The 72,089-nt window shown below is 34.5% G+C and overlaps 4 protein-coding genes across 6 annotated transcripts; 3 read left to right on the plus strand and 1 right to left on the minus strand.

Annotated features, from left to right (window-relative positions):
* Nucleotides 1-598: 598 nt before the first annotated feature.
* LOC131949309 (cytochrome c oxidase subunit 6B1) lies at nt 599-6,403 on the plus strand. The gene is made up of 5 exons (XM_059311127.1): nt 599-849; nt 2,874-2,951; nt 5,595-5,669; nt 5,985-6,099; nt 6,237-6,403. The coding sequence occupies exons 1-5, from the start codon at nt 737-739 to the stop codon at nt 6,288-6,290; spliced, it is 435 nt and encodes a 144-aa protein (XP_059167110.1). The 5' UTR covers nt 599-736; the 3' UTR covers nt 6,291-6,403.
* A 2,201-nt stretch (nt 6,404-8,604) lies between these two features.
* Nucleotides 8,605-31,591, minus strand: LOC131949311 (katanin-interacting protein). 3 transcript variants are annotated; one of them, XM_059311130.1, is made up of 39 exons: nt 31,534-31,591; nt 27,634-27,689; nt 27,338-27,405; nt 27,077-27,222; nt 26,704-26,820; nt 26,482-26,531; nt 26,115-26,270; nt 25,801-25,866; nt 25,186-25,218; nt 23,738-23,885; nt 23,407-23,526; nt 23,037-23,203; nt 22,514-22,683; nt 21,972-22,065; nt 21,534-21,740; nt 21,057-21,197; nt 19,932-20,403; nt 17,790-17,874; nt 17,375-17,539; nt 16,860-16,915; nt 16,425-16,509; nt 16,209-16,237; nt 15,938-16,081; nt 15,649-15,751; nt 15,283-15,427; nt 15,000-15,197; nt 14,764-14,901; nt 14,338-14,478; nt 13,935-14,040; nt 13,543-13,720; nt 12,999-13,164; nt 12,044-12,201; nt 11,830-11,888; nt 11,195-11,305; nt 10,823-10,962; nt 10,451-10,552; nt 9,944-10,104; nt 9,661-9,755; nt 8,605-9,544 (listed from the first exon to the last, which is right to left on the minus strand). In XM_059311130.1, the coding sequence occupies exons 1-39, from the start codon at nt 31,565-31,567 to the stop codon at nt 9,504-9,506; spliced, it is 4,851 nt and encodes a 1,616-aa protein (XP_059167113.1). In that variant the 5' UTR covers nt 31,568-31,591; the 3' UTR covers nt 8,605-9,503. The 3 variants fall into 3 exon arrangements, with proteins under 3 accessions (XP_059167113.1, XP_059167114.1, XP_059167115.1); XM_059311131.1 differs by having other exon boundaries at nt 31,463-31,590; XM_059311132.1 differs by lacking the exon at nt 25,186-25,218 and having other exon boundaries at nt 31,534-31,590.
* Nucleotides 31,592-33,071: 1,480 nt separating this feature from the next.
* LOC131949319 (uncharacterized) lies at nt 33,072-43,542 on the plus strand. Its single transcript, XM_059311148.1, has 10 exons — nt 33,072-33,236; nt 38,688-38,855; nt 38,977-39,037; nt 39,566-39,649; nt 39,760-39,908; nt 40,052-40,877; nt 40,995-41,235; nt 41,531-41,591; nt 42,606-42,713; nt 43,311-43,542. Exons 1-10 carry the CDS (start codon nt 33,199-33,201, stop codon nt 43,459-43,461), a joined length of 1,887 nt encoding a protein of 628 aa, XP_059167131.1. The 5' UTR covers nt 33,072-33,198; the 3' UTR covers nt 43,462-43,542.
* A 15,502-nt stretch (nt 43,543-59,044) lies between these two features.
* LOC131949303 (rhodopsin-like) lies at nt 59,045-71,163 on the plus strand. Its single transcript, XM_059311122.1, has 9 exons — nt 59,045-59,280; nt 60,153-60,289; nt 62,816-63,036; nt 63,395-63,550; nt 63,697-63,969; nt 66,083-66,244; nt 68,176-68,358; nt 68,622-68,729; nt 70,926-71,163. Exons 1-9 carry the CDS (start codon nt 59,045-59,047, stop codon nt 71,043-71,045), a joined length of 1,596 nt encoding a protein of 531 aa, XP_059167105.1. The 3' UTR covers nt 71,046-71,163.
* The last annotated feature ends 926 nt before the right edge of the window (nt 71,164-72,089 follow it).

A 72,089-nucleotide genomic window follows, 5' to 3' on the forward strand; every position in this document is an offset into this window, starting at 1 on the left:
GTTTTTTCCTGTGTTTTTTGTTCCTATGACTTTTTTCCTACTATCCACGCGACAGCCGGGGGGTGCCGACTGATGCGCTTGAAATTTTCGATATTTTTTAGGGGGGGGGGGGGGCGGACTAAATGTTTCCGGAGGGGACGGAAACTGGTAAAAGTGTATATTTTCTATATTAATTACATTTCGTTGGGGAGAGGGAGGGGGGCAATAGACGTTTTTGTGGGGGGGGGGGGGGTGTGGGGTGTCGGAGCTTCCCCGAAGAGATGCCTAGAAGAAACACTGCCGACTATATAGGCTTAAGCCTACTTTAACAGTTAAAATGGTGTGTGTACTGCCAGAAAGAATAAAATGCAATTAATTTAATAGAAAATACTTAATAGTTGTGACAGTACATACGTGTGAGATATATATTATATAAGGCTAATAATCTGAACATAAGCCATCGCAAAAGAAAAATCCAGCTAACCCTAAGCCCTAATGGCGTAAGTAATTACTAAGCATATGCGTTACATTGTAAAATAATTTTTTTAAATATGCATTAAAATATTTGCTAATCTTTTTTTGATCTGCATTTTTACCTTGCATCTGGCCATAGCAACTTATTTAGCGGTTTACTTTCAAGCCGTAATTAATATTTGATGGTGATAATTACAGGAGTTCCGAACTAGACTTAAGTTTTAGAATCTAGATTCTAGATATCTAGATTTACTTTGCCCAGTGAAAGTTTGATAAACAAAATATGGCAGAAAATTCTAATAGAAACGCCGCTTGTAAGCCTCAATTTGAAAACCCCTGCCCTCCCAGCATAAAAAAAGCTTGCCCTGCACAGAAAGAGAAAGAAACAGAAGCTGAGTAAGTTTGCTTAGCTAAGTTTAAGTTTATTAAGTAGATCTAAGTTACTTAGCCTCTAAGCTAAGTTCAACAAGTTGTTAGGAACAATGTTAGGTATTACAATTATTAATGGAGGCGAGCGAGTTGACGAGATTCCGTCCCCAATGTTGTTGACATGGAATAAAAACGTGCTTTTTAGATTTAGACCGTAAAAAAAAATAAAAAATAAAAACTTAAGCCTAAAATTAATTTAGAAATTTTATATTTTTAGAATAAATGTTATAAAAGTTGCAAATCCAGAGAACTTGAAAATAATTTGTTGAGTTTAAGGCTACATTTCTATTTATTTTCATCAAGCCTAAGTTATAACCGGATGTTTCACTTTCGTAAGACAAATATTGATTGGCTGTAAAGTAACTTAGTGATCGATAACTATTTGTTTACAAAACTTTGCAGATCAAGTTTTTAAATTACAATGCAAATTTAAAACCCCATGACCTAGTTTTCTATTTTTAGCTTACAATGTGTACAATAAAATCAATGGCGGCCTATCCAATAGCAGGATGCCATTGTTTATGTCGCCATTACACGTGAAAACCAAATTGTTTTTGCTTTTTTTTTAATTTTTATTTAGTTACCGAAAATATTATAAACATCAAATACATCCAATCTTTAGTAAAGTCCGAAAAAAACCAGATAGACAGGATTTTATAACCATATTAATTGTAACTACGCTGTGCATGATTTTTAAACGAATTTATACACCTCTCAAATACCTTTGAGACTTTTCTCGCTGGTGTCCATTAAGTGTTAGTATTTTAAGTTACGGCTTAGACGGTAATCTAAGGTTGGTAATCTATCGTTTTGGGTACGTAAAATCGCCCGCGGCTATTTATGTACGAAAACGTTACCTCATTGTCAAGGCTTTAATAGAAGTATATTGTCATACTTTTGTGTCAAATATTATAGATAAATGAATAATAAACCTAAATCAATGGCTAAATATATCGATATAGGCTAGAAATTAACTTTAAACAGCAGTGTCTGAGAGCAAGATTTGCTATATATTATATAAACAGCAGCCATTTGTAAAATAGAGTGGCTTCCCCCTGAATCTGGCGCTAAAAGCTTATAAAAATCAAACTTAGACAAGATGGCTGCTATATAGTAAATGAGCATGGTTGCATCTGTTGGAAACATCGCTAGTCTTCATTTATTACGAAAAAGTTTTAATTCAATTGTTTAAAAACAGGTACATAAATGAATCAAGGAAACATTTTTGAATTTTTTAAAACATAAATCCTCCTCAAAATGTGAAATAATTATTAAAATTTAAGGAGTCACCTGTTTTTCACATTACAAATTGCGGGTGATTTTACGTACCCAAAACGATAGATTACCCTAAGGTTTTAGCGTAGGCGTAACCGTAATCAATTCGGCCGTCACTAGATCTAGTATTAAATTAATAATTATGTACTTAAATTATGTACTAAATGTAAATAATATGTAGATGTAGGGATAAGGTAACTAATAAAATGGCTTAAATAAATATGAGTGTATTTTTGCCTATTTTACTAAAATACTAAAGAAAAAAAAGATAATTGAATATTAAACCAAAGTTATTAAGTTAAGGGTTAAATTTAAATCAATGAAAATGTCATGAAATTAAGGTTTAACAACAATGTTCCATCTAAATTTTCTATTAACTTAAAAACAGCAACCATCTAAAGAAAATATTATTTTGAGTCATTTCCCTTTAATTTCTATTTGTATGGAAATGTATTGATGTTTGCTATTAAATTTAATTAAATACGATTGTCTTGTGTTTAAATACAAAGCATGCGTTTTTTAAAAAAAAACAAACAAACATTTTGTCCTTTGAACAATTTATATTGACCGACAATAAACATCAGTTCTAGAATTATTATTATGAGATACAATTTATATACATTAAGAGAGTCCCTATTTTTTATTGAGCTACCACTACATAGATCTATCTAATGTTTATAAATATTGGTTTGAGTTAATTGTTAATTGTCTAATAGGAACGGCGCTTGTAAACCTCAATTTGAAAACCCCTGCCAAGCTTGTCCTGCACAGAATGAGAAAGAAACAAAAACTGAGTAAGTTTGCTTAGTTAAGTTTATTAAGAAAGTTACTAAGCCTCTAAGCTATGTTCGACAAGTTGTTAAGAACAATAAATACCAGTTCTAGAATTATTATTATGAGATAGAATTTATTTACATTAAGAGAGTCCCTATTTTTATCGAGCTACCATTACATGCCTAAATCTAATGTTTATTTAAATATTAGTTTGAGTTAATTGTTATTGTTTGTTTGCTATTTTCATTTCATATTTTCATGTTTAATTAGTGATTTAATCATAAATGACGTCACGTTTTTCGACCTCTCTTCACCTAACCACCCCTCCCACATTTTCGCTGTCACGAAATAGTCGTAATGTCGAAAATTACCTTTTTGCCCTGCCTGTATTAGGCAAAATACATAAAGTTTCACTTTTCTTACCCTCCCCCTTCCCACGTAAAACATTGTCTCAAAACCAGTTACTCCACCCCTTAAGCGCGTGATGCCATTTATGGTAGTATTTTATCAAAATCGTAGATACGTATCAACTTTTGAGCGATTTCCGATAACCGGAAATGGTACTTTTTTCACTTTGAATTTTTCAAAAGCCTATAACTAGGGTACTATTTTAGATAGATAAATGAAATTTCACATGTAAGTAAAAGATCTAATCCTCTACCTTCTATCAAATTTTGAGTAATTTCCGTTGAATGGAAGTAGTAATTTACGCTATTTCCGATTTCTCAAAAAAAATACGCTTGTAAATTTATAAAGTACTAATAATATTCCGCACTATTATGCACATTTTGTTTTGGCGTTCGCTTGGTGCGCCATTCTTTTTTCTATGAGGTTATATTCTATTTTAAAAAAATTAAGTATTTAAAATGGATTAAAAATCATAACTATATCCCGAGTTCCCATTCCCTGTTGTTTTATATAAAAATATTCAAGAAAGTTTAGGGGAGATCACTCCCGGTTTATTTTACTTTTTAAACATTTTTATTTACCAAAAATAATACATTTAGTAAAAACCACTAATAACCTCACAATAAAGGTTTCATAACACTTAGGTCTATTTTAAATTCTCAACATGATTTTTAAAATGGCTGCATCTATTTGGACCCGGGTCCTTATAGCCTAGGCCGCTATTCAGACCAGCCAATAGATTTGTTAAGATTTAGTTCAACATGTCTTTTAAGATACAGAATATATTTTGTTGATGCGATTTTTGTTGTTGTAATTCCACATATCTAGAGATCTTGCTTTAAATACCAGATGTATTTTCTGCCAAATGTCACGGTGAACGGGAGTCGTTAAGTCTATGGTATGAACTTCTCTGACCAAGTGAATGTTGAACTTGCATGAAAAAAATGTACTTTATTTTTTTTTCTTTTCTTCTGTTAAACATAATTTGATTTATAGGCCTATCAGTCCAAATAATAATAAAAAAAAATTGTATAAATTGCTGAATGTAGGCTACAGTCTACAACTTCCGGGTCTGTTTTCTTGAACACTAATAATAATCGCATGCATGGTAGTACGCTATATTGGAAGCAATATATAACATGACCCCGAATACGTTTTCATCATGCTGGGTTGGGGGAGGGGGAACATTGAGGTCTCTAGCAATGGTCTTGCTATGACTTATGCTATACGTCTGCACTATTCATATCTAAAACAATGTGAACTCACCATGAGCCTAGCTAGACAGTGTCAGTATATTTCTCGCGTCGACAAAAAAAAACAACATGTGCAGCGATCATAGGAGCAATCGTGTTTATATTTGGCACATTTAAAAATCTAAATCTAAAATAAAATTGATATAGAATCTTTAAAAAACAGTTTAAAATAAATAAATCGTTAAAGCATCTTTTGAGGCAGAACTACAAACTTTGTTTGAATACTTTTCTTCTCGCACAAAACTGTTTTAGATCTACCAGGAGCAAGCAGAGGGAAATCCTGGTTTAGAACCAATAACGCACAGCATGCGGGAGGCACAAGAATCCTGATTAAATAATTTTGTATATAGAGCTAAATATAGGGTATTTAGAAACAGAAGCCACTAACACAAAACAATTTAACACACACAACAAACTACTAACAAACCCACAAGAAAAAAAAAAAAAACTTAAAAACTTTAATTTTAACACAGGTTATATAAATGTGTAACTAGACCAACCCTAATTCGGGTCCGAATAACAGCCATGGCTATCGGGGCACAGGTCCTAATAGCGACCGGGGTCCGAGTAGCCACTGTCTTTTAAAATATTTAGGCCTAATTTAAAATTTACCATTGATAACTATTAAAACCAAGTTTACTTAGTTTGGTGTTTAGTTTAAGTAGTCTAAGTCTGTTTTAACTTTAAATTCTGTGAAAATTCCAAATAGAAGTGTGTTTAAAATATAGATCTATCATTTCTGTTTAATAAAATATTTTAAATAGGCCTATATTCTTTGATTTTGATGTGAATAATTAATTACTGAACAGTAAGCTGGTACATTCTTTTAGGATTGATTTACATAAACTTCAAACTATTTAGATCTATAAGACATGTTAGATTTGTTTAGTGAATTCCATCTTAGTTTATTTTATCTTGTGTTATATTTGTAAACTTTGAAGGTATTATAAAGTTCCACTGATTGAAATTTCACACATTTTAAAGCCACTTATTTATTTTCAGGTCAGAAGTTAAGTTGAAAAAGATGCCTTGGTCACCCCCTTTTGATGCAAGATTCCCTAATCAAAATCAGACAAGGTTGGTTTTATTATTGTGCTTACAGTTTTATTAGATAATTTTATCTAAGTATGTTAATATTTTAAATGATGGCGTGGCCTAGTGCTAGACTGCTAACCTGAGAGTCTCCAGTTTGAATCTGGGTTCTATTCAATGCAACGTCCCTGAATCCACCTAGCTCTGATGGGTACCTAACTTACATTAGGGAAATAAAGGTAGCTGGGCATAATGCTGACCACACTATCCCTTCATATGCTGAGGTTTCTACTTCATCTGCCCCAAGATGTCAATATTTTACATTTTATGTGTACATGTCTTTTCAATTGTGTGTTGCAGAAACTGTTGGCAAAACTATGTTGATTACTTCCGTTGTCAGAAAATAAAAGGTGAAGACTATGCCCCTTGTGAATACTTTAAAAAAGTATATTCACATCTATGTCCTAAATTCTGGGTAAGATATTTTAAAGTTAGCTAGATTATCTTTAGTAGTATATATTTGATATTGTTGGAAGTAAAATATCTGATTATGTTGTATTTGTTTTATTTGACTTGTATTTTGTAATTAAAATTTTCTATTTTAATATTTAGGTAGAGGAATGGGATGATCAACGTGCAAGTGGTACTTTTGCTGGCAGAATTTAACAACATGCTGTATTCCTTTCAAGTTTGGTAATAGTTTGATCAGCAGCATACTGTTAGTACAGAATTTACAAATGATTGTCTTCAGGATATGTTAATAAATTTGGGTTAAGTTTTCAATTTGTTGTTCCCTGCTTACTGAAGTGTGAAATGAATATGAGTAAAGAAGTTATTTTTTTCATGTACTTTGTAAGAGTACAGCAGTTAGATGGGTCCACCAGTGAGTGCCTATGACAATGTGGTTGAAACTTCCTAAATTGTATGCAAACAGCTCTTTTTATTGTGCATTTAAAAATTTAAGAAATATTTTTAAAAAATTAGTATATTTTCCCACCAGCAAGCTTAGTCTGAATTCTAAAAAGCAATTTTTTCTATGTATGAAGAATACTCTAGAAATTGCCTTAACTTCTCTGTTAACTTGTGAAGCTACTTTATTGAAAATATTTTCAAAATTATTCTGAGTTAGCTACCCTTTTGTACTTAACAGTTAGTAGGCAATGAGTTTACTGGTTTCTGTAACTCCCGGCATCATTGCTGATTGTTAAAACATTGACGCTGTCAGGATATGCTGCTATATCTGGTGAGAAAAGTTTGTAAACAGAGCGCACACTACAATAAGCTCTCATTGATATTTATGCACAAAATAAAAAAAGTAGGATGCATACTAATTCTAGAACACACTGATTTAAGAACTGATGATTAGTATTGGCGAAAAACAGACTGAACTTTTATTATTATAATGTGTAATTAATTAATAACAAGGTTGTAATGTAATAATTATTACATCATTTGGATTTGAATAATCTTTTTAGTTTTTAATTACATACCTTTCTATTTATTTATCTAAGTTATTTAGATGTTATTTTAGGAGCAGGGTAAGGTTACAGCATTTTGTTTGTTACAAGGGAAGAAATAAAAAAAAATGAGCATAAAATTAAAAAGCATGACACATTATGGACTTAACTTGGAGTGATCTCCCTAAACTTAATTTGATGTGGGCTGTTGTTGATTCCCTATGCTCCATGAGAATGATGATGGGGGGAGATGGTGTCATTGATGTGAACATGCATCACTTTGGCCTTGAGTGTTCCATGTTTTGGTGACCAATTTTTATTGCACTAAGTCAAGCTTCATACGGCAACACAAAATCTAAGTCTGTTGTCAATTTAGTAATATGACCTGGAAGTCTCGAGTTTGGGTCCCTGGTCTGAGTCTGTAGAACATCCATGACCATCCTTTTATAATTACAGGCAGAGGTTAATTAGCATACGAACTCTACTTCATTTGCCCTATGGATAGTTAAGTCTGATAAGGGAATAGTTTTTTAAAGTGAGAAATTAATACAAGTAGGGATGTTGTTTTTACTTTGAACTTTCTAATGGTACAATATTTAGCTGAGTAAACCAGTGAGTGTCTGAGACATCTTGGTTAAAGCTTAGTTTTTTAAGCCATTTTATTGTTTAAAAATATATAAATAAGAAGCCACACTTGAAATAATTATTTAATTTTTCCTACACTCAAGTTTATTTTAAATTACTTAAATTAACATGAACCGATTGTCCTGTTGTGTCTCAAGAGTAGTCTAGGAATTGTCTGATCAGCTCCAATAACCCTTGGAGCCATTATATTGAAAATGGTTTAATTATTCTGGGTTGTTACCCATTTCGACCTGGCTGTTAATAGTGAAGATGAAATTGAGTTCACCTATTTCTGTGACTACAGCATCATCTATAGGGATAATGTGGTCAGATATTTGCCCAACCACCTTCAATTTTCCAAATGTGTAATGTATATTTCATACATAATTGCATTAAATAAAACTAAAAATGAAAGAAGAAAATTAATCAAAATAAAATAATTACGGTACCTGAATTAAGATATTCAGTCATTTAAGCTAGTGGATCTGTTTGCAATTCAGCATTTATAGATGGGCCATTTCCAGTTTCATTTAGTTTTCTATCTTATGTTTGTATATTTGATATGACATATAGACTGGGCTCATGTGCGGGGTGGAATTTGATGTTTCTCATAGTCTGGAAAGATTACTGGTGATTCCAAACAAATGCCTGAAAGATTTCTTGTGTTACAATATTCAGGTAACACTTTGTGTGCAATGTCATTATGTACAACACCATAGATAGAATAATTGTGTAATGTTTTAATGTTTAACTTGAAAGCAATTAGTAGGCTAAAATATAACTTAATTTTATGTTTAACATTTATAGTTGTTTAGATTTATAATTTTTCACATTATTTACATATGGGGGGGGGGGGGTAAAGAAAGAAGATGTGTAGAAGTGAGATGGTGGAAGTTGAGGAAAGGCTACTGTATGAGTATAAGAAGAAATATTACAAGTTAATTGTTTTTATTAATTTAAAAAAAAGTACCATACATAGATGTATGAATTACAGATCTTTTTTTTAGCACAAAATGGACGGAGACATTGTTGTACAATCAAAATTTTTAAAATGAAAAAAAAAAAAGAGATTCATAAACCTTTATCATTACAAATATCAAACCATGTTAAGATGTATACAAAATAATTCATACCATATTCACACTTCTTAGAAATGACTTTCCATTCAATCAGGAGACGGTTGGTGCAAAAAAAGTGAACAACAGAGCTATCACAGATAAGATATTCATTAAAAACAACCCAAATTAAGTAGCATTTAACAGAACAAACCAATGGATAAACTGTTTCATAAAAACATGATCCAAACAATTGGTATAGAAATGTATTGACTTATCTGATCAGGTAGGCTCAACTGCTGTGCAGACCATTAAAGTCATCAAATAAAATAAAAATATTACTTTAAGTTAAGTAGCGACTGGAAAACAGAAAAAATCAAAGTGATTTTCTTTAATGGGCATAAAAAAAGCAGCTTAGTTAAATGCAAATTTAGGTTTAGTGGTTTCTTGTCGTATATAACATCACAATGATGGATATTGTGACAATAAATAAAATACAAGTAATTTTGCTAAAAACTAACCAATAACAGAATATTGGATTTCTTGCCTATTATAATTAGGTTTATCACTAGTAAGAAATAATACGCAGTAAAAATTTAATTTATACTGATGACCTGATAAATCTTTACAGTAAAACATTAAGAATAAACAAGCAAAGAAGTGTACAAGAGATTATTCAGGTTGAATTGTTTCACTGCATTGAACATGTCCACATTTTTGTTCCTTAAAGCTTTCCGTTAAGATCATCTTGCTGTTTTTGTCACACTAGTTTTGGGTCTTAAAGCTGAAAAATTAAAAAGAAATTCTTAGAGATAGTGGAGCGTAGTGGGTAGTGGATGTATAAAAAAAAATCACCAGTTACAGGTATGGCTGATAACATTTAATGTGTAAAAATGTTACCTTGATTAACAGGTTTGCTTGATAACAAATTGGTGCCCCTGGTGACAATTTTTTTATCATTCATTAACTGGATGTCCTGGTCCTCAGTCTGGTTGCTGAAATAATTTGATTAATTTAGAACATTGTGACATTAAAATAAATGTAAAGTTAGATAATATTTATGCAGCCAGTACAATTTAAAAAAAAAGTATCAACTAAGCTTAGTAAGATGTAATTAAAAGATATATTTAATTCTGTAGCGAACCAACATATGGTCTGACATCTTATACTTGAGGTTTCCTACCTGATGATAGCATTTTTTTCTTTAGAAATGATGTCCCTATTTTCAGAAAATAAAATGGTATGATGAGGTATAGATGCACTGCATGTAGGCAGGATACCAATGGCTCCTCCTGTAACAGGCTGCAGCGTGCCATTGTAAACCAGTAGATCATCCACCAGCAGCTACAACCAAGTATTGTTTCATGAATGATAAAAAAATCAATGCTAAAAAAAATTGCATCTAAAATTACCTCCCCACCCTCATTCTACATTTCATTTCACTGTGAGGTCACCACTTCTAGACTAATCTCATGCCACCACCCACTTCAATATGCAGTATTAAATAAATAATTCAAGACATATTTTTATATATTGGTAACTGGTTATAGCAAAGAGTTAATTAATCTGAATCTATAATATAATAGTTTTGTAACTAATTAAAGTAGAATATATTTTGGAAAGTAAGTACAGCGGTACTAAATGACACATGTGCATAAATGATGATAAAAGATTTTTGGTAACAACTTACAGCGAAGTCTTTAACACCACGAGAGACAGTTTTACTGTAGTTCCACAATTTGATCATAGAAACAGAAGTTGGCTGGTCAAATATTACATAAATCCGGTTTATCTGAAGAAGAGGGATTTATTTAGTGAAATTATCTGTGCAATTAGTTGTAGAGGAGTTTTGTTAAATAATCTAGAAGAGATATTTTAGTGAAATAATCTAGTAGCAGGATTAAGTTAAATAATCTAGAACAGGGATTTATTTAGAGAAATTATCTAGTAGAGGGGTTTATTAAGTGAAATAATCTGGGATTTGCAACTATTCTAAACAACAAACTAAATATTATCTTGGTTACAACATTTATAAAGAGTGTAAATGAATCAAACATCTTACAATGGTTGGAAGGATGGGAGCCAGCCACATGTGTCTGCCATCATTGGTGTCATTAAAGCCATCAATGAGTTTGTCTGGCGTCCTGGCATCATTGCTGACGTTGTCTAAAACATTGACACTGTCTGGATATGCTGCTATGTCTGATGGGCAAACAGAAGTGCAAAGGTCAAGCACACACTACAAAATGCTGTCATTCACTTTAATGCACAAAATAAAAAAACAACCAAATGTATATCAACATTAAAACACACTGGAATTACTTAACTGATAATTAGGACTGAGAAAAAAAAAGAGACGGGATATTTTAAGATAACAAAAATCTATTGGATCATGAGATTGACCACCCTTGCTAATCAGAAAAGGAATATTTACTATTCTGTGTGAGTTCTATTTTTTGAAAAGCTGCATCATAACACTCCAGTCCATTGAGGCCAATGTAGTACTGATCCCCACAGGAGGAAAACAGCTGGAACTGAAAGATAACTGTAGACCAGTCAAGGAAAGTACAACAATTGTGGAATCAATCCAGCTAGCACGTTTTAACAAATATCAGTCGTAAAAAAAAATAAGGTGAATATAGACTAAAAAAATTAAACTGTATTTTTCCATTCAAAAAATAAAATAAGAAAAAGTAGTCCATTTTAAAATACATATAGATGAGCTAGATTTGTTTTTTAATTATATAAGACTTGAAAGCTAATTAGTAAAGTATTAAGGTTAAAAATTGTTAACACAAATAAGACTGAATTCTATAATTATTAATGTATAAATAAGGTCATAAAACTAATTACATAAGTTAACTAAGTCCTCTAGCTTTTAAAAAAGCAATCATCCCACTAAAATTTGAAAGATTATTTGCTAATTAAAATTGTATTGAGAATGTAAGATTACAAATAAAGCAAATAAGTTCAGTGTACACTATAGATATACTGATTACAGCAAGCAGTATAAATTATACTTTATATGTAGTGATGAAAGTAAACACATAGCCTCATAATAAAGGATACACCCTCTTGGCAGTTGTACAACACTCTCATAGTTATCATTACCACTCCTAACCCCTGACCTGTCAAGAATACATGAAAATTTAAAATTTACTAAGTGCTAAAGTATTCATGGTCATGTAATATGAAGTGGGGATTTTACAAGTAAATCATCATACTAAATAAAAACTGTTGTGTAAAGAAATTGCTGATGGTTAAAATGGTTAACAGAACTTACCCTTCTAAAACTCCTGGGTGATTATTTACATTGCCTGAGTTTGAGAAACTGATTTCTTGAGCAAAATCAAAGTGACACACACCAGGACCTTTCCGAAGTAAATAGCCTTCAGGAGGGGAGATGACTTTATCATTGATGTAAACATGCATCACCTTGGCCTGAGGTACAGTGTAAGGTTTAGTCAGAGGTTTTATTGGGTTCAACAATTTTATCATGGCTAGTTTTTATTCTACTGCATACCACAACACAAAATCTTTAATGTAGTTTGTAAAATATATTTTAAAAAATCAACAGATAAAGAAAAATTCTTATCAATAACTAAAATTCGTGACATGACAAAGATATATATGTAACAAAACAAAACTGCTTTAAATGATACACAAATATGGTTATGATCTTTGTTTTTTATTACTTCCCATCCCAACCTAGACATAAGGAGCAACACTAAAATATTTACCTACACCTACAACTAAATTAAAAATATATTTATACATATAATTTTTCAAAATGTGTGTATGAAGCGTTAATCAAAAAGATACCCTTATGTATGAAGCTATAAGCAAGAAGTTACCCATCCTCATGAAGCTATAAGCAAGAAGTTACCCCTCTGTTTGAAGCTATAAGCAAGAAGTTACCCCTCTGTATGAAGCTATAAGCAAGAAGTTACCCCACTGCATGAAGCTATAAGCAAGATGTTAGCCTTCTGTATGAAGCTATAATCAAGAAGTTACCCCTCTGTATGAAGCTATAAGCAAGAAATTACCCCTCTGTATGAAGCTATAAGCAAGAAGTTACCCCTCTGTATGAAGCTATAAGCAAGAAGTTACCCCTCTGTATGAAGCTATAAGCAAGAAGTTACCCCACTGCATGAAGCTATAAGCAAGATGTTAGCCCTCTGTATGAAGCTATAATCAAGAAGTTACCCCTCTGTATGAAGCTATAAGCAAGCAGTTACCCCTCTATATGTGTCTTCAGGACTTTTGTTATAGTTCCACACACGAATCCCAGTCAGCAAGGTCTGTTGTGGAAAAGTTATTTTAATGTTGTGGCTTTGTCCTTCTGAAAATGGTATTAGCCACATGTGGGAGTCTGTGCATGTCACATTGAAACCATCCAACAGTCTGGAATTGAAAAGAATAACCTCAGGAATAAATTAAATAAGATATCTGATCTAGGTTGAACACAGTTACTACTTAAAAGTCCAAAAATAGTTCAATAAACAAAAAAACAACCCCCCCCCCCCACCAATTTCCAATTTTTTTGCTAGTTAAGTTCATAAAAATGGATTTGATTCCAGAATGTTCATTATGTAGAATTTTAATCAGCAATGGTGCTCATCAAAATAAAAAAAAAAGATGGTCAATTATATGCTGAGATAACAACAAACAAATATGTTTTTAAACAAAATGTGCTTTATTAAATGCCAGTTTTCAATAAGCATTAAGGGAAAAATGAAAAATAACCATGCAATTATAAACATCAGCTACACATGCACTTACTTGTCTAATGTCCGGTCATCTCTCTCATTACCCGGCAGATGCCGCAGGTCTCTGGGTGTGGCGGTCATCATGTCTAATGTCAAGGGCACAGCTTCTCCCTCACTGCCCACAAGTTCAAGGCCAGTCAAACCCAAATAATGATGGTCACCCCATGTGGACGTGAACTCTAATTTCAATTCTAAAAAATAAATTTCATATGCACATGAAGCATTATGATCAAAGATAAACCAAACAAAAAGGGATCCTAGGTTATAATTAATATATGAGTTAATTTTTAAAAAAAAAAGTGAAAGAATTTCTTTAAAAAAATTAAATTTAAAAATAAAACAAAACAAACAAAGAATTATTTAATCTTGTATTACTTATAATAAAAAAATTCTGCAGCAACTCACTGTGTGTTTTGTAGACTAAAACATCCCCTACAGATGTAACAAAATTACTTGGTCGACTTTCTCTCACTTCCACCAGAGTGCCAGCAGCTCTTGTGAAAGGTCGAGTCTGGGATGGAATTAGAGTCAAATTAAACACACCAACATTGAACAAAACCAAATACAATGTACACATAAGTAAATTTTTTCTTTTAATTGGAGAACTGGAACACTGTGTGTTATTCTATGCAGCTGTCTTTAGTACATACATTTGATGTAAAAAAAAAAACCACCCCAGTGATTTAAATTATTTGATACCCAAAGAAATCCTTTGTTGACAAGAGATCAGAAATAAAACATTTTGATATAATGATTTTCTTCCATGTTTTATATTGGCAGATGCAGTCAATTTGTGCAGGCTACTCACATCATCATCACCAACATCAGCTGTGCTGGGTCTCTTGATGGTTTCCTCCTCCTCTGTCTCGCTGAACATCTCTCCTTCAAAGGCATCATCATTCTTGGACACGGCTTCAAGGATGTTTTCATCAGTTGTAAATAAAATTGTCTGGACAAGATAATTTGTTTTTCTTTCATCAAAATCTGAACATTATAACTAAGACAATACTAAAACAAATACAAACTAAATGAGTAAACATATCACATGCCTCTTCAAATGCTGAGAAGAATCACAAAAGAAAACTAGTCTTAAATCAGAAAATAATTCTGCTAAAGAAGACAAGGCTCAGAAGGGAGGCAATGCACGAATCAACCAAGTAAAAGAAGACTAAGTTTACATAATCAAATATCTAAAAAAAAAAAAAAACATATAGGGGAGATAACTAAGACTCACATCACCAAATGCTTCTGTTCCTCCCTCAATGCCACCACATGCCCTGGCTATTTCACCTTTAAAGATTTCCTTCCCATCAAGGGTGATGACCACATCCCTAGCTCCACGGAAAGAATGAATTCTCGACTTATTGTAATTCTGAAAAACATGACAAAACAAATAAGATAAAATTAACAATTTACAGCGTAACAGACTCCACACAACCATATAAAATAAAAACATTTTATAATACACACCCAAATGCGCATGAGAGCCAGCTGACAGGGTTTTGTAAATGTGATGTAAACAAAATGGTTATTTCCTGGTGTGTAGGGAGCCAACCACATGTGCACATCATCACGTGTACGATTGACATTGTCGATGATGTTGGTTACCACGCGTGGGTCCCTCTTATATTCTGGTAATATGTTGATGTCACTGGGGTCTGCCCAAATCTAAAAATTAAAACAATTTTTTTTAAAGAAATGGTTTTGTTAAAATAAAGACATTTGGATAGAAAATGTTTGAAAATCTGGCTACCTTGGCAACAGTGACTTGCTCCCCTTGGCTGGAGAAGAGTTGTATCCCTGTCAGACCCACATAGTGATGATCACCCCAAGTTGTTTTGATGTTGATTACCATTTCTTTCCCATAAGGCAGTTCTGGTATAGTAAATTCAGAATCTCTGCAAACAAAAATTGAAAAGGTCACTGTAATGAGCTGTTTTTTTTTAAATTTTTCTTAAAAGGTCATCTGCTTAACTAAGTATTTTAATATGATAGAAGTCATTTATTTATTATAGAGTTCTTGTAAAAAAAAGGGTTGGGGCTATACTAATCAGAATATAAATGACATCAACTGGCAACTATACTGATCTAACACAACATGTTTGGTCCAGTTACTTACTCGTCTGACCACCCATCTTCTGGTATAGAAATTTTTGCTGCTACTGAAGGCAATTCCGACTCTGCTCTCTCTGGTGGTTTTAAGTATTCATCAAGCTCTTCATCTAACAAAGTAAAAACAAAGAAAAATTGTGTGGCAGAAAAAATATATGCGAATAAAATCTTAATTTATCTTTCACTATAAATAGAACACATCTATACACATTTATAAAACCATAATTTAATATGTATATTTAGATTCCATATCAATAGAAACCATTCATCTGCATGACATATAAAAGTAAGCTGACCTCCCATATCAATAGAAACCCTTCCTCTATGCGACTTGTTGAAGAAGGACAATGAACCCCAAGACTCCTCCAGATCTTTCTCTTTCCTCCACTTTGCTCTTGTCTTTTCTATTTTCTTCATGGGGGTTAAAGTATCTTGGTCTTCTAATCAAACAAAAAATTTGATAAGGATCAAACAGAAAATTACACAGCTTTCATTTGTGTATTTAGACAAAAAATGGAAGCTGGAACAAATGTAAAGAATGTTTTAAAAAACAAAGTAAATATTTACCTTCATTTGACTTAGAGCTTGAGCTTTTGCTGTGGGTGATAAGATTCAAGTTAATTTCATAAAGAGAAAAACAAAAGCTGTACTTCTTGGGTTGTAAGCTGGTTACTAACATTTTTTTAACAGGAAAGATTTAATTCATACAGTTAGGCACAAACAATTTTTACCAATAAATATGTGCCGCTTACACTAAAATAAAATATAAAATTATGATCTCACCCTGTTTGAGAAAACCTTTCAAATTCTTCATCTAATTGTTTCTGTAGGTCATCTTCCTCTTTAGGGAGACTACTCTTGTTGACCTCTACAAATACAGAAAGATGAGTTGTACAGAGCTGTATATAAAATAATTGTTAAGCTATCAAACTAGAATCTACCAACAAACAAAGGTTAATCTAAACAGGATGTTAACCAAGGGACAACAGCACCTGTGATGTTACTAAATACACTAAACATTACTTTGATCCTACAATAAAATATTCTAAACTACAATGACTCTCCTTAAGGCCTTCAAATAGTACAATGATTCTACAATAATTCTCCTTAATTACTGTGATTCTATTTATGACACCAAATAGAACAATGAATTTACAATACTTTATAAGAGCAATGATTCTACAACAGACACATCTGACCAGCATTAAATTGTCTTACCTGAAGCATTGTCCCCCTTGAGCCATTTTGGAAAAGATTTTTTTCTCTTACTTTCACTTGAAGAAAAAAAAACATTTTCAAAACCAAGGTAATCAAATTTAAGCATTTACTTGTGGCTCAACTAAATGGAAAATTAATTAAAAAATCTATAAAAAAAATAAAGTCGTTGCCTTATTATTACTATACATATAATGAAAAATCTCTAATTCCATTCCCTTCCCAGGCTAGGCCAGTTAGACATCACTGTATCAACTATGATAAGCAGAAGATTGCTGGGCAAGGTGCTGACGACACAATCCCTTTTATACATAGGCCACTCTACTTCACCTGCCCTAAACAAGACTGCATTTTGCCCGAACAGATGCTGCTCAGACTGCCAGATAACCCCACTAAGAGAAAGTTCACAAATGGGATGATTGCTATGTTGAGAACAGCTCTTCAGTTTGTCTACAATGTTGGACAGAATCTGCCCAATTAACCATCAAGTCCTGAAAATATTACTGTATAAAGCTAACCTTTGACTCATACTCTTCAGGTTGTCCACCAAAGGGTTGTCCCTCTGGTTGACATTGGTGTTGGGTTGACTAATGGATGTTGTCAGGTTGTCTGATGATTTCATTGCCTTAGAACTGCTCACAGATGCCTTGTGGGCTGACTGTATGGGTGGCTTGCTGTCAAAGCTAGGGAAGATATTGATAGTAATGGTGGATTGCTTTCAATGAGGGGGAATATATTGATAGTAATGGTGAATTGCTGTCAAAGCTAGGGAAGATATTGATAGTAATTGCTTTCAATGCTAGTGAAGATTTGATTAAGCATTTTCTATAAAGCACAGATGAGGAAACACTGTATCAAGAGACAGTTTAAATGTATTGAAACTATGGACTATAATTAAAGCTTTATTAAAATTAAAATGAATTATGTCTTCACCTGTCTGATTTGCTGTCTTGTTTACCATTTAGTTTAGCAGCTACACGTCTGCTCTTCATTGGTGTTTGGGATCTCTCTGGGATTTCTGCAAATATAATGGACATAGCCTTATGAAAAGCCTTATAAAAAGTAAAAAACAAAGATTCCTCTTTAGACCTAGTGATCCATTGGGCAGATGAAGTTTCTTGATCTCGGCATATGAAGGGATAATATGGTCAGCACTATGCCCAGCCGCCTTTACTTTCCTTAATGCGAGTTGGTAACCCATCAGAGATGCGTAGACTCAGGGACGTTCCATTGACTTGAACCCAAGTTCAAAATTGAGACTTTCAAGTAAGCAGTCAAGCACTCTACTGCTAGGCTAAGTCGTCCCATACATGACATTAATAAACATAAGTGCTGGATTTAGACTTTCAGTCCTTACACAGTTATCTTTTCCTATTAGTATATATGCTTCATAAGAAATAGTATATAACTTGTTTATGTTTTCATTAAAAATTATGTGTGAAATGAAAAAATGCATTTTTTCAACTAAAAAACAAACAAAACCTAATTGATATCAAGTTATTAAAAGCAAATGAATTAAAACTAACAAACAAAAAAATAACATATAACCATACATTTCTCCATAGGTGAAATGAAATCTATTTTATATTTACTCTAGATATCAACACCTCCCATACTAATAATTATGCCATGTGGCTTCAAACAGCTTTATGCCTAAAGAAAAGACCCATAGAAATACTGTGTGCAGAAACCTTTCAATACAGACTTAAACAATCTATTCAATGGGTGGTGTGGTGGTATCAACTTTCAATGGAACATTTAAGTGGGCTGAGGGGGGGGGGGGGGGTTTGAGGGGTTGACACATTTACAATTTGAAAGTTAATTTCATTAGCAACAAAATGTAAAAAGTTATTATTTTCTCAATAAACAAATGCATCTAGTGCTTTTTACTTAATAACTGGCTAATTCTGTACGTTTGCTTATCATAAACTGTTGCAGTAGTAGGTTTATATAATAAACAAATATAATGCTTAACTTCAGTATCAAGTGTAATGAGGTAGGTTCAACTTAAGAAACATGTGGAGTATGGCAGGTTCACTCAATATTCCACTGTGTTCAGAGATGTTATACTTAATAAACAAACATAATGGGTTAGGTTTACTTTATAAGTAAAAGTCAAGTAAAAGTTAAGTTATATAAGAAATATCCAATAGATGCACCACATAAAATAACCCTAAAACATGTTGCCTGGATAGAATATGCTAGAAAAATTTACATGGCTTATGTTGTGGTAAAGAAATTTGTGTTTAACTTATGTGTGTGATGAAAGTGACAAATTAATCTTCTGAGTTACTTGAGATTAAAAACTTTTAATACATAATTCAGCATGTTTGGTTTTATCAACAAATTTTACATGGGAAGATGGAAGTGTTTCAGAGTCTACAAAATACGTTTGTGGATATCACTGATAGCAATAAAATAGAAACCTATCTCAATAAATGGTTATATTTATTTTAACAAGCAAAGAAAAAAATTAACAAAAACATCTTAAAATATTTTAAACAAGATTTTAATTGCAGTCAAGACACTTTTTAAAAATAGTTTTCCACTAGGAACACAATTTAAGTATTAGGTCCAAATTAAGACTTCATAGGTGTAAGCTTACCATTAGCCCAGATATTATTTATGTTACCAATGCTGTTCTATGGTCTATGGAATTTTCATTGGGACAAATAACGGAACAGTAAATTTTAAGCATTCATAACTATTGCTCATTCGAAAAAAAAAGTGGGGGCCCTAAGCTTTAGATTGTATAGCTTATACATAAATCTGGCACTTCCACACCAAAAAGGAAACTACAAGTTAAAGATGATTTGAAACAAATTTTAATACTTTTTTAAAGTGCACACAACTGAGTTAAATAGCCTGCAAATCTTGGAAAATTGCTCAAAATAATAGTGTCCAGCAAAAAAAAAAAAAACTCATCTAAAACATTAAAAAACTATTCTAAATCATAAACAATATCAAAAGATAAATCCTGGAGTGAAAAAATTAACTATTCTATCATGAACAATACAAAATGATACACTCTGGAGTAAAAAGGAGCTAATTTAAATCAAGTCAAAGAAAACATACCTTTAGATGATGCCTCTATCTCTGGACTAGAAAGACCAGACCCTCCGGGATTCTGTTTGAATATATTACTGCGCACAATGGTGCGTGTTTCACTCCGGATGTGCCCCTCCTCAACCCTTTCCTCACTCTGCCCCCTCAGTTTCCCCGAACCAGAGGAGGAGGCTGACGACTGCGATGAGCGGGATATACTACGAAACGTGTGGTGGCTGCCTGACGGGTCTGAATGGTCTCCCTCTACAGGAGGGGACATAAGTCTGGGACTATTCCCGCCGTACCGTGGTGCGGCTATGTCTAAAGAGTGACCTGATGCAGATTTCTTGAGTAGAGAAGGGACAGTCTTGTCTGTCTGAGAAATGATGATGTGCTTGCAGTAGTCAAACACCTGGTTGCCGCAGCCTTTGTCCACTTCACCATCATACAGCAGTTCACCCCGCAATGATATTCTAATGTGCCGAGCTCCGATATCTAAATTCTGGGGATCAAAGGTCAGCTTGTTAGAACTAAATCTTGTTTGAGTAAATCAGTATTTGGTTGTCAAGTCACACTACATCTTAGTGTTGGGTATGGTGAAGTGAAGCTAAAAATAAAATTTAATCATAACTACTATAGCGTGGTTGAATGGTTGAGTACTCAACTGCTAATCAGTAAGTATCAAGTTCGGATCCTGAGCTTTGATGGATATTTGACTCACGATAAGGAAAGTACAGGCGGCTGGGCATAGTGCTGACCACACTATCCCTCCGTAAGCCGAGGTAAGTGAATCAGGTGGACTCTACTTCACCTGCTACATGGACCGTAAGGTTCGAGGGGGTACCTTCATGATAACTGCAAATATGTAACTTTCAACCTCCCCCACTTAAAAAAATTCCTATAAATATATGTAAAATGTAAATTACTTGAAACAGGATAAGTGTTTAGATAAATTATACCATAAAATGTATGACTTAGAATTTGTTAGCACTTGTTTTTAATTTGATTATTGAGAAGGAACCTAGGGGACTGCCCATTTGTGAATCTAGATATAAACTAGAGCATAGATATGCATATCTTTTACTCTGAGATCGTGAGATGGGAATTAATTCATTAATTAGGGTGTAAAAAAATAGCTGTAAGGTATCAACTTACACTTATTTTATTATTCCAGTTCCAAACTTTGATGGAGCCTAACTGGAAACTTTGACTAGGTTTTGAATTCACGAGTAAGATGGACAACTCTATAGGTCGGCCGTCAAATGGACAACTCCACATATTACGCTCTTTTGTTGTCTGGAAAAATATAAGCCATATACAATACTTATTACTTACTGTACTATACTACACTGCACTGTTGTTTTTACTAACATTTTAGAAGAAGAAAAAAAAATCACATTTATTTTTACAGACTGACAAGTGTACGATTTTATCAATGTGGGTTATTTTTAAAATTGAACAAATTTAGTTTTGAAATTTGAACAGTATTCAACAACCTTGTGAAACATTTTCTTGTTGGCTATGATAAACAAGAAGTTATTTTTATCTTTCTAAAGTATAAGTGTTAAAAAGCTAATTATTATTAGTGTTATTAGCTAATAATCTGGTAAAAACATAAGCAAAAACTCTTGCCTTGGACTTCCCATTGAACAAAGCTTCAAGCTGCTTGGAGCTAGTCTTAGCTCCTTGTATGGAGATATCAGTTGGGTTTACAGGAATCAAGCATTTTGATTGGTCAAAAAACTGCAACTCTGTAAGACCAACCAATGAAGAGTGTCCCCAGTTGGACAAAATTTCCACAGTAACCTCAAACCTATCTGTCACTGGACTTTTATTTGACTAGAATAAACGCAGGAACATTGGTTTTAGTAATCATGAAAAGAAACATTGGTTTTAGTAATCATAAAAAGAAACATTGGTTGTAGTAAACATATGAACATAGTTTATAGTAGACATAATAAGAAATATTGTAAACAACACAAAACATCATCACAGCCGGAGGACATAACGAAAACAATATAATATCAGCTAAGCCATTTGGTAAAACAAAATATGGAGAAGCAAACTTGCCCATGATGATGTAATAGACTTTAACTGTTGTGTTGGGATCATGTCACCTTCTGTGTCAATGTGATTCAGTGTGTTGAGGAGCTCTCTCTGTTGTCTAAAAAAACAATACAGGTAGCCAGATAAGACTGACTGTGGTTTAGTGTAAAAGTGATTGTTCTTTGTTGGAAAAAACAAAAACCATGTAAATAAATCACTCTAAAAAGTTTCTAGATTATCTCTACTGATTTAGAAAATATTTTGTTTTGCAATTTTCTATTATGGATAATTCGGCAGCCATTGATCTCTAGCTGTATTGTCCTTAGCTTGTATTGGTTTTGCAGTTTAGGTATTGCACAAGGGTGATGTATAATAAGGGTATAGTAGTGGAGGTGGGTAAAGGCTTGCTAGATTCATGCAGATTTTTTTCTGTGTCATTAGCTTTTCTCAATAGGTGCAGATCATAGAGCATCCCCTCCACTCAAATAGGCTTAAATGTGCTAAGCTAGCATGTGTTTCCATAATTGTTAGGCCACAGCTGAACTGTGTACACAGAAACTACTTACTTAGGATTCATTTTGAGAACTCTCTGTATAACAGTGTTGATGGGCTCGGTCTCGTCATCAATAGGAGATTTATTTCCCTTGCTAAGGTTCGGGTCAACATATGACTTGACAGGGGAGGGAATTCTTATTTTTTCATCTAAAGGTACCGAGGTGGGTCCACTTGGAGGATTCTAAGACGCAAAACAAGTACATGAATATTGATATTTATAATATATCACAAGTGAATGACTGAATGATACTAAGATAAATTTAAAATTGCAGTACCCATAAAATGTATGGGTCAGTCATGTCTTGATAAGCATGGATGTGGTAAGCTCAATGTGAACTTAACTACTTTTGGCTAAGGCAGGTAAGTAATTTGATATCAGAGCTTATGGGTACAATTTTAAAAGAATGTTTTCCAAACCTAGAGCTCAGATATGCACAAATTACTATTCGATGACTATAATAATTGATCAGATAATTTTTAGAGTTCGAATTATAGATAGATGATACCGCCATTAAAAACAATTGTAATGCTTACCTTTGGGAGTGGTAGTGGCCTGCTCTTAGGTTTCTTTGAGAAATTTTCAACTTGTTTGTTTTCTTCCCTCAATGCTCTAAGCACTGCGTCTGCTTCTTCCTTAGGGTCAGCTGATGTATCAGAACTCTTACGATTGGCTGAGAGGGGTCGTGAAGATTTTACACTATCTAAAAAAAAATTATTAGAACCAACTGTTAATGAAGCTTTTGACAACAAATACTAACCACAACACATTGCTAAAATTTAAAATGAACTGATACACAGAAAAGATAAATTTTAAGACTTTGAATGTATTGTTTGGGGGGGGGGGGGGGGGAACTGATAAAATTTGTAGTCAACATACAGCATGCAACACAGGGCATGTACTCACCTGATCTGTGCATTATGGGTGATGGTGATGGTACAACACTAGGCTTGGTAGATTTAAATGGAATGGATACATCAGAGTCTGTTTTCTTCTTCACTGAAGTCACATTTGTCACTGTTTTATCTGTAAGTTATAAGGTAACCACTAAGTTTTCACTAACACAACAATAGGTTGGAGTGTCCTATCTCCACAAGACATATAGAGGCACATGAAATGAACACAAGACATATAAAGGTTCATGAAATGAACACAAGAACTGAAGCTAATAAAGATAAGGCAAACCAAAATATTGATGATCAAATAACAACAAATAAAAGAGAAACAAGGTACTTACTTCTGCTAGGGAGGGGCTGGAACTCTAGCACTAATGTGTCACCTGGTCGAAACAGTTTTTGACGCTCAGGTTTGCTTTCTTCTTCACTAGATAAAACTTCTTCTATTTCCTCACCAATAGGAGATATTCTTTCACCATCAGATTCGCTCTTAACAAAAAAAAAAGCTAATTTATTTATGTGGCCTATCTTAATTAAAATTCATTTGAACTTATTCTTAAATAAAAATTTAGATTCAATGCAAAATTTAACTGGAACTATTCACTCAATTTAAAACCTACATAACAAAGTTGTCAAATATTTTCAAGCACTTAAAATAAACAACTAATTTTTAAAAGGTTGAAAATGATTTGCTTTAACTTTTAGATTAAAAAAAAAAAACACTAGATTCATTCTACAAAATCAGAATTTAAATTTTTTAAACTATGAAACAATAATCATACAATAAATAGCAGACCTACAGCTATGAACATTAACACAGATGCTTTAGTATTGCAAACAGTGATACTAGATACAAATAAATGGCTAGGGTTCACTGATAAGGACCAATCATTAAACCAATTGTATAGTGAGGAAAACATTAGCAATTGTATAACATATTACTAACAGAAAAAAATATTAGAAAAAAGTGTGAATACTATTCATGCAAGAAAGAAAGACAGAAATGGAATGATGGCTATGGCACAAGGGTAGGACTATGAGGAACTGATTACTCTCAAGTTAACTTAATGTCAATAAACTAGAATGACACTGGCTAGGGTTCACTGATAAGGACCAATCATTAAACCAATTGTATAGTGAGGAAAACATTAGCAATTGTATAACATATTACTAACAGAAAAAATATTAGAAAAAAGTGTGAATACTATTCATGCAAGAAAGAAAGACAGAGCAATGGATGATATCTACAACAATACAAAATCAATATAGTTAACAGCCTCCACAATGTTGCTTTTAGTGATAAAATAACTAGATATTTTAAAATTTAATTTAGCAAAATAGTATTTTTGGCAAATTAGAGAAAAACTGAGATGCTTTGTAATAAAGTGCTAATTAAGGTTTCTTTAAAAAAAAAACCTACATGAAGTCTCTTCATAATTCTTTTTCACCATGTATTGTGAGTTTGAAGGAAAAATGACTCCTCAAAATCATATTTGTCTTATCGCTATTTTACATTATATAACCAATACTTGGGACTAAGTCAAAGTCAAAACAACACAAAAAGTTATGGAACATCATGCTGCATCAAATGCAGCCTACTTTTGAGAATTTACGAGACACAAATTCATCAAACAGAAAAGTTTGGCCCTTGTTCCAAGGTTACCAAAAGGAGAATAATTTTAACAAGAACCAAGAGGGTAACAACATGAGATGCAAACACATTTTTTTTTACTACAACAGTGTTACAAAATCAAGGGGTAACAACTCCCAACATCAGATGTAAACAAACCTGGTGCCTGTCTGAGTCCCCTGCATCAAAATCCTAAACAAAACATGTCAGATAATAAACTTTATAACAAATAGTAATTGCCTATACAATGCCATTATGCTACAACTCAATGCCTCATACAGACCTCAATAAAGAATATAGGGTATAGAGAGCACCTTAAAATAGGTTAGTATCACCATGTAGAAACATTTTTAAAAATAAATCTGTATAAATCTAGGGCTGTCTAAAAACAAACATGGTATCTGCCTAGAAATAACAGGAGCAGGACATTACCCCTCCCCCACTAAAAAATGTTAAATAGACAATATCTAAATATACAAAATAAAAATATATCATACATTTCTATTGTATTAACTCATGGTAACTACCTAGAAATAAAATAGTGCTAACTCTAGAGACATAAAACTGATTATGTCCTTAAAAGTCAATATCTGAAAATAAATGGTAATTATCTTAAAAATAGAAATGGAATGATGGCTATGGCACAAGGGTAGGACTATGAGGAACTAATTACTTTCAAGTTAACTTAATGTCAATAAACTAGAATGACACTGGCTGAAAATGAAACTAAACATTCGTTTAGAATAGTGTTAAGTATTTCATCCAAGGACTTACAGAATCAGAATCCATGGCTATACTTTGGCGTATTTGTTGATTCTTTTGTAAGCTTTCTCTAAGTTTCTGTGAATGAAAACACAATTGCTAAGCATTTAAACATCAAATTATTTTAATTAAAAACAGACGAAATAAATGAAAAAGTTGTTATCCAATAAAAATTGATAAATATTTGATACCAAAAGTGACCCAAGCCATAATCATACAATTAATAACTAAGCCTTCCACATATATAAATATAAAAAAAAATGTCCTAGATCATTAAAATAATAATAATAAACATCATGTGAATGATTCGATATGAGAGTAGATACCTTCACATCTTCCATTTTTATTGTGACACGGTTCTCCACCTCTGTTTCCTCTCTCTTGGCTGCCGCTATCCTCTTTAAGTAGCTAGTCTTGTGCTTGCGGGGCGTGTCCAATGACGCGTCCATAGAGCTGTACTGTGATGACATGCTGCCGGTCACCTGACAGACAAAAAAAAGTATTTAAAGTCTACTTCTGCTTATAGTTTCAAAAATACAAGGCAAAAGTACTGATATAAAGTTAAATAAATTAAATACAAGAGTAACAAAAGGACTGTTCATGACTTCTAATGTTATTGGTCTAAAACTGACACAAAGCAGTGATAAGACATAGATTACCAATATCAGAAAGGTTGTAGTTTAGTTACTTTACCTCATTGTCATCAGGTTCAAAATCCTCATCATAATTTCCTGTTAATATTTCTGAAAATACACATTTGAGAAAATTATACATGGTCAAACTCAGCCATTAAATATAAATTACAAAATTGGCTTGGTATATTTACAAAATTTGACAAACCATCTTCATGATTTGGATATATATTTGGCAAGTTTTACTACAACAATAGATGAACATTACGTGACCCAAGCCTACCTGGGGCTTTGACTTTCTGTTTCTGACCGTCTGATGTAGTAACTTCTATGGAAGAAAACTTCCAGTTTCTTCGCCGTTCACCAGTCTCAAGTTTCTTGGAGGAATAGTCTGATGGATCTAAAACAGTCAAGCCACAAACAATTTAAAACTCTGGATGAAACTATCCCTTGCATTCATGTTTATATGATAAAGCAGTAAAAAAACTGGTTCATGTTTATTATAAACATGAATTAGCTTCAGTATGTTACTAATCTAAACTTTTACTGAGAATCTAAAACTGTGGTAGAACTTTAACTGACTATTCCAAATTACTTCACAATTTCAACTGACAAAGTAACGATGAGAGAAGGTACCAAGAGACACTTGTCCTTACCAGCTGTCTTCCTCCTTTGTTTACTTTTGTCCAGCACAACTTTAGGTTCCCCTGGAAATGGTGTGTTGAGATAAAGGGTGAAGCCTTTCTCTTTTTTCTCGAGTTCAATTTCTTGTCTGTCTTTCTGGCGAAGTCGTTTAACAAGTCTGCAAATAACGTTACATTCTAGTTGTAAAAATAACGATCACAACGACTAATAAAATAACCTTATTTTAAATTTAAGATAACTTCACAGACAAAAGATTTGCAGGGTTTACTTACCGATTTCTTTCTTGTAATAAATGTAAATAATGTTCATATTGCGGAGGCACTTCTTTGGTTGCTGTCACCTGGACATGAAGTTAAAGAATGTTTACACCAGACGGTTTCTATAAGACACTTATTATCTAGCCTTGATATACTTAGCTATATATCAAAGATAACTAATTATATTTCTAAATAAAAGTTTTGTTTTTGTCTTTTTGCTTACTAAGCATATTTTAAAAAATCTTTGTTATTTCTAAAATTCACATACTTAAAAAAAAATTGATTATTAAAGACAGATAACACATACTTACATTTAAATGCATTTGGGGACTAAGCTCGCCATTTGTCCATTTTTTTCTGCTAGAATCTAACAAAAAATGATACACTTTATTAAAATTGTAATAAATAAAGAGTCATTTTAAGGTCAATTTAAGGCAGAAATACTTAAAAAAGGACCGATTTAAAGCAAAAATACTATATTTCTGAAGATAATCAATAATGACTGTATGGAATAGTAACTCAAGACTTTCAGGTTAGCAGTCTAGAGCTCTACCGATAGGCCACACTGTCCTTCATGTAACAAATAATAGAGTAAATTTGTTAAGTTAAAGATGTCTAACAAAAAATTTCATAATAAATTACAAATTTGATATGATAGAATAATCTTTAATAACTATTGTTATGCTATAGTAAAATTGTTAACAAAAACACACTCATGCATATAAATATATATATTAAGCAAGCAAGCAATATACAATGTGTCATATAAAGCTACAAAGAAGCCTACAGTGACTGGAAAGATATGCAACAGAAAACTGTGCACAAAAAAGTGTGCAAGGGCATTTTTTTGTTTTCTAAAATCAAGCATTTACAGATATTAACAAAGAGTGACTACAGTAAATTGTAGAATAATAAAACATATTTTCACGAAATATGACAAAATTTAAATGTATTAAAATAATTAGTTTGTATTTGCATATTATTCTGTTTTTTGAAGTTTTCCATTGCACATTTTTTCGATTGCAAATTTACAAATGGAAATTAAAGCTAAAAATGCAAAAATAAAAACAACATAAAATTATAACTAAAAAAAAACAATAAAGCAAACCAAATAACTGATAAAAAATAATTTTGTTGGGCCTTATGATGACTTTAATTATGCTGATAACTCAACATAATTATATTTATAATAAATAGGACCAATAGTGCCCATCCTAAAGACCTAAACAAAAATAGCAGAAGCATTCCAATACCAAATTTCCAGAGTTGTAGATCTCAGTTTTACTTACAGTAAACTAGAAGCCCTACTATTTTAATTTCATTATTATTAATACAAAATACCACTACTTGTTGGTCTGGTCCAATTGATTCATTATTTCCAATTTACTAAACTTTACTGCAAAATAAATAATATACGCCTAGCCCAGGAGACTACAGTAAAGGCTAGACAAAGTCAATTTAAACAATTAGGCCTAAAGTTAAATTTATTTAAAAAAAATTATAATGACTAGTTCAACTAATTTACTACTAACTTTAAGTTCAAAGTAAATAAAACTGCTAAAAAAGTAATTTTGTAGTAGTTAGCCTACTAAAGTATAAATGTAGTAGTTGGGCCTACATTTCAGATCTATTTGCTATTCTACATAACATTAAAAGTAGTAATAAAAGTAGGGCTTCATTGTTTAGACCATCACTGAACACTTGAACTTGATTACTGACTAAGGATCACACTCACAGGTGCAGTGAAGGTGTGTGTGTGTGTGTGTGGATGGACACAGAGGCGTAGCTAGGGGGGGGGCGGGGGGGGGGGGAGGGGGGGGGGCCGCCCCGGGCGCCGACCCTATGGGGGCGCCAAAAGGGGTGGGAAAATTTTTTTAAAGCTGATTTTATGCTGCAGTTTTGAATTATAAACTGTCTAAGTTAAGAAATGTAATGGCTACACGCATTTACATACTGATTTAACTGTTTTCTATCTTGATTTCTTAATGTAAAACATATACTCTTAAGAAACAGTGACCGGCAAAACCGCTTTGAAGCTTATCCTAGATGGGGGGGGGGGGGGCGCTTTTTCGAGACTTAAAACGGAAGAATTTACACTAGATTGTTGAGTCGATAAACGTTACCACTATTAAAAGAAACCAATTGTATTAAAACGTATTGTACGATTGTTGAACTGTAAAATACGTTAGTGACTTTTATCAAGATGGTGCAGGGGGGCGCTTTTAGGCTAAATAAAATAGCAAAATTACACAGGATTCTGAGTAAACAACCTTTAGCTCTCAGAAAGAAACAAATTGTACTGTGCATTGTATAATTGTGTAACATTTTTTTTTAAAAAGTTAGTTACGTTAAAAACCGCTCTACAAACTTTGTCCAAGATGGTTGTGATGAGTGTGTGTGGGGGTGGGGGGGGGGGGGGGCGCTTTTTTCGCTAACAAAAATCGCAAGTATTTGTACTGGATTGGTGAGTAGATAACTCTCTTAACACTTAGTAAAGAAACCAAGTGTATTAACGCGTAATGTACAATTTCAATAGCCAGTTTTGTTAAAAAAAAGACGCGACTAGTTCTTTGTAAGATTCTTACGATTCTCTCAACTTCAACGTGAGAGATCAGATACTTTTGATCAGTGTTTCTTCCAGACTTTTTTCTCCGGGGGGGGGGGGGGGGGGGGGGGGGGGCACTTGAAATCTTCGGGGGGAGGGGGGAGGCGGTAAACTTTCTTCGGGGGGGGGGCGGACACTGTTAAAAGTATATATTTTCAATATAAATTATATAAATTTCATTTCGTTCGGGGGGGGCGTAAAAATTTTTCCGGGGGGGCTTTGCCCCCCCGAAAAGATGCCTGGAAGAAACTGTGTGCGAGAAGGCAGGGCAAATCTGCGAAATCCAAGACTACGAGCTGTTAACATCCGTTGGATTCCAGTTTGTTTTCTCTAGCTTGTTTTGTCATACCATCAACCAATCAACGAAATACCCATGTCGTATTCCAATGTGAACAATAAATATTTCTGATAACTTCTTCTTGTATGTCACTTGTGTGTCCTTACTCTAACAAACTTCGAATCCAACTATGTACCATATCACAACAGAGATCGTTCAAAACTAGAACATAAAAGGTTGGTCTAAACATATTAGCGTTAGCTACAAACTACCCTCTAACACAGATCAGGCTTATTTTTTTAAACTGACATTACTAATCTTTCGCAAAAAAAGTTAAACGCATCTTAATGGGAATTAGATTGTCGTAAAGTTTTAAGGAATGAAAATCATACAATGTAATTATTAAACCTTGTCCGGACTGTAGCATACACGCTTACACACACGCTTACACACACAAATACACTCTTACCCACACACAAGCTTATATATAAACACACTATCACACACACATAATTATACACACACACACACACACACACACACATATATATATATATATATATATATATATATATATATATATATATATATATATATGTATATATATATATATATATATATATATATATATATATATATATAAGCGGGGGGGCGCCAAATTGAAAGTTCGCCCCGGGCGCCGGGAAGGGTCGCTACGCCTCTGGATGGACAGCATCAGCCTCAGGGGATGCCAAGGCAAAACAATGCAAAAATGAAGAATGATGCATTTTGCCAGTTCAGTTAGTAGTTAATGAAAGTTAAATAGAAAAGAACACTAAATCCAGCTGACTATAGATATTAGAATAACATTGTTACTATTCAATTAACTACATACATAGCTTAAGACTGCTTAAGTATAACCCAGGAGGGGGGAGGATAACTGATTAACACCAACTACAATTTGAAAATTTACAGAAGAAAATGTTTTGTTGAATATTTAAAAAAAAAAAACTATGAAAACTTTGAGGAGGACACATCTAACTATGAAAATGATGCTTTTTCCCACTTGAATTAGGCTAATTAATAGTGTATTTAGAATTTAGGCAAATTAATTTTTGACTTATTGTTTATGGTTAAATTAAATTATGTTGCTTTATTTCTGTCATTCTCTCTGTTCTGTGTTTCGAGTTTCAAATTATTATTTGATGGATAGGCCTATTGATAGTATTGCAAAAAGCGATGCTAGATTTATATTGAATATTATGAGATAAATACTTACGATCCATAATTTTTAAAGTCCAAATAAATCATCCAACATGCTTTAAATACGAATAATACTCATGTGCAAACCTGTGTTGTTAAGTCCAAAATTTAGACATTCCATCCAAACATTTTGTACATTTGTTGTTGCGCATGTACACTATGGTAAAATAAAAACTATCCCCCTGGAAACATTTAACGAAATTCGAGACTATTATACTGACCCCTTTAGGGGGGGGGGGGGGGGGGCTAGGTCTATATCAAAACTGGAGCTTAAGCTCGGTATCAGTAGTTGCATTAGTTAATTACAATGCAGTACTACAAACATAATATCATGCTTGATGAAATACAAAACGATACACGTAAAGTGTACCTCACTAAAAAAAAACTTAAGATTTTTAGAAACTCGTAATTTGTTTTAAAAAATGCCTTGTAAATTATTTTTAATATTAATGACATATATTATCTTCACTTATATATATATATATATATATATATATATATATATATATATATATATATATATATATATATATATATATATATATATATATATATATATGTATATATATATATATATATATATATATATATATATATATATATGTATATATATATATATATATATATATATATATATATATATTTATATATATAGGCGTAGACCGGTGGGTGGCCGGAGGGGGGGGGGGGGGAAGGGAGTGGTTAAAAAAACTTAAAGGAGCATGAATTTAGTAGTATTTACCCGTACTTTTGTCTCTTCAAGCAAATTACTTTAACGTACGTGATATAAGGCTAGATCTATATTCAGAGTTTCTTCCAGGCATCTCTTCAAAGTCTATCGCCCTCCCCCTCACCCGAACGAAATGGAATTTATATATAAAATATATACTTTTGACAGTGTCCGCTCCCCACCCCCCGAAAATTGTTGTCCGCCCCCCCCCCCAGAGGTGTAGCGACCCTTCCCGGCGCCCGGGGACAAACTTTTCGATTTGCACCCCCCTCAATATTTCGATTTGCACCACCCCTCGAGATTTCCATTTGCACCCCCCCTCAAACTTTCGATTTGCACCCCCCTCGAGATTTCGATTTGCACCCCACCCTCAAACTTTCGATTTGCACCCCCTCAACCTTTCAATTTATTTTTCCAACCCATTATGGCGCCCCCTAAAGTCGGCGCCCGGGAACATATGTCACCCCCCCCCCCCGCTACGCTACTGCCTCCCCCCCCCCCCCGAAAATTTCAAATGCACCCCCGGAGAAAAAAGCCTGGAAGAAACACTGTCTATATTATATGAGCACGATTTAAAAAAAAAAGAATCAAGTGACGGTAATAATAATACATTACTTAAAGTAAACGTTCTTGAACTAAAGTACTGAGATCTAGATCTACTCTATTCCAATGCCGCGGAAGGAGGGATAGGGAGGGGGTTGCTAAATGGAATTGACAAACCCTATGCATCGGTCGAAAAAAGTTTATATGTTTTACTTGTAATAATTAAAAAAGCTTTCAAAAATTAAGACAAAGTAACTCTTTTTCTGAAACATAATTAATTAAAATTGTATTTAAATGAGCCTAAATTTATATATCACTTAACTAGTTCTTTTATGCCCGAAGTCCTAAAAGAATGAACAGGAAATGATCGGTGATTTGCTCCATAAACAAACAACAGTGCTTGAGAGATTTTCATTTAAAATTAGATCTAAATTAATTTAAAAACATTACTATTATAGTATTCACTCTTCTAATTTAGAATGAGTTTTTATGACCTCACAAAGGACTCTGTTTTGAGGTAAAATAAAATTAAGACTTCTAACTAAAGAAGATCGACTGACATTTACTTTTTTAGCCTGATGATTTAAAATTTAAGGCAAAATATTAAATAATAATTTTGAAAAATATTAAAAAACGAGCCGACCCGCGGCATATCATACGCCGCTATTTAGTCTAGTTGTTTTATTCTCTACTTTTCAGTAATTCATAATTTGTGAATTTGACAGTACCAATGCTGCCACTGAAAATATTTGCTTTCAAACACTATCAGTAGGTACTAGGTAGGCATTCCGACTTCCGCTGTTTTGATTCGGCATTCCACATCCGGACTTTTTGATGCAGACTTTATAAAATCTCGCCATTTTCCGAAGAATGCCGAATCTCACTGTTGGAATCGAGTTTTTAGAAATATTCGATATAGATATTCTAGTGTAGTCGTATTATATGTTTCAATTAGAAAATTACCGCCATTATGACAATCTTGAAGCCGAAATCGATCGCACGATTCTAATGAGTTTATCTCGCGAACATGTCCCGTACGGTGCTGTCACATTTTAAATAAGTTTTCATATTAAACACATTATAAGTGTCTTGCCATTAGTCAGGGTTCGTGCGGCCTCCTGAAATTCCAGGAGGTCCTGGAAAACTCCTGGAATCTTAAAAAACGTAAAAATCTCCTGGAATTCTCCTGGAATTTGAAAAAATATAAAAACCTCCTGGAATTCTCCTGAAATTTGAAAAATTCTCCTAAAAATTACATGAAATTTTATTAACCCGCGGCGCAAAACCCGACCGAAATTATTTGATTTTGTTCCGCCAATAATTGAATAGTAGTTTTTAAATGGGACGAAAATAAAAATAAACGCATCGGCCGTCGTCCGACTAAATCGCACTGCCGTGATCTAGATCTACACATCGTGTGGCACAGCCGAGTGTGTGGTCACGTGACGCTAGGCGATTGACCCGATTGGATGATACTATAAACAATTTCTAAAGATAGATAGGCCTACATGTGTTCCCGTGTTTGACTTGTCGGCTTTTGGATTTTTAAAGTAGACAGGCATGTTTCATAACTTTGTCTTAAACTATTGAAACAGCAAAAACAAGTTGTAGTAGTATTTACGGCTCAGGACTAATCGTCAAAAATTAATCTTCTTTAGAAAACCCGGATAGCTGCGACCCGATCAAACAATGCTGATTCGCGTAACGTTTCATTATTTTGTTTTATACATTACTTTTTCGTAAAAATGGCTATAGAAAATAAATTATATTTTTCCAGTGGCTCTTTTTTTCGGTTGACTAAAAATTGTTAATACGCTTAATACAAATCGACCAAAATGGGCTGGGGTGGGTGGGGGAAGACAACTGACCATCCTACACGGTATGTAACACCCAACGTAACATCCATAGCTCAACCCGCCCCCACTACTCCGTGACGCGACACTCCGACGTCAACGATCGTCGCCTTTGATGTAGTGTAACACTCGAACGGTGGTTTCATACCCCACCTCCCTTCCCCTTCACTTTGTGGAGTTGATGTTACTAATCATTGGGCATAGATCAAGAAATCTTGCCAGACTTTTGTCTCTGAAATTACATAATATTCGTCTGACACGTTCATCGGGTCGGCCGACTAGCCTAGCATCATTGGATTTGGCATCCAAAAATCAATAAAATATCACGAAATGATATTAATTGGTGAAGTCTGCTTGCATTTATACCTCTTATAGTAAAAAACTCTTTAAAATTTGGTCCATACCCTCCCAGTATTTTTCCTCTTTCAGGGTCTATCCCGGTTGTCTGAAAAATCTGCTATTTTTTTTAATGAAAAAAAAAAATCATCTTTTTTGTTTATGGTCAGATTTTGAAAATTCAAACTGGTCTGTAGTCAGATTGATAGCCTCTATCCTAATATGTAACTAATATATTGTTTTACTTTTACTGAAATTAAATTTTTGCATTGGCTTAGCTAATTAAATGTATTATTAAGTACGCTTTTTTTTTTAAAATGTACAAATTGGGTTTCTTTTTTGTTTTTAAAATCTCCTTGAATTTTTTTTAAACTCCTGGAAAAGTCCTGGAAAACTCCTGGAATTTCATTTGAACTTTTGAGCATGAACCCTGATTAGTTGTAAGTGTCCATTAAATAAACAAATATTATTATAATAACGGTTTTATGGCACTTACTACTTCTGTTTACGAGTTATCATACATGTCAAATCCCCAAGCTAGCGCTTCGGCCTTGACAACGCCATGGCGTCGGTTTAGCACCGCATTACCTATTATCGATAAAATACGCGCACTAATGCCAATGACGTAGTTTTCGAAGTTGGGAAGAATTTAAATTGTGGGTGGCACTGTTAAAACTAGATAAAATACATTGATCAAGTTATCTATTAAAAACGACAGGCAAGAAGCTTAGGCTTACATTAACTAGTGTCAAGCATTTCACACATATCTACTTAGTATTTAGATTTAAGGCTTATACTTAATTAAGTTAATACTAAATTATACTTTTTACTAGATCTATAAATAATAAATAAGTTATAGATCTAGGCCTATTTCTTAGTATAACTAATGCTATATGTATCGATTGAATAAGTAAGTCTGGGCCTATTATTGGTTATGATAAGTAAAGAAGCTTGGTGATAAACTTAATTATTTGTGTTATGCCTATGACATTAGTAAATAGTAAATAATAAACAAAAGGCGCAGCAATTGACATGGGGGGGGGGGGATACTAATTAATAAGGCAGTGAATTTAGAATAACATGAAAAAGGCATGATAGTTATTATTCATAATAATTTAGGATACAATTTTTACATTTAAATTTAATAATAAAAAGTAACAAAAAACAAATAACAACAAACATTACGTATTTAAATCACAGCATATTGCCAACATATTCATATAAGCAGATAGACAGGGAAGCTGTAACTTCTGATGTGGCACAACTAACTTAACACTTAATAAACTTTTACAAGAATTTAAGGTTTTTCTATTGATTAGTTGTACCAAAATATCAATAGGGCCTGATAAAGACCCTAGTGTATTAAAGTAGTTTCCCTTTTGGACCTGTCAATCCATCATCCATAGAGCAGCTGAAGTAGAGTTTATCTGTTTCTTGACCACTGAACATGAAGTGATGGTGTGGTTAGCTCTCTGCCAAGCTATCTTTACTTTCCCTTGTGTCAGGTACTCATCTGAGCTTGGTGGATGCTGCATGCTGCACAGACAGACTTGTCTGAGATCTGAGCTTAAGACTTGCTTGTTAGTAGTTGAGTGCTTTACCACACCATCCCTAGTTTTATTTTTCAGCATTCTTCTTATTACATGCTTCAGTATCAATCACCAAATTTATCCTATCTGTTACAGTAGCATTCTGGACATACGTCTGTTGCAGTCACTATAATTACTATAAAAGGGTGCAACACCCTTTCATAGGACTTTTTAATTATATGCAGTCATACTTAATCTAATTTTTTTCTATATTTCTATTGCCCCCACCCTCTAGCAAAGTTTCAATTTTAATATTAAAAAAAAAACAACATAGACTTTCAGTCTGCATATTGACCTATATAGAACAGCACCCCTCACTTTAATTTGACCTGATTAGTTCTAATTATCCTTCATCAAATTTTGATTTTACTTTCATATTTCTATTGCCCACACTCTCTAGCACTAATGTGCAAAGTTTTATAATTTTATCTCAAATAGCAGCAGTGGTATGCAAGCCTAAAGCCAATCACACAATTAAATCCGATGTTACAGTGATATATAACAAGTTTAATACACAACTTTAAAAATTCATATAAAAAAAACTATTAGGCCTAGAATGATAAATTTGGTATTTTTATCAATGGGGTATATTATAGGATTAATCTGTGTACATTTTATCATTCTATGATAATTAGGAAAAATATCCCAACATTCCTACAGTAGGTCGTTAAGGACAATACTACCCCCACCGTCCTTTCCCCCAACCCCTACCCTACACCCCCCCCGTGAAAACAGCCTCCTACTAGTTACCTCCCCTAAGTTTAAAATTGTTTCAACAAAATTATCTGCCCCTAATAGCCGTCTCCACGAATGTAAATATTTAGCGTGAACCACAGCTCACCAGACCATGTAGGGGTGGGGGCGGTAAGGAGCTTGTTTTCTAGCATATCCCAGAAGAGAATTATATATACGAGCCGGCCCGCGGCATAACATACGCCGCTATTTAGTTGTTGTTTTTTCTACTTTTCAGTAATTCATAATTTGTGAATTCGACAGTACCAACGCTGACACTGAAAATATTTCTTTAAAACACTATAAGTAGCTCGTTAAGGACCATAACCCCCCCTTCCTTCAACCCCCCCCCCCCCCCTTCCAATGTTTAAAATCGTTTCAAACTAAATTATCTGCCCCTAATAGCCGTCACTAAACCTGACTCCACGAAGGTAAACATGTAGGGGTGGGGATGGTAGGGAGCGCGTTTACAGCTTGTTTTCTAGCGTCTCCCAGAAGAGAATTATATATATAGATACTACTAGATCTAGTCTAAATAAAACAGAACGAACAGTAGTAGATCTAGTACTAGATCTAGTAGTAGTAGTAGTAGTGACAGTAGGCCTAAAAAGAGTAATACAGTAATAGTAATACTGTACAGATTTATGAGATTCAAAACTGACTGCACTTCTTGCAGCTGATTGCCCAGAATCCAGATTGCTTTATTTCTAATCTAAAATTCTAATGCTACAATTTAAAAATTACAAATTAGACCTTAAAATTTTAATATTTTTGTAGTTGTTATATCTCGCGGTGGGGGCGATGTGGTCAGATGGTGGAGCTTACTGTCACACTGTGCTTACAAATTCTAATAAATAAGGTCAAGAGTTTGGATCTCAGGTTATATTCTGTAGGATGTACCTGATCCCACCCAGCTCTGAAGAGTACCTGACTCATGTTAGGGAAAAAAAGGTGGCTGGTCATAGTGTTAATCACACTATCTAACTGTATGCTGAGATCATAAACTCTAACATTCACCATGCCATTCCTTCAGTGATTCCACCCTTCTTGTTCTATATAGATAAAAAAAAGCATGTCTTATTTTTCTGTTCTTTAAAATAATCAATCGATTAACATCATGAATTCTAAAATTTTCCAACTTTTATACATTGATTTTTTTTTTTTAAATTTCACTACATCGTTTGTTTATTGTTTTGCTTGTTAATTTTTGCTACATTCATATTATGTTTTTCAATCTTTCTTTTTTTTAATTAGCTTGTACATTGTAAATGACATCACATTAATTCAAAGGACTAGCCTAAGGCTAATGTCTAAAAATAACCAGTTTCACCCTAACCTTTAATAGCTAACTAGAATCTAGGGTAAAGTTTGGGTTAGGTATTGTTTTATCATTCTTCCCTGTTAAGGAAAAGTTGAAGGGTTGGTTGTCATCATATTTGTGCCAAAAATGTTTTCCAGTCCAACTGAGCTCTTCAAGTATAGAGCAGCAAAACGTGAGTGTACAATTCCAACAAGGGGTGGACAGAAAGACTTTGAACCTGATGGTTCCTGGATACAAGACAAAGCTTTACAAGTATTCATGCAAGAAAGGACCAAGGTCCTTGCAGAGCCCAGAGTTGAGAAACTGTAAGTTATAATTCCTTCATCTTACACTATCAGGTTTTGGAAGTTATTAAAATTTAATTTAAAGTAAAATTTTAATTTTTTTTTGGATTTGTTAATAAAATGAACACTTTTTATTTGACAGGAAAAGCTTGGTAGAAGGCGTCTGGGACAAAGAGAAAGGACTTGTCAATGTCAGCAAAACAGTAAGTTATTTGACTTGGTGTAACACTTGCAAATGGTTTTTAGTTGATGACCAGGGACAGTACCTAGTTTTATAGTATAGACTTTCATTACCAGAGACATTAGCACCAAGGGTTAATTTTTGCAGTATATGAGATGTTTTGTATTGAAAGATTTTTTTTCAGTTTAACTAATTATGGGCATGTCTACATCTTTTGAAGTAAAAAAGAGAGGGAGAATTATAATTTATAGTTTTGTATGGTGATTGCTTAATCAAAATACTAGGTAGAAATTTATGCCATAAGAAATGTTATAAACTGGTCTGATTTGTAAATGTATGTAAAGTAAGGACTTAAAATGTTCTATAAATCAAATGATTATATGGTTCTGTTGCCAAACTTAACCTTTAATTAACAGAATGCCAAACAAGTTTTAAGATTAAAAGTATCTTTTAAGTTAAAACCCAATTGATTTCTTTAATGTTCTATTAGGCCTAGCAAATTAAGTTTTATGTATTTTGTGCTCACTTTATTTTTTTGTACATTTATCAGGGCAAATTCTGGGCACATATGGGGTTTACAGATGATCGTCGCCATTGGCTGTATCCAGAAGAAGCACTTTATCTAATGGAAATAGTAAGCTTTTGATAACTATTAAAACTGTAATTAAATCTTGACTTCCTATATGGAATTGTTTAAACATTTTTTTCCCCTTGATACAAGTAAAAATAATATTTTTTTTCCAGAATACTTTAGAAGTGAAAGACAATGGTGTGGCACTCAGTATTCAAGAGGCTTATAAAAAGTTTTTGGGCTCAGATGTGACTGTTGATGAGTATCAAGTATTTTCTTACCTCAGAAGATTGGGCTATGTTGTGCTACGTCATGAGGAGCAGTAAGTGTGGCTGATGTTTAGTTTCTTTTCAGCATTGACTTAGTTTAATATATATATATTTAGTATTAGTTTCTTCAAAAACATTTGTGTTTTCGACAAGTACATTCACTTTTTTGTTACTGTTGATTATTTTCTGACCACAGGCCTTTTATAACTCCATACATGAAGAAGATCAACTTGGATAAATATGTAGATAAAAAACAGTTGAACCAGAAGAAAAGGAAGTTAAAAAACAAGGAGAAGCAGCAGAATGGGAAGGGTGATGAAAAGAGTGATAAAAGAATTAAAATCTCCGATTCAGCATTGGTTTCAGACAGTGGTGTTATCCCAGTGGATAAGTCATTAGATGAAGAAGAGAAAAGCAATGGCCGGAATGTTGAACATTCTGTAGGTGTATCTGAGAGAGTAGAGGCAGATAAATCAACAGGAAGGTTGTCAGGCGATGAAGAGTGCAATAAAAATGGAAATGAAAATCCTTCAACAACACCCAGCGGCGGAGAAACCTCTCCTTCCTCATCCGCCAACACTTCGGCTGCCCCTCTCATTAACACATCTTCAACTGAAGCTAGTCATTCACATTCTCAGTTTCGTGGATTCTATACCAACCCATGGACTGAGTTCTTTCTTCTGTCTTCAAAAAAGTCTCAACAAGAATTATCACAAGTTTCTGGCCATGTAAATGGCGAGGACAGTTCAGATGTTTCATCTGGTACCATAGATAAAAAAGACAATTCAGATATTGCATCTGATAGTTTAGGTAGAAAAGACATTTCAGATGGTCCTTCTTGTAGCAAAGATGAAAAAGACATCTCAGATGGTATAGCTCAAGAAGATACAGGACTAAATTTGCCAAATATTGCAAATAAAGATAGCATTTTACTTTCAATCCCTCACCCAAAATTATTGCCAGCAGATGTGAGCTTAGGGGAGGATGCGCTTTCATTTGATGTGGGCAGATACAGACATTTGGTGAGTTAACCCAGCAAAGTAGATAAGTTCTGTTATAAATAAGTATTCTAAATAAATTAATTCTTGTTTTTGGCAAGGTCATATTATATGTTAATGTTTTTTTTTAAAATTATTCAGTATCCACCAAGGCAGATAACCAGGGCAGAGACAAGGGAGGAAGAAATGCAGACTAGGGTTCAAGGGTTGAAATTTTCCTTTCCTGAACATATGGCAAATAAAACACACATCCAGGCAACAAACTGGAAGGACTACAAAGCAAAGCTGGCAAATAAAGACCACAAGAACAGTAACCCAGTGGCTCATTACTGGGAAGGGGAAATAACTCCGCTTGTACACCCATCTGATGCTTGGTCAAGTCGTAGGTTTATTTTTCATTTTGACTTGTTTGGCCCTTGACCTTTCATATTTTAAAAGTTCAGTGTAAAATGTTTATCAATATTTAAATTGATGAAATTAAAAGCCATTAGTTGAAAACAGCATGCATAACAAATACTTAGCATCCTTTGAGCTGGCCTGACACATTTTTAAATATGTTGTTGGAAAGTGTTATTAAAATAAAAGACATAAAATACATGTATAAGGCAGTAAAAAAAGATGTTTCAAATTTACCTTGTAATTGTTTTAAGCTTTTTCCGCTTTTTTATTCTTTTCAGAATCCATACTTGATCATCTAAGGATAATCGAGTCAGCTGATAACACAAGTTTAATTCCTGAGTAAGTTACTTACTCTGTATCAACAGTAACTGTTTGTGTATTGATATTATTAGATCTTAGTTTGTGTGCTATATATGTGTTTTAACATATGTTGGATGATTGTTTGTGTGCAATATTTGTGTTTTAACATATGCTGTATGATTGTCAGTGTGCTTTATTTTTGTTTTAATATGTATAGTATGATTTGTTTAATCATAATAATATCATGCGACAAACTGAGCTAGGCAATAAAAACAAATCATGCTACATATTATTTCAGCTCAGACTGTATGATTGATGTTTCTATTGTTTCAGCTCAGTCTGTATGATGTATGTGTTTATTGTTTCAGCTCTGACTGTATGTATGATTGATGTGTCTATTGTTTCAGCTCTGACTGTATGATTGTATGATTGATGTGTTTATTGTTCCAGCTCAGACTGTATGATTGTATGATGTATGTGTTTATTGTTTCAGCTCAGACTGTATGATTGGTGTGTTTATTGTTTCAGCCCAGACTGTATGATTGATGTGTTTATTGTTTCAGCTCTGACTGTATGATTGTATGACTGATGTTTCTATTGTTTCAGCTCAGACTGTATGATTGTATGATGTATGTGTTTATTGTTTCAGCTCCGACTGTATGATGTATGTGTTTATTGTTTCAGCTCAGACTGTATGATTGGTGTGTTTATTGTTTCAGCCCAGACTGTATGATTGGTGTGTTTATTGTTTCAGCTCTGACTGTATGATTGTATGACTGATGTTTCTATTGTTTCAGCTCAGACTGTATGATTGTATGATGTATGTGTTTATTGTTTCAGCTCCGACTGTATGATGTATGTGTTTATTGTTTCAGCTCAGACTGTATGATTGGTGTGTTTATTGTTTCAGCCCAGACTGTATGATTGATGTGTTTATTGTTTCAGCTCTGACTGTATGATTGTATGATGTATGTGTTTATTGTTTCAGCTCAGACTGTATGATGTATGTGTTTATTGTTTCAGCTCTGACTGTATGATTGTTTATTGTTTCAGCTCTGACTGTATGATTGACATTAAGATCAGCTATGATGTTCACCTACCAGACAGCAGGTTTAAAAAAAGCATGCCAGGTATCCCCAACCACAGAGTGTGTGTCACCAAGTGAGTTCACTGTTAACCAACATTCAATCTCATTAAGTGGCTTGTCATAACATAGGTTTTTATACTGTTTTGTGTTGAATGTTAGCCATAATTCAAAGATTATTTGTTGGTTTGTTGTAACATTTGTTTTTATACTCTTTGTGTTAAATGTTAGCCATCATTCACTGTGGTAACATTGTTATTTGTTTCTGTGGAGTAATTCAGTGTAAACATAGATCTTATAGGTTAAGTACTCTTTTAGACCATGGTTCATTGAGCAGATGAAATAGAGTACATCTTTAATCCTGGCATTTGAAGAAATTGTTTAGCCAGTACTATACCTTGCTTCCTTTCTCCAACTTTAGTCAGGTACTTATCAGAGCTGAGTGGACTCTGGGGCACCTGTGAACCACACTCTAGACTTTTGAGTTAGCTCTACCACTTGACCACTCCATCCCTTTGTAAACTTTACTGAGTGGTTCATTTCAAATAGGAATTTCTAAATATTGCTAAACAACATAAGATACAATTTCTGTAAAAATACAACTGCTTGTTATGGTAGACAACTGTAACGGCAGTAACTAAAAAAACATTTCAAACATTTTTCTTACCTGGCAGGTGTTCATCTCAGCTCCCAGGCCTGGCAGAAATCCAGCAGGTGTGGGCGCGCTTGAAAGACGAGGTACCACTTCACTGGGCAGTGGTGGACTCGGGGGAGATAGCATTTTATGTGTTTGACAACTCCCACCGGCTGGAGACCCTGTCCTGATCATGTTCTTGCTCTACACTGGAAAACCATTTTTAAAATTTCTTCATGCTAAATAAAATAGACTACATTTTTTTAAAAAACCTTGGCAGTGTTTAAATTTTTTTTTTTTTAACATTGTTTTGGTAAAAACACACAATATATAGTTGATTCACACCTACTTGTATGTGTTAAGGTAATAGCTTTAGAAGTTGTCTTCTAATCAGTTTGGTTAATAACAATTGTGATTTCCATGCATATTTCCAGTTATGCACTACGTAAATCATGGGGACCCCCCCCCCCCCACTTCCCATCCAACTACTGTATGACACCACTGAGCCAAAAAATGACTGGTTGAGTGAAAATGTTTTTCATAGTTTATAAACCCCCCCCCCCCCCTAGTTCACTGAGTATTGGTTGCATCAAGTGGTTAGGAGTAAATCCATCACATGACTTTACTTTGCAGCTGTGTATAGGTGCAAGTAAGACAAACAAACGTGGAAATACAAAAATATTGATAAAGCCAACTAATTTCCAATGTGAAAATGAAAGAATTTTGTAAATTCACAACCTGAATTATTTGTGGTTCCGTTAAACGATGAACAATTTAGCTCTTATTTAATCTATCCATCTTTCTGATAGGGGAAGTAACTGCGAAAGGCAATCGATTACCGTTCTTGGAACAGAGGACTTGAGCCAAGCCCCGTGATGAAATGTGACAATTTATTTAACATTTTTTTCCGTCCAAGGCGTCGGTCATTGGAACATTTCTCTGCAGCTGACGATTAGCAGAAACTGACACTAGTGCCAATCACCGGCCACGTTTGTTTTTTAAAATGACAGCCTGCATTTAAAAAAAAAAAAAAAAACAACGAACGTTACTTTTAAGTGTTTTAAGCCATTGCCTTAAGTTAAAAAAAATTTAAACTAGTGGATAATGGAGAGATTTGTCCACGCTCAGCGCTATTTAAAAAAATATAAATAAATATCAGGGGCGATAATTTCAGCAAAACTTTTTGCTCACTTGCAATCACTTGCAATTTGTATCAGCATGGTTCAAGGCTTCTCTCGAATGTACAAGGTGCAGTATATAACGGGAAGCGAGAGACTAACAGCAAGTGTTGTTAACGTATATCAGTGTAAATCATTCAACGTAAGTCGTTGATTGCAACTGTCTTAACCGAACAATATCCAATATTGACACTCTATTTTATAAATGCGGCCCTCCCTTTTCTGTATTAAGTCTGTTTCGCTCTCTCATTCACCTTAAGACTGCGACTCACTCATTAACATACTGACCGCGTCTCTCTCATTAATGTAATGACTGCTCTCTCATGAACATAATGACTGCGACTCTCATTAATGTAATGACTGCGTCTCTCTCCTTAACATAATGACTGCGTCTATCTCATTAATCTGATAACAGCGTCTCTCTCATTAATTTAATGATCGTGGCTCCCTACTTAATTTAATAACTACGGCTCTCCCATCCATCTCATGACCGTGGCTCTCTCATTAATGCAATGACTGCGTGTCTCTCATTAATGCAATGACTGGCTCTATCGCGTCTCCCTAATGACTTCAGCACAGCATAAACAAACCTATCAATTCGATTCTGCTTGCCGCCTCTCTATCATTCATTTTTACCTTTCTCTACACTAAATCATGGGACGGAGTGGCGGTAGAGCAGAGGCGTAGCGATGGGGGGGGGGGGGGGGAGAGCAGGGGGGACATATGTTCCCGGGCGCCGACCTTAGGGGGCGCCAAAATGGGTTGTAAAGACAAATTAAAATGTCATTTTAGCTGCATTTTTGCAGTTTGACGGGGATGGGGGTGGGGGGGGGGGTGTGTGCAAATCGAAAGTTTGAGGGGGGGGGGGGGTTGCAAATTGAAAATTTGCTACCGAGGGGGGCGCCAAATTGAAAGTTTGTCCCCGGGAAGGGTCGCTACGCCTCTGCGGTTGAGAGCTGGACTGCTAACCCATAAGTCTCGAGTTCGAATCCGGGTTTAAGTCAATAGACCGTCCTAGAGTCCACCCAACTCTGATAGGTCCCTAACTCACGTTAGGGTAAGTAAAGGCGGTTGGGCATAGTGCTGACCACACTATCCCTTCATATGCCGAGGTCACAGAAACAAGTGAACTCTACTTCACTTGCCCCATAGACCGTCAGGTTTGAAAGGGAACTTTACTTACTACACTAAATACGAACAAGTATCAAAACGAGGGCTGACAGAATCTATAATTAGATTATAGATGTTTATCTTTTATGTTTAGCAAGCACACAGTTTGTTAAATTCAAGCAGAATTTGCGATCTTTCATTATTAAATATACCAAATGATGCTACAAGTTTTACTGTTACAAAAAAACTGATATAGGAAAATAAATCATTTAGTTAGGCCCACGTAGCCGGCAAAGACTTCGTGCCAACGCATATAAATATAAGAGGATTCCTGTCTCCCGATGACGTAAGAGGATTAGAAAATGGCGTCCAACCTCTGAAGTCACGCACGCGCTTTCATGCACCTAGGCTAGCACTGGCTGTTTACCATATACGGGCGGTGCCTTGAGACCTTGGTCGAAGGGACAGCAGCTAGCAACAGGTCTTAGCCTAGTTATGTCCCTTTTGCTCGCCATGATGAGTCCCAACACCAGTAGAGTCCCCGGTAATACAATCTTTGCATCGCACGTAGAATGTGTACCAGCATATTGGTAGTGTAAGCTTCAACGCAAAACGCGGCGTCATTTTGATGAGAGTAACGCAGAAAGAAGTTAAGCCTCTACATGTGACAGTGGTAGATACATAATACATAAAGACCATTACAGATCAGAGGCCATTACACAGGGAGATGGTAGACAATTACACCTTGAGGCGATAGAGAATTACATATCGAGGCAGTCGGCCATTACTCGTGTGTGGGACAAATCGTCATTGGGTTAAACCTGCCGGCTTCAAATAACCATCGATTTGTCCATCAACTTAAACGAAGCCGCAAAAAAAGTTCTAGCATTCGAATCTAATATACAATATATTTTTGTTTACAATGCAAGACCAACTTAACCGAAGCTTGTTAAGGTTGTTTAAAAACAAAATACTTTCCAGTTATTCAGACGAAGCAGAAACACGTTGTAATAGATGAAGTAGTAGAAACAAAACGCGAGACTAGAGGATATGACCAGGGGCGGTTTAAGCTTGGGCGGGGCCCCGGGCTGAATTTTTTCGGGGCTCATATATATATATATATATATATATATATATATATATATATATATATATGAAAGAAATGTTGACGTTGTACATATATAATTTTATTATATATAGCCTATATATATATTTCAAAGAGAATATTTGGTCAATTGTTTCAAACAAAAGTAAATATATTTAAAACACTAAAAAAGTGTCTCGCAGACGAGAAAGTATGTTGGCATTTATTTGGTGTCCTGACGTAAAAATACAACAGAGAATTTCCAATCACTATAAAGTCTCTATGTAAGAAATCATCAACATTAATCAATAACATACACGGCCTACACTAACATGCACGTCAACAAACCACACCTCCATCCTCTTATGAGTAATCCATAAAAAATATATAAAAGAGTGCCGTCCCCTTTTGAAGGACGTCATCCCTGACCTCCACGTCTGATGTGGACGTTCATAAAAAGTATCGGCCTAGTAGAGTTTTTAAAAGTCTGTCATAGTGCCCAAACAGGGTTCATGTCCCATATTTCACTCTAATATAGGTCTGACATTAACGCAGTATTAATAGAGCTGTTGTGACATAATTACCGGTAGAGTAGGGTTTAAAAAAACAACACAAGGCCTGAGCGAATAACTAACAAAGATTAACATCTCACATAAGGGAGTTTTAATCCCAAATAATTAGATCTAGATACCCTGTACATAAAAATATAACTATCCGAAAAAATTACTTCAATAAATAAAATCTTATAATGTAAAGCATCTTTCCATACCATTCTTGAATGAGGCACCAATCAGTGGTGGGTGGATTCATGTACGTTCTACTGACTTGAACCCAGATTTGAACTCGAGACACCCCCTACATATATATATATATATATATATATATATATATATATATATATATATATATATATATATATAAAATAAATAAATTGTGCTTGAGTTTCCGTAGTAACTTTTCGTGTTTATACCATTTGTTTATCACAGTGAAGTTTTCTCCTTATATATTGGGTTGGAGCAGTGGCGGAACTAGAAAAAATAGGCCACCCCGCAAAAAAATTTTTTGGCCCCCCCCATATATATATATATATATATATATATATATATATATATATATATATATATATATATATATATATATATATATATATATATATATATATATATATATATACATATACATATATATATATATATATATATATATATATATATATATATATATATATATATATATATATATATATATATATATATATATATATATATATATATATATATATATATATATATATATATATATATATATATATATATATATATATATATATATATATATATATATATATATATATATATATATATATATATATATATATATATATATATATATATATATATATATATATATATATATATATATATATATATATACAAACACACAATACGAACATAGGATACTCATTTCTAGCCTGACCGGGTTCAGAAAAAAGAAATTCAATTAAATCCTATCACAACAACATGTCATGTGTATGAGTGCATTGGTCTGTTTTGAAAATCTGTTTTCATTTATGTTTGCCTTAATACTGCTAATCATTAATTCGGTCAAAAGTATATAAATCATGAAGCTTTGTATAAGTAATGGTGTCTCGTGTTATGTTTATTTTTATGTTTTTTTGTATTTATATTATTAATTTTAACTACACTTCATTTTTAAACTATACCATTCTTTAGTACTTTTTTTAAAATAATAATTAAGATAAGTAATTGTTATTTAATTTAATTATTACAAATCTATTAAAAGGAGCTTATGAGCAGCCCTATTTGACTATCTGAAAAAGGGAAATAATTTATTGAAGTGGTTTGAACGTTTGCCTATCTTTCACACTAAAGCTTATGTGTATATTTAAAAAAAAAATTTATGCAACAGCATGTCTTAGCTACTATATAACATCACTAATGTATTAGATCTGTTTGTTAATTACAAAACCACTATCAAGGTGCCAGTGACGAAACTTATATATATATATATATATATATATATATATATATATATATATATATATATATATATATATAACACTATCATTCGTGTATTTTTTTGAGACGTTTGCCTTGTTTTCTAGAACAGTGGTTATTAAATGTAAAAAAATATCGGCACTTTATTTCTTGGATATTAGTTGTTGGAGCGCTATTTTGTCAACACTACCACCGATTCGAGCCAGCTTAGTTGTTGAGGCGCTATCTATTCGCTTCTTGTAAGGCTAAGAGCGGGAGGGGAGGTCTGAGAAAGGAACTTAAAAGGGACAACAAAGCGCCGATCTGCTTTTATCCATCAGTACCAAATTTGGGATGGTCTCAAAAAGCCGTCTTAATATCTAGCGGCCTCTCGCGCATTTTGATCTTTTTTTCAAAATAATTTTGCTAACAACAGCGTGTGTTTGATTGTAGGAAAAAGAATATAAAAGAACGTGGGATGGTGTCTATAGAATAAAGATACTCCAACCGCAGCTACAGTATTCTTTTTTTTCAAAACAACTAGATCTATCAGGTCAAAAATGCAAGAAAATTAATTTTAACTATAAAAAAAAATGATTATGGGCGGCTGTAGTTCCGCCCCTGGATCATTGTATCCTAAATTTGATTAACTTTAATGTATTTAGTGTTAATATAACTAATGTTCAATTAATACGTGTACTAATTATAAAAAACGATTAATAATATAAAGACGAGTCTTACCTTCCTTGTTTGAATTAGATTCGTCAAACAAATACTTTATCAGGTAAATGAACAACTACTGACTAGTGACTAGATCTAGTGTCTTTAACAAAATGTGCAGAAGTGAACAGTTTACAATTCAGTTGTTCATAAATGGTTCGTTAATCTATGCATTACATCTTATTGTAATAGTAAGGGTGTGGTGAGGGGTAGAGGTGAGGGGTAGGGGTGAGGGGGGGATGAGGGGGAGGGGAGAGAGTTGGGAAGGTTTAAGGGAAGGGGACAAGAAAGTGCCGATAAATATCTACATCAATAGTGCCGACTTTTCCGGTCGTCTAGAAGACCAGGATAGTCGCCGCAACATTTCCCCAGCCCGATTTCAAAGCGTACGGCATAGACAAACTTCAGACGCTTCGCTAAAGGGAGATAACTTAAACTTTTACAAATTTATTGATACAGTTGTTAAATTGAAAATGAACGCAATTATAAATGTATGAGATCGAAAAAAAATAATTATATTTTTTTTAGAATTCAGGCCAGTAGTTTAAACACGCAATCATAGATATGTATTTTAATAATGTAAACAATATAACAATGCTTTTTTGTTCTCCTAATCGACGTCACTAAAAAGAACGGTAGGCTACGTCTTTGAAGTTGTCTATATGTCTGGCGGTCTCTCGAGCTATAGTCTGTGCATTTTTTCTCAAAGACGTTTGCCGACTATCATGTTTGTTTGTAACTGTAGAAGAAAGATAACTCGACCTCCACCTAATTTTTTTTAATTTTTTTTTAAATTTTTTTTTTTTTACATTTTTTTTAAATTTTTTTTTTTAAATAATTTAGCCAGGATTTTTGGGCCCCCAATCGGTCTGGGCCCCCCCGCATTGCGGGGTCTGGCGGCACTGTAGTTCCGCCCCTGGGTTGGAGCATCAATTCGTGTTTCCCGTTCAATGCAGAACTTAAAGTGAGCAGAATTGTTAAGCTTTATGCGCTAGAACTAATCCACTTTTATTTTAACATTAGGTTAATTAAAGAGCTTTGTCAAAATATGCCATTACGAGATAAATGGCCCGTTGAGGGAGAGATACAACGGGCGCAAGGTTGATACTGATAGTGTTGTCTTTAGTGATGTCATTGGTTTAAACTTAAAAACGTAAAATTTTACACTTCCGGTGAAAAGTAGCAAAACACAATTAGTTTAGAACATTACTCATAAAAAGGGTAGAAAAAAACATACAGAGACACAATCACGTAAACATTGACACGCAGATATATGCAATTATAAAGACAACGCCATTATCGAATCAACAACGGAAAAGTATGGTCCACTTATCGTGCGTCGTTAGAAAAAAGCGACCTATAATTTTTCTCTGTCCGCGCCCATTACCTAATCAGCTTGCGAAAATCAAGAGAAAAAAAAACGTATAATAGGATCAGAGCTAGCCACAGTATGATCAATGCTTAAATAACTTTCAGGGTGATGTGTGTTTTCGTTTAGTAACGGGTTCGTGCGTATTTTAGAATACCCGATAATTTATGACATGTTTTCATATGACATTGCTGAGGCAAGAAACATAAATGTTTTCATTATTAAATGATGATCGAATAGATTTGAGAGCATGCCAGCGGTGGCGTAGGCATGTGGGGTGTTAACGGCTATAGCCACCTCCTTTTTATGGAACTCCAAAATGACAGTTATCTCAGGTTATGTACCAACCATTGGGTATGGCGTTCTTATCGCTTTAAATGCTTTCTATTACAACAATCCGAATATCATAAAACAATATATATATATATATATATATATATATATATATATATATATATATATATATATATATATATATATATATACATTCGTTAAGTTAATTCTTACCAGTTAATGACTATGGACAAAGCACATGTGATCATACCTCAGCAGTGAATAAAACAGATGTGGCCAGAGAATCTCTGTGGTCAAACCACCCATGGTCATACCAATTCTAGGGTTAGTTTTGGGGGTAAAAATTTTAGATTTCAAAGGTATTGGTGCCTTGCCACCTAATGTGTTACTGTCACCGACATAACCATCAATAGATTCAAGTGGATTAAGAATAAGCTTCATCTGATCTGTCAAATAATGTTCAAAGGGCAGAAGAAGTTGTGCTTATAAAACCTCATGCCATCTGAGATTCTAAGTATTGATGAGCAAATCGACCCATTCACGTATCGTTGGCAAAAGCAGTCCAACCTACAACCATAAAAAGCCATATAGATGGGCTACAAAGTTTTTGTTGTGTCCAACAACTGTTGTATAATCCAAGATTTTGAAGTGCATTCAGGTAAAGCTACAAAGGGACAAGAGGACATTGGTGCTGTTGCTAATATTGAGCGGACATTACTACAGAGAGTTCCCCAATTTGTTGGGCTCAAGATTTACATAGCCAATTGGATCTTCATCATTTAGTTGCAGCTTGTCCTGCACCAACAATGCACAGAAGTTTTATTTGTTGTATAGAAAAAAAAAATGCTTATACATTTTTTACTATGAACCTGTATTTGATTTTATTTTTCAGTTGTTTTTTTCTCTTTCAGTTTACATGTTTTTACTTTTGTTTTCATCATAAATAAGCTTACATGTTACTATTATTACCCTCAAATCATGTGTACACGTCATTTACATTTCTATCAACAATTCTATATAAATAATTTTTTTTCTTATAATGGAAAAAAAGTTTGATAGTTGTGCATAGTTGCAGAATTGCAACAACGAAAATTGTTGTGATATTTATCATCTATTTAAAAAAATTTCCCTACATCTCAAGTTAGTCCATTTGCTGTAGAAATATGAAGTCAAAATTTTTTTACCATCTAGACCAATAATTCATGCAATATAGGGTTAATAGAAAACAAATGATTGAGACTCAAAACTGACCATATAAGGCTTTCCATCGCCCCCACCCCCTCCCATCCACCCTTGTATACTAGCTATGAAGATTTACCTAATTCAGATGCATATTTTATGTTACTTACTGTGGATGTGTATTTGCTCTGTTTTGTTTAAGGCTTTATATATTATACATCCTCTTCTTGGAACTACTACGTGCCCCTGCATTGAACTGTTTCAGTGTCCACAGATGGTTTCATAAATATGGCATTAAAGTTCACTACGGTGTCGATATTTACAAGAAGATTTACAAGAAAAAAGAATTCAACCAGCGGTTAAACCAGTTCAACTCAATTGGAGTGGCTATAAGTTCAAATAACCACCACCGGATTCAAGGAATGTTTCGGTTGAATGAGGTAGAATCTGAATACTCAGACTAAATAGGACTTAGGTGTAAGTTCTGTGATGCTAGTATTTGTAACCAAACTAACAAAGACAACGAATTTGATTCCGGGAAGCTCCGGAAATCATGGAATTTAGAATACTGTAAACGACACGTATTGTCGCGTGTTCACATAGAAAATGTGTAGAAAAAGTCAGGTGACGGCGAGGATTAGTCGTTTAGCGCATGATTGCAAATCCTAAAGAATTGAGTTCAGCGGTTCAGATCCGAGATATTTTGCCGTTACCCCATGATGGATGTTCTATTTCTGCCGGGGAATGTAAAGATGACTGGACACTGACATAGATCTAACATCTTAAATAATGTAGACCTTAAAGTTGACCCATGGTTATCTACATATAACCACAAAATTTGACCCATAGCTACCCACATAAAACCACAAAACTGACAGATGGCTACCTACATAAAAAAAACACTAAACAACTGACCAATGGCTACCCTAGACCAAATTGCTACCCTGCGCATCATCATTGAACAGACCCAAGAGTGGAACTCATCTCTCTACATTAATTTCATAGACTATGAGAAGGCCTTTGATAGCCTGGATAGGCAGTCAATGTGGAAATTGTTGAGACACTACGGGGTGCCACAGAAAATAGTCAACATTATTATGTCTTCATATGAAGGTCTCAAATGTAGAGTAGTGCATGGCCAACAGACTACAGAGGCCTTCCCAGTACGGACCGGAGTAAGGCAGGGTTGCCTACTTTCACCATTCCTGTTCCTACTGGCCATAGACTGGGTTATGAAGATGTCAACAGAGAAAACGCGAAACGGTATACAGTGGACATTGTGGAGCCAGCTGGATGACCTGGACTTTGCTGACGACCTGGCCCTCCTTTCTCACACACAACAGCAAATGCAGGATAAAACCAACAGGGTTGCAAATTTTTCTACAAGCCTGGGTCTGAACATCCACAGAGGGAAAAGTAAAGTTCTCAAAGTCAATGCATCAAACAACAACCCTATAACACTGGCAGAAGAAGCCCTAGAAGAAGTGGATAGATTCACCTACCTTGGAAGTATTGTTGATAAGCAGGGTGGGACAGAAGCAGACATAAAAATAAGGACGGGTAAGGCAAGAGCAGTCTTCAACCAACTAAAAAATGTTTGGGGTTCGGGAGATTTAACCCTTAGAATAAAAATCCGGATCTTCAACACACTAGTAAAACCTGTTTTACTCTATGGAGCCGAGACATGGAGAATAACTGCTATAAATAAGAAGAAAATACAATCATTTATAAACGCATGTCTCAGAAAGATCCTGCGAATTCGCTGGCCTAAAACCATCAGAAATGATGTTCTATGGCAACGGACAAATCAACTGCCAGTGGAAGTAGAGATCCTCCAGAGAAAATGGAAATGGATTGGCCACACACTCAGGAAGCCTGTATCCAGCATAACAAGACAGGCCCTCACCTGGAATCCACAAGGCAGGAGGAAGAGAGGCAGACCAAGAAAGACCTGGAGACGTGACCTGGAAGAAGACACCAAGAAGATTGGATACACCTGGGGACAGTTGGAGAGACTAGCCCTGGACAGAGACGTCTGGAAAGCTCTTGTCAGCGGCCTATGTCCCAGTAGGGACGACAGGCAAACATGACATGACATGAATGGCTACCCACATAAAAACACAAAACTGTACTACACTAAAAAAATCAACTCGAGATTAAGCAAATGGTAATAATAATATCGGTCGGGGCATCGGTTATGTTAGGCCGTAGGAAAAGATTAGCTGCTTTACTCAAGACCCCCATTTTGTTGAACAATACTGTGGTTATGTTAGGCCGCAGGAAGGGATTACTGAAGGCTAAGGTCCGCCATCTTGTTGAACAACACTGTATTACTCATTCAGAAGACTTGATATTTTCTGATTCTTGGAAAGATGGTATTTTGTTTAAAAGATTGAGGTTCTTTTACGCAGCTTACATATTATTTAGCCAATCTCAAGTTTATAAAAATCTGAATTGAAGAATTGGCCAAGACTGCAATGATACTTTTAGTAGTTGTGTTTTGGAATCATCGCAAGATCCCCTGTATCAAGTAGCTCTTTATACAATTAACGGTGTTTTAATTTAATTAGCAAATCTATCAATGTTATAGCAGCGAAGTAATTTAACATCAATTTTGCACATAATTTTTCATTTCTAGAATATGCTAGTTGGAAGCATAATACCTGAGTAATAATGTTTACTGAAATGATAAAGCAAAAAAAAAAACAATTCAAAGGAAAAACGAAGGAATTGACACAAGATAAATCACACAATTCATACGATCAGTCTGTTATCATTTAAATGTTATGTTTCCAAAAGATGAACTGCAATTTGATAAGCTTTTAATCAACAAGTTAAAAAATGCATTTGATTTTGGCATCAATAAAATCAAAGTATTGTTGTAAAGTACAAGGACATTTTACCTACAACTAATATCAAGTTTATTATCACTCAATACAACGACTCCAAATTTCAAATGAGCGAAAAACTCTAATCTGGTTATGTAAATTCACACCTTGAAATAGGAGGAGTAGAGTTAATTAAACGATGAACAATTTAACTTACTGGCAAAGTTAATTAACATTTGCATCCAGCGCTGTTTGCGAACGAGGTTTTGGTCTTATAAACAGTTTTAAAGTGAAAGACATGAAGCTACACTTTTGGATAATCTAATACAAACTAAACTATCCCAAAATGCTGAAGTCTGTGGATTTAAACAAAACAACATATGGAAGCAAGGCAAGGTTAGACATACGATATCGTAATACATGCCCTTAAAAGGTTTGTTAATTTAGTTTCCAAGTCAGCTTTATTTAATTTTGCATGTGTAAAACTATTGGCTTTGTATGACCTTTATAATAATAACATTGTTACCAAATGATTGCCTTACACTACCATAGTAAGTCTACCATATAACTAGTTGTCCGAGTATAACACTGAAAGTTTAGTTTATGTTGTGTTTTTAAAAAAAATAAATTTGATGGTGTTCGTGTCTTTTTTAAATTGCATAAATTTTCATCTTTTATTAGTACTACACATTTTAGTATTAATTTATCAAACACATGCCTTTATTACTTAGCCTAGAGATAGGCTACATATTAACTAGCACAAGTTCGGTTCATAGCATCGCGCACCCAGCCTAACTTTTGCGCACTCACTGTTGGCCCTTTGAAGGAACATTTTCCCACAAGCCAATAATCAATCCCCCTTTCTTCATGCTTTAATAGCTCACCCAGCCTTTGCGACCCAACTCACTTCACACCTTACTTAGACGTCACGAATGGCCTCCACCCTCCCATAATACCCCGGGGTGCTGGTTTATTTAAAGAGCTAAGTGCAGCGATGAGCGGCTTTTGACGGGCCTGGTAGGAGAGTGAGGGTCTGCGTCCAGTACATGCCATTTTGGTTACGGCATTAAGCCAACGCTTTTTTGTCGGTAATTGGACTTTCTTCCTAATTTAGTTTTTGCTTACGAATTTTTTCCTGCATTAGGACAATGTACGAGTGAATGATTTCATTTTCTAAGTGGTAACATTTTGTGGGAAATTAGACTTATTGTAGGCATTTATTATACTACTAAAATTGCCCTACTTTTACACATCACTTATATTCGTATTGCAAATATTCTATCTTTTCTATCTTAAAATATTTGTTTCGTGTGGACCCAGGACTAATTGAAACCATGATGGCTTAATTTTTGGATTACGTCATTGTGCAGTCAACAAAAGAACAGCCAAGGATTTAACTTTACTAGGCCAGCAGTGTACAACTCATAAGTGCGTCCAACGATTGTAGTGTTGGTAAACTGATACTCGTGGATAAAGGGTTAATTAAAGTATTGCTAGTTTTTCATTTGGATGAATCCAGTCAAGCATTATGAGGACAACCACACATTCATCAAAACAAAAAGAAATAAATCATAAGCCAATAAAATAACCTTCTAATGTGCAATAGCTCGGTGCTTCTGTACTGACTTGAAGACATAATCACGTGGTTTGACTGAAGTGTAAACAAAATCTTCATAGCTGTTTTAGAAAGAGACCAATACCAAATTTGAAATGTATGTAGAATCTCGATAAAAGATAACATTTTTTTTTGTATGTACTGGTTTCAAATTGTCTGTGTTTGCTTCAAATACTTCAAATATTGGATTATACATTTAAAAGGAAAACAGTATACACTCGTGTTGATCAGCGTTGAAACTTTACACTGCAGTACATTTTACTCTAAGCATGAATGACGTCGTTACCACTTCCATTGAAACTGAACTTTAAAAAAAAATATATTAAAAATATTTAAAATGAAAGTATATCTATCTTTTTATAGGTTTGTCTTTTTATGAATTACTATCCGTTTCAACCGATTGCAATGAAACTTTGAGAAGTTGTTGAGAATACCCCAATGGAAAGGTTTCTTCAAAGAAAAAAAAGTCTAATGACAATTTAAGCGCAATTTCCTTATGTTATCCATAACAATTTTTAATTTTTAATTTTTTGTAAATATCATCCTATAAATATAAACTCCTACACGATGCTCAGTTTAAATCATCCTAGGCCTACAAGATGCTCAGTTTAAATGTTCTTAATTAATTGTTTGTGACCGAACGAAAGGATATTTTTGAAAACTTTCTTCGGCATTATTGGTCTAAATTATGGCAGGAATCGATTGGTAAATGTTTCAAGTCGCTAAGTGGTCTGGTTGCCGAGAAATGGAGCAAAAACGGCATTTGTTCGAGGTTTTTTGGCTTTTCCGGGAAATCCAGGAAGGAATTCCTGGATTTTTTTTTTGGCCCACAATTATCCTTGGAACTTGCTTAACATATTTGCTTTGGAACTAGTCCTCGATATTGCTTCGTTGAGGAGGAGATACGACTTAAAGCTGCGGACATCCATCCATTCCCAGAAATGACGAGTTAATAATCGCAATTCTCCAGAATGGAAATTGCGCTAAAAATTAAATCAAAATTTCGAAGGGCTGGGTGCGATTAGGCACCCCGGGCTTTCCCATGAGAACTATGACGTCTACTTTCGTTTAAAAAAGTGCGATACACTATCGATACGTCCTATGATGGCGACGTTCTGTGATGGCGATAGCTCTACTTGTTTAATACTGGCCACCAGTTGTTACGTCCGGGTTTAGCTCATTTAGAAAATGGACTACTATAATTGTTCGCTAAATCGAATCAAGCCAGTCCCCGGAGCCACGACAGGGCATGATTTGGAGCCCTGGGCTAACCAGTGAACACGATGGAGCCTATGTTCGTTTTAAAGAATGCAATACACTATTAATACGATGGACTACTATAATTATTCACTTAATCAAAGCAGACCCGTCCTCCGGAGGCACAAAAAGATGAGATTTGGCACCCGGACTCTCCAGTTAGCACTGTGGCGCCTACATTTGTTTAAAAAAGTGCAATACACTATAGATACGATGGGCTACTATAATCGTTCACTAAATCAAAATAGGCCCGTCCTCCGGCACCCCAAGTGGGTTTGATTTGGCGCCCTGGACTCCTCCTTGACTACTATGGCGCCAACGTTCGGTTCAGAGAATGCATTATACTACGAATACGATTAGCTACTATACTAGTTCACCGAATCATATCAGACCGTTCCTCCGGCACCCCGATAGTGTGCGATTTGGCGCCTCGGGCTCCCAGTAATCCTACGTTCGTTATAAAACGTGCGAAAAATTATGGATACGATGGGCTACTATAATCGTTCACTAAATCGAATCAGGCCTGTACTCCGTCGCCACGGCAGGGTTTGATTGGGCGCCTCAGGTTTCCCGTTGAGCACTATGGCGCCTACGTTCTTGCTAAAGAATGTAATACACTACGATACATACAATATAATGAGGTACTATAATTGCTCACTAACTCAAATCATGTGCGTCACATTCGCCCCAAAAGTGTGCGATATGGCACCCGGGCTCTCCTTTTAGCATACATTCGTTTTAAACAGCACCATACAATAGGGACGACATTTTATTATTAAACCAAACCCTGTGGTAGTGTAGCTAGTGACTCCTCAGAGCGCACCGCAAAGCTCCTGACACCTCACTATTACGGAGGGTGACTAACGTACACTCAAGACTAGTATAATGCATGCTGGGCGTCTGGGCGTAGCGTGGGCAAACTCTATTAAGATCCAAGAAATATATCGCGGGATGGTACGTCAAAAATCATCAAACGTGGATCATGCATGCACATCTCTGTACATCTTATATTGACGCGGGCGTGATAGTTAAGTTGACTTAGCTCAATGTCTCACTGGCCCATTTAGTTGCCCCATTCTGGACTTGATGAGTCAACTTTTTTCCTCTACTTTCAGACCCTGAAACTCATTCTGCCCCTACAACATGACGTCAGCAGCAGTAGAGATGACCGCCCGCACGGACTACCCGATGACGTCACCGTCGTCCGAAAGCAACGGGACAACACATGTATACGACACGTACGACCTCTTCATCCACCCCCACTGGTACCAGTACGGCCTAATTTCCCCAGCCTGGCATTACTCCATGGGCATCTTCATCACCTTCGTCAGCATCTTCGGCTCGCTGGGCAACGTCTTGGTCATGTACATCTTTGGAACGTAAGTTTTTAAAAATGTTATTTCTACATCTTTGGGGGGTGAGTTAAGCTAAGTTTATTTTTACATCTTTTGGACCTGAGTTAAGCAAAGTTTACTTCTACATCTTTGGGGCGTGAGTTAAGTTCAGTTTATTTCTACATCTTCGAAACTTAAGTTAATGTAAAAGAAAAAAAAAGTATCCGTTCTTTCTACGTCCAAAAAAGTTAATTTTAAAATCAGAAATATTTTTTAATACAACAAGCGAACAAATCAACGACGACCACACGGTAAATTTTAGTTTGTTCTCTCACGATCGGGGAAAATAGGATTTAGACTTAGGTGAATATTAACTAGGAGTTTTGTCAAATGTAACGTAGTCGGCTCCCAGAAAAAAATACGCATACGGGAAACTGCCCAGCGGAAAAAAAAATGCCCAAACAGAAAAATGCGTACAAACCGGATGACATTTAAGGGGGGGGGGGGGGGGGGAGCGCAACTAAATCTAGCTAATTTTTATGATAAGATCTGCTTTTCCAATTTGTTTAAATTAAATTTGTATACGTCATTAGGCACCCGAAGACACCATCTAGGATGGGAAAACAAAAAACTGCTGCTTTTAAATTTAGTACAATATAGTCGTTGGCGAAGTAAATGACACCCTGGGTTACCGCAAGGTGTGGCACCCCTAGCAGTGACGCCACTGATAAATCAATGGATAATCAGCTAAAATCGGTTGTCCATACAACGGGAGACCTATAAGCCAAGGTCAAATTGAATCTACATTTATAAAAATACTTTTTGGAACATTATTTAATTATCTATTCAAAACATTAACATTTTGTCATCCAGACACATGTACATTCTTATATGGTGAGTTTCTCTGTTTTTCACAGCACGAAATCTTTGCGAACTCCATCGAACATGTTCGTCGTGAACCTCAGCATGAGCGACTTCATCTTCTCAGTCATTCAAGGCTTTCCTCTCATGACCATCTCCTGCTTCAGCAAACGGTGGATCTTCGGGAAAGTTGGTGAGAACGTGTCTTTGTGCTGGTCTATTGGTGCACGTTTGCTAGTGAGTTCATATATTTTGCTGGTCAATTGATGCACGTTTGCTAGTGAGTTCATATATTTTGCTGGTCAGTTGGTGCACGTTTGTTAGTGAATTCATATATTTTGGTGGTCATTTGGTGCACTTTTGTTAGTGAGTTCATATATTTCACTCAACAATTGGTGTTCAAACAATTGGTGAGTTCAAATATTTTGCTGTGTTAGTCAGCCGATGTATTTTAGCTAGTTCATATTTTCTTGGTGAGTTTATGGATTTTTACAAGCTATTACTTGGTTCACAACATTCGTTTGTGGGTTTGTGGCAAACCTCTTAACTCATTTTCGACCAATTTTTAATGCAGCGATTTCGTCCAAATTTTCCAGATGCATTCGCCTTCAACGACAATGCAGCAATATCTATTTAAAAAAAAAATAGCTGTCGTTCGTGAACTGTTAATCACGAGGGTGTGGGCGCTTTAACATCCGAGAACAGGATAGATAATCGTTTTTCTGATATCGCAAGCAACTGATCGTATTTTAAAGCAAATATTTTTAATCGTATCCAAAGTAGTGTCAACTTCATAAATTCTGAATTAATAATATTTTTTCATAAAATACGTTTTAATAACAAGCTTTTATGTAATAATGCTCTAAAAAGTAGAAAATAAATTATACACTACTATTTAAATAACTATAAAGAAAAGCGTGGGCCACTTTAGTATCGATTGGATACCTTTACTAATATTTAGGAAGAGACCCACGCTTTTCTTTATAGTTATTTAAATAGCAGTGTATAATTTATTTTCTACTTTTTAGTGCATTATTACATGAAAGCTTGTTATTAAAACATTTTTAATGAAATCTTTTTAGTACTTTACATGTTTTATTTACACTAGAGTTGCATGACTAAAAACCATTGCGCACCTATTGAACGTGATGACGCGTGTCTAATAGCGCGGAATAAATGGATGAGACATCCTACTAATTTGGACAACATTTTAACTACTTCATAAAAAATTATTTAGGCAACTAATTAAGTCAAATTTTTAATGTCATTTTGTATTGTCTTCATGTCTTGACCCACATACCAACTACAAAAACAGTATCTGTCAGCTAGAAGTGCCTGCAATTTCGCTCGGGTGTTTCGATCTAAACAGACAGACTGACGACAGACTGACGACAGACTGACGACAGAGGAAGTTAGTTAAATAAAAGATTGTAAAAAGATGAACATAAAACAAACATTAAAAAAAGAACTTTTATAAAACAGGCTTTTAAATGCACTGAAATAAGAAAATAAAACCAATTTGCTTTTTTAAATAAAAACTTTGGTCGCTCATGAGGTCTTTTACATATTCAAGCGACCAACACGTTTATTTGAAGAAAGCAAATTAGTTTTATTTCTCCTTTTCAGCACATTTTTAAAGATTGTTTATATTATAGGTTTTTTAAAAAAAATGTTTTATTACAATGTTCTACTTAGCTCACAATGTACGATTGTGAGTTTGTGGCAAATCTTGTGACTCCATTTTGACGACTTTTTATGCAGTTATTTTGTTCAAACTTTTCAGGCATATTTGTTTTAGATGACAATGCAAGAATATCTCGTTTGTAATATAATAAGACATAATAAGTCATTGAACGATAGTTAAAAGATTCCTAAATTCAATAATAAAAGGTAAGATTAAATACTACCGATTGCTAAACAGCTAACCGAAAACGTAAACAGTTTTTCGCTAAGCTTATGAGGGGAAGGTAGATTTTTACTAGAGATACTGGGCGGATGTTTACGCAAATATTTTCTGTTAAAGCCGATGAGTGCAGATTTCTTATGAATAAATAAAAAGTGAAAAATAAAACAAAAAAGCTCTATAATAACACGTTTAAAAAAATATACTGAAAATTAGAAAATAAACTAAAAATTTTTTGGTTTTTGAACTAGGGGGAGCGGCAAAGCAAGAAAAAGGCGTTATATATATATATATATATATATATATATATATATATATATATATATATATATATATATATATATATATATATATATATAATTAGTTGTATGTCATTGCTGCCCTACGGTGTAAAATACATTCAAACATTACTCTGTAGAAAACAAAAGAACAAAACACCATGTAGCCTGACAACACAAAACAGTTTATCATACTAAACAAACAAAAAAAAAGCGTCAGGAAATATACACACAATTAAAACAAAAACAATAAACACATCACAATCTGTTTTATAATCATTAAAATGGATTTACGAGGAGCGGCCACTCCCCCTGCTCCCCATTTGAGTACGCTACTTGTATCCCCCCACCCATCACCTTGTTGTACATTGCCATAAAAGTCTGAACCCCAGCCTGTGCGTTGTATGGTCTAGTCGGTGCTATCGTTAGCCTTATATCCATCACATCTCTGTTTCTCTCCACCAGCCTGTGAGTAGTATGGTCTAGTCGGTGGTATCTTTGGTCTTATATCCATCACATCTCTGTTTCTCTCCACCAGCCTGTGAGTTGTATGGTCTAGTCGGTGGTATCTTTGGTCTCATGTCTATCAACACCCTTGCCGTCATTGCTGTGGACCGTTACAACGTCATCGCCCGGCCAATAAAAGCGTCCCGTTCCCTGAGCTACAAGCGAGCGTTCTTCATGCTGCTCTTCGTCTGGTGCTGGTCAACTACCTGGACAATCCCTCCTCTGTTTGGCTGGGGTGCTTACATACCCGAGGTAAGTACAACTGGTCAACTACCTGGACTATCCCTCCTCTATTTGGCTGGGGTGCTTACATACCCGAGGTAAGTACAACTGGTCAACTACCTGGACCATCCCTCCTCTGTTTGGCTGGGGTGCTTACATACCCGAGGTAAGCACAAATGGTCAACTGCATTCGTACAGAGTCGCCTATATAAAATACCTCACCCTAAAAATCGAACCATACAACATAGTCCACTATACCACACAACACCACCTCACCCTAATAACACCATCATACAACACAACACCACCTAACCCTAAAACTACACCTCACCACACAACACCACCTCACCACTCCTCCTCCACCTAACCTGCCCGATGACTTCCACAGGGTTTCCAGACCTCCTGCGCGTTCGACTACCTGACAAAGAACGACTACTTCCGGTCATTTATCCTGTGCCTGTACATCTTCGGGTTCGCCTGCCCCGTCATGACCATCTTTTACTCGTATTTCCACATCTACAGAGCCGTGGCTAGACACGAAAAGGTACCTGAAGGGGAGTGTTGGTACGCGGTTGCAAATTTTGGGGGGAGGGTTTTCATAGTGGGGTGAGGAAGTCCAGCAAATGCCACCCAACATTAACAAGCAGCATAATTTCTTGATAATATCACGTGATTTACACATCTAAATAGGAAATGGGTCAGATGGCAAAAAAACTGAATGCAGAAATCCGCCAAGGTCAGAGCGCCCAGAAAGCGGAGCTGAAAACTGCTCGGATCGCCATGACCATTATCACTTCGTTCTTGCTCTCCTGGACGCCCTACGCCACCATCGTCCTCATCGCCCAGTTTGGACCCACCGAGCTGGTCACGCCCTACGTGTGTGAGCTGCCCATCGTGTTTGCCAAGGCCTCGGCCATGCACAACCCGCTGATCTACTCCCTGTCTCACCCCAAGTTTAGGGAGGTAAGTTTGTGTCACCCTAAGTTTAGAGAGGTAAGTTTGTGTCACCACATGATTAGGGAGGTAAGTTTGTGTCACCCCAAGTTTAGGAAGGTAAGTTCGTATCACCCAAAGGTTAGGGAGGTAAGTTTGAGTCAGCATAACTTTAGACAGTTACTTTTGTGTTACCCCAAGTTAAGGGAGGTACGTTTTCACCCCAAATTTAACTAGATAAGATTGTGTATCCCCAAATTCAGAGATGTAAAATTCGACAGCTTAGTGATGGTGGTGGTGGTAGGAGGGGTGTGTGTGTGTGGTGGGGGGGGGGGGGGTCGACTTTCATGATGATGTGTGTCAACAGTGATGAGAGAAGGAGGTTTGAGCAAAGTTTAGTTATATTTTGGCATTAGAAATATTTTACACTGGCTTTTTAAAAATAAACCGGTAGTGAACTCCCCTAACCTTTCTCGAATATTCTTATATAACACTACAACTCGGGTAATAGACATGATTACAAGCTTTTATTACAAGCTTTTATTTAACTCACTTCTTCTGTCGCCAGTCGTCAGTCGTCAGTCTGTCGTAAGTCGTCAGTCTGTCTAGATCGAAACGCCGGAGTGAAAATTCGGACACTGCTACTTGACCGATACGGTTCACACTGGGCACGTGGGTCAAGACATGAAGACAATGCAATCTGAAATCAAATCTGACTTAATTGGATGCCTAATTAATTTTTTATGAATTAATTAAAATTTGGACCAAATTAGTAGGCATTTCTATCGAACTAATCCGCTCTATTAGACACTAAAAAGTAGAAAATAAATTAACACTACTATTTAAATAACTATAAAGAATAGCGTGGGTCTCTTCCTAAACATTAGTAAAGGTATCCAATAGATACTAAAGTGACCCACGCTTTTCTTTATAGTTATTTAAATAGTAGTCTAAAATTTATTTTCTACTTTTTAGTGTATTAGTACATAAAAGCTTGTTATTAAAACGTTTATTATGAAATTTTTTTTTTTACAATAGACATGATTTTTTACAGTCTGTCTGTCTAGATCGAAACGCCCGAGCGAAATTTCGGACACTTCTAACCGACAGATTTGTTTCAACGTTGGCACTAGGTCAAGACATGAAGACAATGCAACATGAGATTTAATTTGACTGAGTTGGTTGCCTGATTAATTTTTTTATGAATTATTAAATTTTTGTCCAAATTAGTAGGCTGTCTCATCAAACTAATCCGCTCTATTAGACACGAGTCATCACGTTCGATAGGTGCGCAATGGTTTTTAGTCATGCAACTCTAGTGTAAATAAAACATGTAAAGTAGCCTACTAAAAATTGTTTTCATAGAAAACGTTTTAATAACAAGCTTTTATGTAATAGTGCACTAAAAAGTAGAAAATAAATAATACACTACTATTTAAATAACTATAAAGAAAAGCGTGGGTCTCTTCCTAAATATTAGTAAAGCTATCCAATAGATACGTCGAGATTTTTGAAAATCTCGATTTCGATTTTTTGCACGATTACAATACTTCCTCTATACTTCGTATACGAGGAAGTAAAAATATGAATTTGTTAAAAAATATTATTTGACGATTTATACTATTTTTGTCAAAATCAATTTAATTAGTAAAGAGATAAGCAATAATATTTCCTCATTTATTTGGTTAAGGACAATTGGTTGTTTTTGGTGATATTTCCCCCTCTCCACCCCCATCCCAATATTTAAAAAAAAAGAATACCCCCCCCCCCCCCAAAAAAAATAAATAAAAAATAAATATATGACATCACACTTAAGCTGATCTCACCACAATTTAGTTTACGAAAGCAAGCTAGAATGATTATTAAAAATTACCAATTGGTTATGTTACTTCTGTAAGGAAATAGATTTTTTTTCTTCTGAAAATATAATCAAATCTATTTCAGTATCGGATTCATTGATTAATTTTCCCCATGGATACTTAGTTTGTGTAGGCACGGTTCCCATGGATACTACCATTATTGTTGACAAAACTGAAACGGTTTCCGTAGATTCTTTGTTGTAGACACCAAACAAACGGTTTTCATGGATACTACAATTATTGTAGATACTACTTAAGCGGTTTCCATGGGTTATTTCTTGTAGGCACTAAACAAACGGTTTCCATGGATACTCTGCTGCTGCGGTTTCTCGGAAAAAGAAAAAGAGACTGTGTCGGCGGCGGCGATCGAAACCAAGTCGAAGATGAACCGGATGGACAGCGTCAACAGCGCGGCAGTCGGCGGCACCCAGAGCCAGATGAGCGAGGTCAGTATGACGTCAGCACCACCAGTTCCGTTAGTTGCTTCTTTTTAAAACAATTCTTATAATTATGATGTTGGCTTTTTAAATATATATTTTAAAGAAACATTGAAATTTGTTACTCTTTCAGATAGTGAAGAAAAACCCCTGTAAAATTTACGATATTTGTATTGCGATTAAAAGTCTATCAGCACCATTATAAAAAAAAAAAAAACTTTTACTGTTAAATCCTCTTAGGGCTTACCTCGTTGGAAAAGATAAAGAGGGATGGGATTCGCGATGTAAAATATTTAACGTCCAATACTATATTATCATTAGCTTTAATCTTACGGGCATATTTCAGAAAACAAATGCATATAAAACTTTTTAATAACAAGCTTTTATGTAATAATGCACTGAAAAGGATAAAATATTTGCTTTTCTTTAAATATATAATATTACACAGCTATGTAAATAACTATAAAGAAAAGTATGGTCACTATATTATCTATTGGATACTTTTATAATATCCAGAGAGAGACCCACACGTTTGTGTATAGTTATTTAAAGAGTAGTGTATTATTATATATATTTGAAAAAAATATTTTTTTTCTCCTTTTTTATTGCACCATTACATAAAAGCTTTTTATTATAACGTTTTATATGCAATTTGTTTTAGTACTTCAACATTTTTAATACAAAATAGTATCATGAATAAAAATTATTGGACACCAAATGCACGTATAATAATGAGGAAAAGTAGTAAGTCACCCTACTAATATTTACAAATTTTAATAAATTCATACACATTAATTAGTCATCCGATGGAGGCCATCGAGTTGACGAGAGTCATTCCATCTCATTGTTGACATGGACAAAATTCGTTTAAAAATATTTTTATTTTGACTTCATGGTGGCTGTAAAAATAATTATAAAAATAAAAATCTTCAGTCTAAAAATAATTCAGAAACTTAATATTTTTTTTAGAATCAATTTTATACAACTTGAAAATCCAGGGAACTCGAAATTTTTTATTTATTTTAAAGCTATATTTCTTTTATTTTCATCAAGCCTAAGTTAGAACACGATGATTTACTTCCGTGAAACAAACATTGATTGCCTGTACAAGAACTCCGTGATCGATAGTTATTTGTTTACAAAACTTTGCAGATAAAGTTTTTAAATAACATTATGGTATTTTAAACAACATGATCTAGTTCTGTTATTTTCGCTTACATTTTTTATACTAAAATTACTGCTAGCCTATCGAATAGCAGGATGTCATTGTTTATGTCGCCATTACCACGTGAAAACCAAACTGCTTTTGCCCTTTTTGTAAATTATGTTTAATTACAACCCCCCCCCACTAAAATGTCAAATACATACACTCTTTTTTACAGTCCGAAAAAACGAAGCAGTCAGGATTTTATAATTGTATTAATTTTAATTACACCGTGCATGATTTTAAAAACATTTAATGAGCCCCTCCAATACCTTTGAGACTATTCTCGCTTTGGTCCATTAAGTCAAGATTGTATTGTCATCGGATCATGACCCCCAAGTGCAAAGTTTGAAACGAATTGGTCAGTTAGAAATGCTTGAAATTATTTCACTCGCCCGTTTCTATCTATGGCGACAAAAACACAACAATTTAAATAAAACATTGAAATAATAAATAAGGGTATTTTGTACTAGAAATAACTTTTATTAATGCTTCATTAAGCAAAGTGCCAGTTATATCTTATACATTTTTTGGCGGAAATATTTTTATTTTATTTTAAAATTACAAAACAAATTATTTAAAATTGATTTACATAATTTTTAAAAATAAACAATCAATGCACATGATAAAAAAAACTACCAAGTAAAATAAATGTTGAATAAAAGTTAATAATTTAATAATTTTTGTTTTCAAACTAACAAACTAATGAACACTCAAAAAACAAAAATAACCTCAGATCAGCAACTTGGACAGTGACGTGGCTGACGAGCCGGAGCCAGCCGCCAGAGCCGGCATGAAGATGAAGAACATCGCAGCCAGGAGTAGCGCCCAGGCTCAGCAGGACAACTCGGCTCTAGTCAAGGACATCATGCAGGCGTTAGCTGGCGCCATGGCTGCTGCCCAGAACGGCGGTCCGCAGGTTGGTTCACCGTTGTCTGTTACGTACGTGGTGCCACGGGAGTTGTTTAGAGAGTGAAGATGTTCAAAAGTGAAACAATGAAAGCAAATCCCGAAATAAAAGCTGGCTGGTCGAAGTTAACGAGCCACATGTCGCATATCATGTTGACATGTAATACTTAATTGTGTTAAGGAAATCTCCAATATTACAGTTAAGAACGAAGGGGAAGAAGCTATTACTATCATCTTTAAATAGTTTATGCGCAGTTTCTCTGTTTCCAACAGATACCGACGTATCCCGCCCCCCAGATGATGGCAGGACAAGACCCACAACAGATGCAACAGATGATCTACGCCATCTCACAAGGGATAATGAACAACGTTAACGGTCAGGTAGCTCGCTCAAGACGTTACTGCCCTCACTAGTTCCTTACCCCTACGAGGATAATACACAGCAATAGCAGAACACTCTGGTGCTCCAGCCCACCCTATGCGAATAGATATTTCTGTATCAGTCATAGATCAGATCACCGCGTAATACACAGATATAGCAGCAATGAATTCATTTATCTTTTGAATAATTCATAGATCCATTTTTTTAAAAACTTTTTTTTCTTCAAAAAGTTTGAATTCTCGACAGGCGCATCATCTTATTTTCCCGTCTGTGTTTATGACAAATGAGGTAGATGAAGTAGAGTTCATCTGTTTCAATTATCGCAGCATACAAGGGGATGATATTGTCAGCACTATGCTGGAGTCAGGGACGTTCTACTGATTTGAACCCGGATTCAAACTCGACACTTGTGAGTTAGCAGTATATCTCTCTACCGCTAGAATGTAAAATAGGAATGTAAAAATAAACATTATAGGCCTATTAAATAGGTGAATTGGGATGCAAAAAAAAAAATAAAATAAACAACAACATTAACACATATTTAATTTTGTTGATAAGCTAATTTAAACTTATAACTAGTCGGCCTATTACCACAGGCAAAAGGTCTATTTACTACTAGCCGTCGGTACCCGTTACACGTGAATTATAGGCTTATATATTTTTATGTTATACTTGTTTGAGATAAATGTTTTATAAAAAAAGTTATTGGTCAAAACGCTATGTTTAACGATATTAGTGACAAAGCAAAGAAATAACTAAATAGCTAAAAATTCAACACATTTAAAAATAACATAGACTACAAATAGCTATCAGAAAAATAAAAACAAAATTATATACATTATTAGTCAACACAACACCATATTAAATGCACACGTTAATTAAGAGACTTAAAATTAAGAGACTTAAATGATTTTGTAAAAAACCCGGCTGTTCAATGGTAGTTATATTGCTTTAGTCTTTTAAAAACAACTATTTCGGCTGAGCATGGGTCTGACTACACTATCGCTTCATATGCTGAGGAGACAGAAACAAGTGAACTCTACTTCACCTGCCTCATGTCCCGCCAAGTCCCGATAGGCAACTTTATTATTCACATCTAAAGAACAAAAAATAAAAAAAATTATTTAAGGTGACTTAGTATGTCTCGAACCCGTACCATCCGCATGGTAACCATTACACTATCATCCCAGCTATTTAGGCACCTTAGCATAGAAGCTGAAAAAATTGTGTATTTAGGAAACTTAAGTTACGCGAATAGGCCCTATTATTTCAAATGATACTTTATCCCAAATTAGCAAATTCCATAGATAAGCAAACAAAGATTTATAAAAAATAATCAAGGCTTGAAATAGTTTAGTATAGAAACTCATTATTGGCGTACGTCTTAATTAGTAGATCTAAATCAAATTTGAATGAAATAGTTCGCTGAACATGCTGACGACGTTGCCCAAAAATATTGCGGACAGAGAAAGAGAGAGAGGGAGAGAGAGAGAGAAGTGCGCATAATATAGATTTTTATATATTTGGATAAGTAGCTAGAATTCTATTAAAATGTAATTAAAACTTATTGTGAAATTGCGTATCCTGTTACGGAATGGATGGCTTATGTGCATTATTTCGGCTGGTGAAAAAATAAATCGGCTATATATATATATATATATATATATATATATATATATATCTATATATATCTATATATATCTATATATATATATATATATATATATATATATATATATATATATATATATATATATATATATATATATATATATATATATATATATATATATATATATATATATATATATATTCCGGGGCTCGGGGCGAACTATCAATTTTGCGCCCCCTCCTTATATTTAGTTACTCAAGTTGGCAAAAAAAACGCACCCCCATCCTATTGGAAAGGTTTTTCGCGCATTTTACTAATCCCTTTCCAATAACAGTTTTCATTTAGTGTCTCATAATCGATTTAGAAAACAGATACATAAGTCTGTTAAGCCAAGTAGCAGTATATTTCTAAATTTATACTCTTTATAATTAAGTGATGCAGCACAGAATAAGCGTTTTAATTTTGTTTCTACCCCGTTTGGCGCCTCCTTAGGATTGGCGCCCGGGGCGGCCTCCCAACCCACTCTCCCCATAGCTTGGCCTCTGCATAGAATAACGCTAACATGCTCTACATCAATTCTCAGATTCACCGACCGATGGGAGTTGCCGGACCTGCAGCGTCCCCTACGTCACCCGCTAACGTCATCACCACCCAAGCTGACGTCTCCGGCTGCCACACAAACACGGCCTTCCAAGCCGACTAGAATAAACTCATACAAAAGAAAAAAAACACCTTAAAAATATAATCAACACATACCTTTTAAGTCTGCAGAGAATCCAAACTTTAAACTATTTTGGTCTACAATGAAAACTATTATTAAAATCCTGGCCACAGTAATGTGAAGTTGGAACCAATTAGGGCTGGTAAGTAGGTCACCAACCAGTTCTACTGCTCAATAAAACCTGCATGAGCCATAGAACTGGTTGGTGACCTACTTACCAGCCCTATTGTACATGAAATTATTGGATTCAATCATGAAAAAAAATTGAATATGTTTTATTATTAGTTTTCTTGTAAATTTGATCTTGCGTTAGTGTTATTGTTATTTTTGTTATTTACCGACAGTTGAACTTTTAATTTCCTGTTTTATACGTCACAATTTTCTATTAGAAGACAAGCCAACGGAGCCCTAACATAAAAAAAAATATATATGCTTTACACTACAATTTTCAATGGTTTTTATTTTTGGTGTGAAGTCTGCACCCCGTTAAAGTGTGTTAAATGTTTAATGCCGATTAAAAAATTATAAGTAAAAAGTAAAAAAAAAACAACCCATTCTATTTTAGTTTTCTTACATGTCATTAAATTTTTCGCCACAATTTTTTATAAGAAGGTTTAATATTACATAACTTGACGAATTCAACACGTGTAAGGGGAACTTAGATCAATGTAGATAAAAGAAATGTTTAGAAAGATTAAAAATCTGAATATTTCCGTGATTGTAACACTTTTTGAATATTGAATAGAAGTTACAAAATAATTAAAATTTGCTTTTCTTACATATATTGTTGTAACATTTAAAATTCAAGGAGTCGCTGTTTATTGTTCCGATTTTTTTCGTAGAAAGTGGTAACAAATTAATATATGTCAATGTTGTTATTTAAACTTTTTGGTCGCCATAAATATTAACTTACCCTCCCTCCCTCTTTCTCTCTCTCTCTCTCTCTCTCTCTCTCTATCTCTCTCTCTATATATATACATAAATAAATAAATATTATATATATATATATATATATATATATATATA

The sequence above is a fragment of the Physella acuta genome, unplaced genomic scaffold, assembly GCF_028476545.2.
Source record: "Physella acuta isolate Inbredline_101_S28 unplaced genomic scaffold, ASM2847654v3 ptg000688l, whole genome shotgun sequence".
Lineage (NCBI taxonomy): Eukaryota > Metazoa > Mollusca > Gastropoda > Physidae > Physella > Physella acuta.

Bases quoted from the DNA above. Each gene is read 5' to 3' on its own strand.
- LOC131949311 (XM_059311130.1), bottom strand. From the start codon at position 31,567: ATGGAATGTCTAAATTTTGGACTTAACAACACAG. The intron at 14,479-14,763 runs GTGAGTCTTAGT...TATCTTGTCCAG, and splicing joins GAACAGAAGCATTTGGTGAT to ACAATTTTATTTACAACTGA. The intron at 13,165-13,542 runs GTAAGTGCATGT...TTTCAATTCCAG, and splicing joins GATGACCGGACATTAGACAA to ACTGTTGGATGGTTTCAATG.
- LOC131949319 (XM_059311148.1), top strand. From the start codon at position 33,199: ATGAGTTTTTATGACCTCACAAAGGACTCTGTTTTGAG. The intron at 39,650-39,759 runs GTAAGCTTTTGA...TTTTTTTTCCAG, and splicing joins CACTTTATCTAATGGAAATA to AATACTTTAGAAGTGAAAGA. The intron at 41,236-41,530 runs GTAGGTTTATTT...TATTCTTTTCAG, and splicing joins ATCTGATGCTTGGTCAAGTC to AATCCATACTTGATCATCTA.
- LOC131949303 (XM_059311122.1), top strand. From the start codon at position 59,045: ATGACGTCAGCAGCAGTAGAGATGACCGCCCGCACGGACTACCCGATG. The intron at 63,037-63,394 runs GTAAGTACAACT...TGACTTCCACAG, and splicing joins GGGGTGCTTACATACCCGAG to GGTTTCCAGACCTCCTGCGC. The intron at 68,730-70,925 runs GTAGCTCGCTCA...ATCAATTCTCAG, and splicing joins TGAACAACGTTAACGGTCAG to ATTCACCGACCGATGGGAGT.
- LOC131949309 (XM_059311127.1), top strand. From the start codon at position 737: ATGGCAGAAAATTCTAATAGAAACGCCGCTTGTAAGCCTCAATTTGAA. The intron at 2,952-5,594 runs GTAAGTTTGCTT...ATTTATTTTCAG, and splicing joins GAGAAAGAAACAAAAACTGA to GTCAGAAGTTAAGTTGAAAA. The intron at 6,100-6,236 runs GTAAGATATTTT...TTTAATATTTAG, and splicing joins ATCTATGTCCTAAATTCTGG to GTAGAGGAATGGGATGATCA.